This window comes from Cupressus sempervirens, chromosome 2, assembly GCF_028749045.1.
Source record: "Cupressus sempervirens isolate cs-2001-9-10 chromosome 2, ASM2874904v1, whole genome shotgun sequence".
Taxonomy (NCBI): domain Eukaryota; kingdom Viridiplantae; phylum Streptophyta; class Pinopsida; order Cupressales; family Cupressaceae; genus Cupressus; species Cupressus sempervirens.
The window spans coordinates 686,468,186-686,540,274 of NC_143119.1; the positions used below are offsets into that span (position 1 = coordinate 686,468,186).

The following is a 72,089-nucleotide window of genomic DNA, read 5'->3' on the forward strand; positions in this document are numbered from 1 at the left end:
TATGTATATATTGTGAAGGTAATATGCTTGCATATTTATGAGCTAACCTTGATACATATGAAAAGGAATTTAAAACTACTAAGAGCAGGTTACTTGGTCACTTAACCCAAAATTTAATTTAATCATAAGCAAGGGAAGGATCTATGATTCCATATAATTAACATTTGAGAAACTTGATTGATGGATTACATGTCTTGCAAGATTCCATTATTTGTAACATGTCCAATACCTCATTTGTTGGGATGATTGATTACTTTTCAAAGATTTTGATATTAGGCAAAAAGGTTCTTATTTTATGAAGATTAGTTGGTTATGTTTTTTTTATAAAGAGAGTTTTATTTAGGGATCTAGTTTAGTATAGAGTTGGTGTGGCTTATAAAATCCAATGGTAATTTGAAATCTAAGAAAAAGACATTTGAGATGCTAGGAATCTTGTGTGCCATCTCAAATTCTTGTTCTTTATGCAATGCCCATGATTTTAAATGACTACTTTATAGGATATGTTAGTTCCAAAACCATAGATTAGAAATCAAGGAGTTTTCCCACTTCTCTTAGTGGTTTCTCAAATATTCCTAGTTGAAAAACAAGAGTATTATCAAAACCAAACTCTCCCGCACTTAGGATTTTCTAAGACTAAGACAAATGAACCTTCACCTCTATCTCAATGTCACCTAATAGAAACTTTTTTTTATAGAGAGTTTAAAAATTTGATGTTCTTTTCAAGATGGAAATAGTTCTCAAAAGGTTGATCTAGAGTAAACACTTGCCTATTTTATGAAAATAATGCTTTGATATTACTTTGAAAAGATTGTTTGTACTGGAATGCTTGGTAAAACTTAATACTTTCAAAAGTAAGTTTGAACAACTATGAAGATTAAATATTCATAAAGCATACTTATTTTCTGAAAAAAAATAAGACTAGTACCTTATCCAAATTGGGTAGTAGAGTTGGTATTGCCTTATCAAATATATATTTACAGCTCTACAAGATAGTATTGTGTTCCTTGACACACCATAAACTATCATATACTATCAATGAGAAATGATTCAATTGGAACATATAACTTAGTCTAATTCATTTTAATTTCTTCTTTGAGAAATCCAACTAGATAGAGTTACACATACAATAGATTCATGTGTAATTTTCAATGATCAAAGATATATATTGAAAATAATCCACATAAGTATCTATAGATAACAATTGATTACCTAAATCAATAATCATAGAGGAGAAAATTGATAAGAAAAGGAATCTATACGATCAATCTTGGACAAATAAATCCATATTCTTTGTGTTGTTTTCAAAAATAGGTTCAATAAATTGTATGCTTAAGTTATTGATCCTATCTATTATCTATATTCTATATTTTCTATTATATATTTTTATAGTTGATCATGGTTTCCCATTTATAAAAAATGAAAGGAGGTAAACAAGCTTCATACTGATATGCATCTATTCCTAACTAAAACTAACTACTAACTACGTCATTAATTTTTACTATACAAACTTGTTAACCCATTTGAATTCATATGAAAAGGTCTTACCTCATAGTGAAGAGGTAAAAATGAATAACCATGTGAGTGAAAAATTTCAAAAACTCTATATGTTGTTTGTCTTTTACAATGGTCCTCTTTAAAGAGAGATTGATTGTCTCCTAATATATATTTTTGGATTTGATTGTGTAGTATTTTTTACACCAATGTTTTTTATCACACTACGTGATCCATCATCAGGATGCAAGAGAGCAAAAAGGAATAAAAATATTGAAGATTGTAGATCTAGATTGAATTAAGATAAGATAAGATAAGATAAGATAATAATATTAATGTCCAACAAAACACCACAACAAGGCTCTATGGGATTGGAAGCTTACAACAACAGAAATAACAAATAAATGGAGCACCAAATGATGTCCACAAAAGAACAAGTCCAACACAAGAAGAAGAAAGCATGAGACATCATGGAAAAGATTAAGTATCCATCCTCGTAGAGGGAATAAAGGAAAGAGAGAGAAGGGGAAGCAACACACTGACCAAGGTTGACAAGACTCCAACAAAAAAAAAAAAAACTTAAAAACCGACAAGTGGAAGCATAAAAAATAGCTCAAAAGACTAAGAGGGAAGGAAAATAAATGCACTAAAACACCATATTGCTTCTTGTACCCATTGACCACTAATCATGCCTTATGCCTATCTATTTTTACTTTAGCATTGCATTTGCTCTTATACAACCATTTAACTCCAATTACTTTTTTCTTGGGAGGAAAAGTAGTTAACTCCCATGTTTCATTTCTTTCAATAGCATCTATTTTCTTGTCCATGGCATTACACCAATTCTTTTCTTTTATAGCTTCTTCAAAATAGATTGGATCACTATGAGAAAATAGTGCAAAATTAACACTCTCATCATAATTTTTATCATACCTTTCTTCTTGGTACATCTTTCTTAGACTCTTAGTCTTTCTTGGAAATAGAGAGGCAAGAGTGGGATCTAAATTTTTAATATTGTTGCTCCTACTATTTTGCATACCAACTTGAAGTCGTCTTGAGCTACTAGGAGCTAAAACTCTACATGTTTGAGGCTACTTACTTTTTTGCCTTTGTCAGTAGCTATCTATGTTTGCTACTTTATCATCTTTCAAATCACCAATTTCTTCTTCTTCATCAATGGATGACACTTTACTTAATGTTCTTGAAGATTCATCCACCAAGCCATCCCATGACTAATTTTCAAGAAACTCTACATCTCTTGAAATGATAATCATCTTGGTGATTGGATCATACAACCTATAAGTTGTTGCTTCTGAGTTGAAACCTATGAAGATGGACTTCACACCTTTTTCATCCAACTTTTTCCTTTGTTCTATTGTACATGTGCATATGCTACACATCCGAACACTCTTAAGTGCTCAACTATCCATCTATGTCTTTGACCATGCCTCAAGAGTAATCTTGTCACAGACTAACTTTGTAGGACACCTATTTATCAAGTATACTATTGTTACTAAAACCTCTCCCCAATACTCAGTTGAGAATCCATTTTCTCTCATCATGCTCATTGCTATTTCAATAATGGTCCTATTCACCCTCTCGGCCACTCCATTTTTCTATAGAGTATAACTGGTTGTAAGCTCCTTCTTGATGCCATTCTTCCTACAAAAATTTACAAAAAAATTAGAGGTACACTTCGCTCCTCTATCTGACCTAAGAAATTTTACATAGTGTCCACATTCTTTTTCAGACAGGGCTTTAAAGTTCATAAATTTATGAAATGCTTCAAATTTTCTTTTCAAGAAATACACCCATGTCCTATGACTGAAATAATCTCTGAATGTTATGAAATAAGTACTTCCCCCAATAGAAGTGGTTTGCATAGGTCCAATTAAATTAGAATGCACCAACTCTAATGGTACCCTAGCCCTTGTAGAATTACTAAAATTAAAGGGAAGCCTGTGTAACTTACCCAAAATACAGGCTTCACACTTGTCACATAAATTTATAATTCTTGGCAAACCATCTACCATTCTTTTCTTGGACAATAAATTTGAACCAGCAAAGCCAAGATGTCCATCCTTGAGATGACATAGCTTGGAGGGGTCTTCAATCATGCTCCTAAGAGCTGATTGATGATGTACTAATGTACATGCATGCTTGCGAGGCACAACATTGAGTTGAGAAGAGAAATATGTCTCTATCTTCAAGGAAAACATCCAGTTCTTTGTCTCTTACTCTCATCCTTTTCATGAATGAAACACTTGTCATTTTTCATCAACACCTTGTAACCATTTTAAATGAGTTATCCAACATTCATCAAATTGTGCTTCATACCTGGCATAAAATATACATTTTGTATCTCCTTCTTCTCACTTTGTTTGGTGTGGACTATAATAGATAATTTTCCCACTATGGGAGTGGTTCCAATATTTCTCATCTTAATTTAAGACTTGAAATTTCTATCAATGAAAGAAAAATAACTTTCATTACTACTCATGTAGTTGCTACAACTGCTATCCAAGTACCATATCTTAGGGCTTCCTTCTTCACAAATGTTACACATGATGAAGGGTGTGGGGGTATTTGCATTTACCATATTCACATCAGCCACATTTGCATTTTGTCTTGACTGATCACCTTTCTTCTTCCAACATTCACTTGCATAATGCCCAAACATATGCCAGTAGCAGCATTTTATATTGCTTTTATTGGAGTTGTAATTCTTCTTACCTCCTCTAGAGCTATCTTGAGACTTGCTTGCTCCCTCTTGGTTGCTTGCTTCTCCTAATCTTTCTACACCAACATTCCTTTGATCATGTCTTCCATGACCTCTACCTCTCAAGCCTCTACTAGAGCCATTTATTCCTCTGCCCCTACCTCTTGAATTTTCTTAAGCCTTGAAAGATTTCTCTTGGGAAGATGCAATTGACCTATTTATCTAGTGCTCATGGGTTTGAAGAGTTCCCATCAACTCATCCATTGTTAATGTGATGAGGTCCTTTGCTTCCTTAATGGCCAACATAATATTTTCATATTTTGGAGGTGAAATTCTCAATATCTTCTCCACAATCCTTTGCTCTTTATACTCCTCTCCATTTGATTTGAGTTGGTTTATCAAAGTAGAGATTCTTGAGTTGAAGTCTATAATAGGTTCATTATCCTTCATTTGAAGGTTCTCAAACTCCTTTCTAATCACCTATAGCTTCACTACTTGGACTTTATCAGTCCCTTTGAAGTTTTTCTCAAGAATATCCCATGCTTCCTTTAAATAATTAGTTGCTTCTATCTTAGGGAAGATTGTCTATTGCCTATTTGGTTTTCTATACTATTTACATTAATTCAACTTCACTACAGATTTTTCTTATTTTCATTTACATTAAATTTTACTTCATTTTGTTTGGTACTTTATTTACATAGAATACAAATTTCTCTAGGCTACTTCATATATATTGAATTTAACTCATCTTCACTAAATTGTAGTATTACCATTGGGCTAGGTCAGGGAAAGGCATGAAAAGACCCATTTTAGCTGATGAAAGCTTCTCTCCTTTTCTATGCATACATTTTCCATCCTTACACAATCTTCTTGCTCTAACTCGCAATAATTTGGAAAGCTCATCTGATTTCCATATTGAGCCTGTAAACATGAAAAATGCTCAATGATCTCAAATCTTGGGGAGATTGAGGAGGAAGTTAAAATGAAGTAGATCTAAAAAAAAAAAAAACAAATAAAAAAAAGTCAAACTAGGAATAGGAATAGCCTATTCCAATAACGTGTTTTTTTGGAAATGAACAAATGTTCATTTTGGGGCAAAAATTGAGAATTTAAACATTCATATTCCCAATTCTAATTTGATGCACCAAATGAAGAATGCAAATTAAATTCTAATTTTCAATTCCTATTCCTATTGTATTCTAGCAACCAAATAGACCCTAAGTATTATTTGAAAACCTCTCAATATACATGATATTATCCTAGCTTCTATGGTTTTAGGTACATGGAAGTATTTTCATTAAAAAAAAATTAAATTTTAAATTTGTACAACAATTTAGAAAGTGTGGAGTACATGAAGAATCCTTCAAGGATCTAGTATAACTTGACATTAATACAAAATCATTATCCTTGAAAACATTTCAGCTATGTTATGGAAGGAAAATTAATTCTTCTAAATTTATATTGTTAAAGAAGGTAGGTTTCCTTGGGGGGAATGAATTTTATTTATTTCTAAAAAATTTGAAGCTTTTTTAAGTTAGTAATTATGTGAATGATTATGCTATGTGTGTGCTAGTTCAATTGATGATTGTAAAGGATAGAGAAATTAAATAGCTAAATCAAAAAAGTGATCTTCAAGAAATATTATGTACAAGGCAATAAATAAGATACAAGCAAACATCCATAAATTTTTGATACAAAATAAAATATTAAAAGTATTATGCTAGGATCTAGGCTTGATTGTTTAACATATGTTGGTTTCATTTAATAGTGGAATGTTGATTACATATGATGGATATTTTTTTTATAAAAGTGCTACTAGAATTGGGTTTGTATAAAGTATAAAGCTTAATTGTATAATTTTAGAGAATGGTTCAGTTAATTTATTACTTGAAATTGCTCTACTATATATTCTATAAAGGAATGCACTATAGAGTTTCCAAAAAATGAGTTTACACACTTGTCCATAATGTACCATTTATAAGTGTAATGAAGTATATATAAAACCAATAATATAATTAAGAAATATGGAGGCAAACAAAATGTTGTTGGAAAGTTATTTATTAGTTTATTATCCTAATGATTTAGAGATTCTTTACTAATTCCTCCACCCACACATACATATGAGATTCTTAATTTCTTAAACAACAATTATGTTTTAGTCTTCATATGTAGGGTGACAAAAAGGTTAAAAGGCCACCTCAAGATACTTGTACTTACTTTAAAGCCTTTATTAGCAAACATAGAGGTGCTTTGTATTATACCTTTCTAATATATCCAACATGTAGTGGATCAATATGGAGTGATGTATAACACTATTCTAGATTAAAATGTTAAAATTTTAAATCAAATTAAAGTAAAGTTAATAGAATTATGACAATTCTTTATTTATATTTTAACTAATATTTTGATATTCTTTATTTTTAGTTTTATTAATATTTTGATATTATGTAATGTATTTTCATCTATTATCTAGTTCTCTTATATATTCTTATATAATGAACATCTATTTATATTTATAATAACAAACAAGGATAATTTATTCCCTTATTTCTATATACTTTGATATACTTTAATTTTTAATAATATCATAATCTTGCGAAAATATATTTCAAAAACCACTTTTCATATTTTAATCAGACAAAAAACCAAATTTATATAAAATTATTTATACCATGTAAATAGCAGATTGTACATATACCATTTATAAGAATAATTATAAACCCATTTGAATCATGTTATTTGAAATATAAATGTTGATTACTATGATGGGAGAGGGTTGCCAGCCACAAATGATTTGGTGACTTCATGTCCCGCTCCTCTCACAGTTGCAAATGTCAAACCTTTGTAAATTACACTATAACCCCCCACATCTAGGTCTCCATTCATCCAAAGATACCGTGCTTTCTCAATTGGAAGCTTTAATGCACTAATAGAATATCTCGTGCTAGTCACAGGAACCACTGAATCCACATCTCCACTGCAATCAAAAGAATTTATCACTAATTAGTATTACAATCAAATCTATATTAGATTAAACACCTTTTCACAATAGTAGTGTTTGTGTCTTTTATACCTGTAAATGAGTATTTTCAATCCCGCTGCCATCATTCTTTGGTATATTGGAAACATTGTGGTTGCAGTCCAATTATATGAAAGTACACCACTATTTACAGAAGAATATTGAAAAATTATGAGATGACAATCTTCTAAGTTTTAAACTATCTATACAAAAAATGACATGCATATAATCATACTTGCATTCAGTCCATGCATAAGGTAAGTTTGTTACATTTGCGTGAAGTGCACTTTGTACTTCTGGAGTGTTAAGGTGGGTAAGTACATAGTCAGAACCATAGTCAGAACTACATGGATCAAATCCATCTAATCCACTTATAAGAGTATCATCCTGCAAGAGAGAGAAGTTATTTATGTGTATTTAAAATCTATAATATAATAGATGATACTATTACTTTGTAAGAGATTCTTAAAAAAAATATTATTGATATACTTTAATAAAAGTAGATTTCTTAAGATAAGAATCCGAAGTGTCTAATGGTGCATATACTAGTATAGATATCTTAACTAAATTTCTCTAAAGAAATATCAATAGATATCTACAACAAAATAATTATAATTTAATTTACTATATCTATTTCTATTTATTTAGATTTTTAATAATTTAATCTTTTAATTTTAATTTCTAAAAAAATGGATGATTTATATGTTGAATAATATAATTTAAAAAAATCTTTTATGTGGTATTTATTAAATTAATTTTAAAATATATTCTCTTTATAATAAGGTTTAATCTTTTGACATGTAGACGGTTGTCAAATTTAACCTGAAACAATTAAAGTTCACCATTCCACTCCAACCATTCTGCCATTATAGAATGTCTATCGGCTTTAATTATAAGGACCTATGTATCCTCCAATAGATTCTACTCTACTCTAGATGGAAATGTATTATCTGATATGTAACTTAGAGGAGATGAAGCACAACGCTGACTAGCATAATCTTCGTCTGATATTAATGCATGTGTCCATGTGTAATCGATAGAACCACAATCATCTGTCTCCTTATTCTTAAGTCCAATTCCAATCTATAAACCACAATTTTTTAAATAAATAAAATTTCCAAACAATACCATATTTCCTTCGTTAAGAAATATTCTACTTTGATCATGGATTTTCCCATAAGATAAATGTAATTAGCATGCACAATAGACCAGTTAAGGCAAAGAAACCGTATCATAACTCCTTTGAGATTAATGAAGGATTTGCGAGAATTCTTGTTGTTTAGAATTGTATCTGCTAATTCAGGCTCATAGAACCCTACATTGACAAATATAAGAGTTTACTTATAACATGAAGATGAGTTTTCTATGTTTAGATACCATAGAATTACTTGCTTGACATACCAGCGTAGCTTTCTCATGTTATATAGAGATCTCGGTTCTTATATTGTGGACACCTTTCAAACCAATTCAGCAGAAACGTGTACGCATCTCGAGCTATTCACCCACGAAAAACATTGTTTTAGGGAGTAAATAAGTATTGAAACGTTGTTTTTACTATATCTTCATATCACAAAGTCTGTTTCATAATATATAAATTGAAATACCAGTGTTATCATCATTGCCGTTTTGATAATCAGAGGTGGTATTAGAGAATGAAAATCCAACCCCAGCAGGCGATTCCAAAAACAAGGTGTTTGCCACTGTAAAACACAAAAGTTAAATGAATCTCCGGGTAATGTTCAACAACTTACAATAATGATTGCAACAAACTGAAGATATCAATATTTCTGCAAATGAATTGTGGAGAAACATTATGGGATAACTTAAACATCATACATTAAGCTTGATTTGTAGGATAAAAATGTTAAATAGTCATAGATGACTTATTTTTCGGAGCTTAAATTCTTCCTTAGTGTGTGATATTTAAGAATAGCCAATATTATCAAGTCTGTGATAATATATTTTTAAAAACCGTGGTTCCATGCACATGAATTGTTAGAAAGAGATTTGCCATCTGATTGTACACAGAATGGAGCCAATTCTATCATTACCCCCACACCAAATGATGAGCATCCTGGCCTTGAATATACAACTTATAACAGTTAGTAAGTTGCAATTGTTAGGGTAGCAATCATATTTCCCATAAGATCCCTCTCCACTATCAGTATGTACTTTTGATATAATCATGAAATCTACAACAACTATCCTCTATACGTGTATCTTCATTGAAAAAAAACAAAAATATGTGGACAAGAAAATTACATCCATTGAGCCAGAGGAGGAGACGCTTTCTAGATGGGCCTTTAGTGGCCTCTGCAAAATAGTAGAAAAGTGCTTTCCCTGCTTGTTTATCAACGGTGACATATCCTGCGTACTGTGCAAATGTTATTCACTCTGGTTGGCCAGGCAGAGAAACTATTTTGTCATTCTCCTGTGTGAAAAATCAACTATTGCAGTCACTGATTATTAATCTCCTATCATAAACGATTATTAAACTACTAAAAATAAATTTCCAGCTAATATAGAAAAATAACACAACTGCAACTTCACTTATAAAATATGGAAAGAAATAAACAACACAATGAACACAATATTTTCAAACAAATTGTCCCTGGAAAAACCTCTAAGGGAAAACCAGTTCTATAGATGAGGAATTATATTAAACTTCAGCAAATCAAGAGATACAAAATTCCTTGCCTCTCACTGGTAGAACTCCGACAACCTCCTAATTTCTCCCACCGATATTCCCCACTACTATCCCCACGCTAACACTACAAGACTGTTTGCTAACACTACAAACGTTTCTCCAAAACTTCATGTTCTCCAAATGCCCCCCTGACCTCCTTTCATACTACTCCTGTTGGTAAACCAATGGTGGAGATTGATTTACAATTGACGGTTGAGATTAAGATAATTCGACAACCAACAATAGAATTGGTTGCAAGGTGTCCAAAAGGGAATCACTAAAATTAGTAAACAATTATCCTTGCAATAACTATTTACTAATTCTTAGCAAGTGGAAAAACAGCTGTCCAAACCACCAATAACTAATGCTGCTATACATAGATAAGGACGAATAGCTATCCAAGCTACCCATAAATACTATTGCTATTTCTGGGTCAGAAATAATAGTTGACCAACTAACAATAATTAACACTCCCTCTTAGCGAGGAAGCTGTTTTGCAGGACACCTAACTTATCTCTGAAAAAGATAAATTTTGCCTTCCCCGATGCCTTAGTCAGAATGTCTGCTACCTGCTCCTCTGTAGGTATGTACTATAGCTGAACAACTCCCCTTTGTACACAATCTTTGATGAAGTGATATCTGATATCTATATGTTTAGACCTATCATGAAACACTGGATTCTCAGACAACTTGATGCAACTCTGATTGTCACAATGTATCACAGTATTCTCAACCTTCTGACCAAAGAAGGCTACTAACAACTTCTGAAGCCATATAGCTTCACATGTCACCATGCTAGCTGCTATGTATTCTGCTTTTGCTAAACTTAGAGCCACATACTTCTACTTCCTGTTGAACCAAGATACAACTCCTGATCCCAAGCTGAAACAACACCCTAAAGTGCTCCTTTTGTCTGTTGTACTTCCTACCCAATCTGCATCAGTATAGCCATATCAACCTGATACCTTCACCTCGAACATATTTGATCCCATACTCGACTGTACCATGCAAGTAATGTAGCACATGCTTAGCTGCTATCCAATGCATTCTCTTTGGTTCAACCATGAACTAACTAAGAGAGTTTACTGCAAATGCTATATCTGGTCTAGTGTTGACCAAATACATAAGCGAACCAATCAACTATCTATATAAAGTGGGATCTACATCTTTCTCCTTAGTTGTATCTACCTTCCTCCAATTTGTGATCATGGGTGTAGACATGGCTTTACAATCCTCCATCCCAAATTTCTTCAAGATTTCAATGCAATATTTTCCTTGACCAAGGAAAATCTCCCCATCTGTCTGCCACACTTCCATGCCTAGAAAGTAGTGCATAAGTCCTAAATCCTTCATCTCAAACTCTTCTGCAAGGTTCCTCTTGCAGTCCACTATGAGCCCTAGTGAACTTGTAAGAAATAGGTCGTCCACATAAAGAACACGAATGAGAATCTCACCCCCAACCATCAAGTAGTAGATGTTAGCATTTGCTTCACTCTTCACAAAGTCCATTTTTTGCAAGTATGTATCAATGTGCTCATACCACACTCTAGGAGCCTGCTTCAGTCTGTACAATGCTTTCTTCAATCTATAGATGTGAGTCTCTTTGTTGTGTGCTAAAAAGCCTTCTGGTTGTTCTATGTATACCTCCTCCTTCAACTCACCATTAAGGAATGTTGTCTTGACATCCATTTGATGGATTTTCCATCCCATCTGTGCTGCAAGTGAGATTAGAGCTCGTATAGAAGTATACCTGGCAACAGGAGAAAATGTCTCCTCATAGTCTATTCCCTCCTTTTGAGAGAACCCCTTCGCCACGAACCTCGCCTTGTATTTCTTGATGCTACCATCTACACCGTGCTTTATCTTATAGATCCAGTGTGATCCAACTACAACCCTATCTGTTGGTCTAGGTACTACCTCCCACACATCATTCTGCATTATTGAAGAATATTCCTCAACCATAGCATCTCGTGTTAGATTGTGGTGACTGATCAGAAAATTACTGTACATATTATGGCCGACATGTTATAACCCTAAAGAGGTTTAATACTTGTATAAAAGGGGCTTAGGGTTGGGTATTTTTCATAATGTTGTGATACAAAATTGGTTCTTGCGGCGGTATTGAGCTGTAAGGGATTACGGATTGTAATCAGGTTGTAATCACTGGATTGTAATAAGATCGGACTTGCTGTTTGGTGGACATAGCCCAGGGATTGGGTGAACCACGTTAAATCTTGGTGCCTTGTCTTCATTTCTGTGTGTTCTATTATTTTTCTGTTATTGGTTATATTTGCATGTAGTTTTTATTTCTGTCCGTGGTTTATCTTAACATCTCGCCATACCTGATGTTCTGCAACTTCCTAATAGCTAGAAGGCCCACTATCTACCAAGTGACTAACTAATGCCACATAGTCATTGAACTTGGTTGGTTGTCTTTGCTGTCTAGTACTCTTCCTAGGAGCTCTCACAAACTCCTGAGTATCCCTTTGTGTATCTGAAACCACATGGTTCCTGCTGCCAATTGTAGAGGATGAAATGTCAACCTCTAAGTCTTCTAGATGCATTTCTTGTTGTACCTGTTGCTCCATACTTTGTGAATCATCACTAACTGAGTCTACACTCGTACTGGTAACTGTACTTGAGCTTTGTTTCCCTTGACTTGGTCTTGGAGCTTCTGTTGGTTGCTCACTCTGATCATTTGTTGGAAAATCTTCGGATCTCCTGAATGCCTTGTCCTCCATGAACTTGACATCCTGTCTGACAATAATTCTTTTAGTCCCCGGAATGAAAATCTTGTATGCCTTTGAGGTCTCATTGTACCCAACAAAGTACCCCCTCTTTGCAGTTTGATCTAACTTTGTACGTGTATCTCCAGGAATATGGAAATATGCCAAACTCCTGAATATTCTGAAGTGACTAACATCTGGCTTCTTCCTTGTGAAAGCCTCCTCTGGTGTCATCTTCCCTAGCACCTTGTGTGGAACTCTATTTTGAATGTAGACTGTTGTATTACACGCCTTTGCCCATAAGTAATGGGGCATGTCCTGGTCATGTAGCAAAACTCTTGTTGCCTCTGATATAGAATGGTTATTCCTCTTAGCAACTCCATTCTGCTGTGGGTTGTAAGGAATAGTGCATTCTCTCTTGATTCCTTCTCTGGTGCAGAAATCTTGGAAGATATTTCCTTTGTACTCACCTCCATTGTCTGACCAAAGAACCTTTATCTTCTTTCCTGTCGAGTTCTCCACAAGAGCCTTGAACTCTTGGAATCGACTGAAACCTAATCCTTAGTCTTCAAGAAGTATATCCAAGTCTTTCTAGAGAAATCATTAATAAAAGTAACATAGTATTCATATCCTCTAAGAGATTTCATCAACATCGGTCCAAAAACATCTGAATGTACTAGATCAAGAACACCCTTAGATCTAGTGTCACTCCTTGGAAAGGATGCTTTTGCAAACTTCCCCAACACACATCCCTTACATACATCGTCATGCTTTGTGCTTACCTCTGGAACACCTGTCACTATCTCACGAAGCAATCTAAGTGCTCCATGATGAATATGGCCCATCCTCCTATGCCATATCTCTCCAAGATCTCTAGGATTACTGTTGCTCATAAGTGCCTTAGGAGTATCAAACTGCAATCTATAAAGGCAACCACTCCTAACTCCAATAGTTATGGGTGATTTCCAATCCTTGTGCTTAATCAACACATTTGTCCCTCTAAAGAGTACATTATACCCCCTATCTTGAAGAATAGATATAGAAATCAAATTCATACCTAAGCCTAGCACATATAACACATCATGAAGTGGGATTATCTTTCCATTCTCCCTCTGAAAATGAATAGTCCCTTTCCCAACAAGGTTGAGTTTGGACAAGTTTCCCATAGAAATCTAGATGTTAGTGTCCTCCTCCTTGTAACTAGAGAAGTACTCTCTAACTCCTGTCATATGAAATGACGCCCCACTATCTATATACCAAACACACTGTGAGGTTGAGCTAACCATATAAGCTATGAGTGCAAACTCATCTTCCATTCTACTGGAGAGTTCTTCCGCACTTGCTGAAGCTACCACCTACTTCTTACCCTTCTTCCTCTCTGGGCAATCGCTGACATAGTGGCCAAACTCGTGACATACAAAGCACTTGAACTTAGAAAAGTCCTTCTTCTTTTCACTTTGTGAATTTTATCCTTTTCTAGATCCCTTCTTTGCTTTCCCTTTACCTACTAGGGCAACGTTCTCTTATTCCACCTCATTTTTCTGACTCTTGTTGGCCCCATTGACAAGACTTAGTCTAAACTCCTCCTGAGTGAAATCAGTCCATAGTCGATCCCAACTAGATAAAGTATCTCGTCCACTGAAAACTTGAACAAAGACACTCCATTATTTAGTAAACCCATTTAGGGCTATTCTCACTAGCTCGTCATCACTAGGGCTATCTCCAATAGCTGCTAACTCATCCTTGACAAGTCTGAGCCTAGTGAGGTAACTTGTGACATCTTCTCCTTGATTCATCTAGGTATTCTTTAGCTTCTCTCTGAGAATCAACTTCCTGTTGGTGGTAGCATTTTGGTACAGATTGAGAATGGCGTCCCACATCTTCTTCATTGTATCTAGCTCCTAGATATGTGGAACAATATGATCCTTGACACTATCAAGGATTATCCTCCTTGCCTTGGCATCATCCTTTCTATATGCTGCAAGCTGTGTTGCATCTATTGGTACAGGTATAACACTGGTAGCATAATCTTTGATACCATTCTCTTCCAACAATAAAGAAATTCTGGCCTTCCAGAGACCAAAATTTGAGGCACCATCCAATCTATTTTGATCTCTCAAACCAGCTGAAGCCATCTCAAGGGTTCAAAGTAATAATAAATCTAAAGAGATCAAAATTTATTTCCGAGGGAAAAAACTCTTCTACCCTTAACAACGCTCTGATACCATGTGAAAAATCAACTATTGCAGTCATTGATTATTAATCTCCTATCATAAACAATTATTAAACTGCTGCAAATTAATTCTCAGCTAATATCAAAAAATAACACAACTTCAACTTCACTTATAAAATATGGAAAGAAATAAACAACATAATGAACACAATATTTTCAAACAAATTGTCCCTGGAAAAACCCCTAAGGGAAAACTAGTTCTACAGATGAGGAATTATATTAAACTTCAGAAAATCAAGAGATACAAAATTTCTTGCCTCTCACTAGCAGAACTCTGACAACCTCCTAATTTCTCCCGCTGATATTCCCCACTGCTATCCCCATGCTAACATTGCACCGTTGCGAACACTACAAGACTGTTTGCTAATACTACAAACATTTCTCCAAAACTTCATGTTCTCCAAATGCCCCCCTAACCTCCTTTTATACTACTCCTGTTGGTAAACCAACAGCCGAGATTGATTTACAATTGATGGTTGAGAGTAAGACAACTCAACAGCCAACAATAGAATTGGTTGCAAGGTGTCCAAAAGGGAATCACTAAAATTAGTAAGTAATTATCCTTGCAATAACTATTTACTAATTCTTGGCAAGTGGACAAACAGCTATTCAAACCACCCATAACTAATGCAGCTATACATAGATAAGGATGAAAAGCTATCCAAGCTACCCATAAATACTACTGCTATTTTCAAGTCAGAAATAATAGCTGTCCAACTAACAATAATTAACATCCTGCAATCCATCATGATTATATTGATTAACCTTCCATGAATATTCACTGCTTATTGAAGGAACCACCCATTCCTTTCTCTCACTAATCTTCACACCATGATATTTTGACAGTACTTCATAGTGACTCAACTAATGAGAAGGATGAACTAGAACGGCTAATGCTATCGCCAAAACTATTAAATTTCTCATTTTGAACTCCCCAACAGAAAGATATACTAAAAAACAAGTACACGAATTGAGGGTTAATAAATAGACCCAATTGGTATATTCCTTGAGATTCTCCCATTTAATGTACACCTCCTATTTGCACGTGAGATGCAGTACTAGGGTTGATCTTGACACGCTAGCGTATTCACCAATTTGATTTTGTCAATGTTTTTTAGAAAATTTTGTTGTGTTTTGTGAATCTGAAAAAGAATTATGGTTTTTTTCTTCTTTGGTGCATTTTGTCTGGATATTAGTCAGCGGCTATATGCTATTTTTCACTTTATGTAATGGTATGATAACATGTAAAATCTACAAAAATTATTTGTAGTACTAAACAATCCTATTGTAGAAGTAAATCAACCTTGTTTTATGCTAGGGTTTGTTTGCTTGGAGCAAAAGGGCTTAAACATCACATGCTAAGCTTAATTCCTAGACCAAAAGTGTTAAATAGTCAAAGTTCACTTTTTTTTTTCCAAAACTTAATTCTTCCCTTAGTGTGTGTTGTAGAGAAGAAATGCTCAATCCATCACATCACAATACTAACCTAAAAGGATGATGTTTGTACCTCCATCTAGCTTAGTCTTGTAGTCCTAGTGACACTCATGACAACATAATCCTAAAATCATGGATACATAAACCTTGAGTCAAATATATACATGAGTTAAAAAGTATGTAAATTAAAAAGTACATAATTTACACTACAATTTTTTAGAGTGTAATTCAAAATGCATATCGTATGAGGGATGCCAACATCTGAAGGTTTTGAAAAAAGACTATATTATTTCCTAGGAGGAACAATATCATCCATCCTCTGTTAATTGAAAATTAACATACATTAATATGGTTAATACAATTATGCATATATGTAGAGAGTAAATAATAATGTACTTCATAAAATTTACAATTAATTTTTTACCTGCTGCTCCTGACTCTCTCCCTCTCCATAAAGAAGGTCAACAAATGACTCAACATAAATCTCATCAATACCAACACCATAAGCAGTGTATGCCTCATCATCAAAACCAGTGCCCTCGATATCATGGCCATCCTATGTTGCATCGACATTGCCCTAGGGGCCTCTACTTATACCTCCATAATTGATACAAATATTCCCAAGTGGACAAATATATGTTGCTTGCATCTACTAGTCTACTAAATTTCCTGAGAGGGTACTCAATGAAGTAAGAGAAAATCACACTACTTGATGATGGAGTGGTGCTTGGATAACTATGTATAAATCACAATATTGACCTAAAAGGATAATGTTTGTACCTCCATCTGGCTTAGTTCTATAGTCCCAATGACACTCATGATGATATAGTCCTAAAATCATGGATACATAAACCTTGAGTCAAACATATACAAACTAAAACAAACTTGCATATGCCCTATCTAGATGGGATATATAGCTTTTTCCAAACCTACATTATCCTACCATCCCATGGAGTAACAATAGTATTAAATTTACATCTACTAAGGCTCACACTAGTCACTTTTGAGATTGAACTTTCAATTATGGTTTAGAATTTAGAATTAGTCACTTCAAAGATTAGGCATTAGAATTTAGAATTATGGTTTACGTTAAGATTTAGGATGATAATTTAAGATTAGGGTTTAGCACTTAGAATTAGCATTTAAAAATTAGGATTAGAAGTAGGATTTACATTGTAGGATCATGTGCTAGCTTTGAGGATTAGGATTTAGTGTTTAGTAATTTAGATTTTAGCATTTAGGGAAATTATTGAGCAATTAGGATTTAGAATTTATAATCATGGTTTTTCATTTAGAATTAGGCTAGGGTAATTATTATAGTATGAGTTTACATAATTATTAAAATATGATTAGGATTATGGTATGTATTTTCTAGGATTTAATATGAGTGTTTAGCATTTTATTTATGCTTAAGATTATGTCTTAACATTTATGATTAAGGTTCAATTTATAATTAGGATTTGACATTTAATATTGTGGGTTGGGTTAGGATTTAGGGTTATTCATTTAGTATTAGGGTAGAGTAATTAACATTATGGTTGGGGTACAAAATATAAGATTTAAGATTACGGTTAGTATTTTGGCTCATCATATAAGATTAGGCATTAGAATTTAGAATTATGGTTTAGGTTAAGATTTAGGATTTATGGATGATAATTTAAGATTAGAATTTAGCACTTAGAATCAATGCTTAAAAATTAGGATTAGAATTAGGGTTTACATTTGAGGATCATGTACTAGCTTTAAGGATTACAATTTTTAATTATGGTTAGGATTAAGATTACTTTCCATCATGGTTGATGTTATGGTTATGGCTAGGGTTCAAGTGTTAGGTTTAAGATTTGAAGTTATACTTAGAATTAGGGTTTATCATTTAAGAAATGTGTTAGGACACTTGTATTAGGGTTTGGAATTAATGATTAGGGTTAGGTTTCTCCTTTTCAATATAATGGTTAAAATTTAAATTAGTGTTAGGGATAGGCTTAGAATTATGGTGAGAGTGAGATTTTAAAATCAAGGCTAATACTATGTTTAGGGTTAGTGTGTAGTTTTATAAAGAAAAATATGACCATTAAATTATTAATGATTAGGGTTAGGTCTCTTATTTTTAATATAATGGTTTAAATTTTATTTAGTGTTAGGGATAGGCTTAGAATTAAGGTGAGAGTGAGAGTTTACATCAAGGTTAATACTATGTGTAGGATTAATGTATAGTTTTATAAAAAAAGTTACAACCATTAAATGATTGAAAATTTTGTTGTAAAATTTATCCAACTAAATAATGAAATGATAAATGGATAAGATGACACATAATTTAGAGTAGGGGATTTCAAATTTTACATTTGATTTGAAAGAGAAACATGACTTATTGAGAATCACAAATAGAATTTAAGACAGTTTATTTTTATATCATAATTAGGGATAAGGTTGTGTTGAGGATTTGGTTATGATTGATTAGTATTACAGTTTTAGATAATGTTAGGATTAGAGTTGGGCTTAGGATTAGAGTTACATGAATATAGGGTTTAGAGTTAAAATTATGATTTTAAGGTAAGGGAACACACTATACTTAGTTTTATTTTTAGGGTTTGTATTTTTACTTTATAATTATGATTAGGTCATGGTTATACTTAGGAAAATAGTTAGTTTTATGGTTGAAATTACAATTTTTAATATGATTAGGCTTAGGATAATAGTTTAGGTCTATGTCATGAGTAGTTTTAATATTTCAAGTACCTTGTTTACCATTATGATTTAATATTTGTGATCAAGATCATTTGATATATAGTTAAATTAATTAAATTATCTAGTATTTGACATATTTAATTTAGAATTTATTTTAATACATAAAGATAGATAATTTATTATTTAAAAATTAAAATAAATTCTAACTTGATTTTTTTCAGATAATGTTATCAATTCATACATGTCAACATATGTGAATAATTGAGAGACTTAAACACTTATGATTTTTTTATAAATTTAATACATCTACATAAACTATTAAACTTAAATTAAATTCAAATATACATGTACATCACCTTAAACTACAAGATTGGGGTTACATGGTTAAGTTTTAGAAATAACATTTTAGGGTACGAGTCATTAAACTTGATTCCAGGTTTAGTGTTAGGGTATGGATATGGGTATCTAACATCATGGTTTACATTTACATTCAGAATTTAGTGTCTATAGGGTAGGTTTATGAATATAAGGGTTGAAACTTAATTTATTATCTAGAGCTAGGCATTTAAGGTTTAGAGTTAGATGCAAGATTCAAGTAAGGGTTTCAAACTATGTGCTTTATGCAGGGTTCAGTTATAGTGTACATAAATTAAGATGAATGTTAATATGGCTCTAGTTAAAATTGGCTTGCATGGTTAGCTACATGTTTAAACAATCTAAACACTTAATGCATCTATCTAATCATCCATCACTTTAATTTTAATTCAATACATTGAAACATCTAAAATAATAATTTTTAACTGAACATCTACAAAACAAAAATTTAAATGAACATCTAACTATCAAAAAATATGACATTTTAATTTGTGGAGATTTTAAATTAACAATAATCTAAATATAAAACTATTAACAATGGAAATGTAGAATTTTAAATATGAAAAACTAGTAAATATGAAAAAAGAAGAAGTAATAAATTGATAAAATTATAAAATGAAAAACTAAAAATAATGAAATAAAATAATAGAAAACAAAGTAGAATGCCTAGTAGAGTGAAAAACAATAGCCGAGGGTCTACCCCAATTCATGTCATTTTGGATTTTCCTACTTACTTTACCATTCGAGTACAAGGATGCCAACATTATTGAAATTATAGCTAATCAGATTGGAATTTATATCAAGCATGATTTGATCCCCTATGAAAATCTTCAGAGAGATGTTCAAGTTTGTTTGTTACTTAACATGTCTAAGCTCAAAGCAATGGGTGTCACAATCAAATCCAAGTTGGGTGCCTTGAATCAGCTCATTGTGGTTCAAAGTCCAGAGATTGTTGAAACATTTTCAACTATTTTGGGTCACTTTACATTAGACTATTTGAAAGATCAAATTCCAAATGTAGAAATATGTTGTGATCACTTCATAGATCCCTTAAAATGTGCATGGGCCAATGCAAAACTCTTCCAAGCATATTCACAGAATCCAATGGCTTCCATTCAGGTTCTTCTTAGTTAGGTTGTGGTTCCTTTCCAACAAGATTTAGTTCCCACTAATGATTTTAATTTCTTAATTCAAGTCCTAGCATTATTGTACTTCTTCTCACATTATTGGAGGAATGATATAAATATGAGCACGAGCTCTAAGTCTGCATTACTATTAATGGGTTCAGACAATTCATAACTTGATGAAATCCTTCATCTGTTGTTGGACATGATAGTGCATGATCTCACCTATCATAACAAGCGGATTAATTTCTCATGCATTATCATTGATCTAAAAGGTAAGAAGATCACCCAGCATCAACTTTTTAAAATAGCCATAGCTCTCTCAACAAATTTTGCATCTTATTTGATTCATGAAATTGCAATTGAGGAAGGAGTTTCTGTAATGGAAATTATTCACCTGGATGAAAAAATTTCTATTAATCAATCTAATTATCCAAATGGGACTCAACTAGTGAATGTGGAAAATCCCCTAGGTCTCAATGAAGTACAAGAAGGAACAAATGATTCCTTATATCCAAAATCATTTGACAATTGTTAGCATCTACTAATCTTGAAGTAGCCCATCACTTGAATGATATAAATAAATTGGAGCTTCATTTAGATTATTTTCAGATCAATGAGTTTGGAGAGTCTCAAATGGGGACAACTAATCTATCTGAAGAAGGCCACATTTTGAATGAATTAAATGATGCAAATGTGATGAATTCGATTGGTCAAGAATCATAAAGTTCTCAACAAAATGGAAATAACATAGATAGAGGGTATTTTGACTTCTCAATTCATTTGTCATTAGATCAATCCCCTACTACTATCACTACAGTTATGAAGACTCCAAAAAAGAGAGGTAGAAAGCTGAAATATGCAAAGACGTTATTGGAAGTGGATGCTGGTATTCAATCCACTCTTGATGATAAGTTTTCATAAGTCAAAAGATTGACAAGGAGAATGAGAGGTTCTCCTTGTGACCAATGAAAACCATTACATGGAATGTCAGAGGTATCAATGCCTCTGACAAAAGAGGTAGGATAAAGGACTTGCTAGATTCTACAAAAGGAGATATTATTCTTCTTCAAGAAACTAAGTTATCAAAACAAGTTTTTGATAAGACATTGGCTAAATGGACTAATTGGCTTTCAGTTCATGCAGAGGGGCATGGGGCCACTAGGGGTTTAGCAATTTTATGGAATGCTAAAAGTATTCATTGTATTCTTATTGGGAAAGATTCCAATTGGTAGTTGCTGAAAGTTGAACACTTTGATTTGAAATTCCTTATCTTCAACATCTATGGTCCCACATCTACAAATGATAAGAGGAACCTTTGGGCTGTACTGAAGAATCTTATTTAGCAAGAAAGAGAAATGAATTTTATATTGGGTGGGGATTTAAATGCATTACTATCAATGTCTAAAAAGAAAGGGGGAATTTTTCTGCCCATTAGAACTATCCAAGATTTTTCTTCATTTGTAGAAGATAATAACTTAAGTGACATTTTTTCTGACAATGGATTATACACATGGACTAATTGACATATTGGTTTTTTAGAAATTGCTAAGAGACTAGATAGGTTCTTATTTTCATTTTAAATCTGAAATCTTACCTTTTGCTATATCAAATCATTTTCCAGTCCAGTTATTGATATCAAAGAACAACATATCGCAATGTCTTAATCGGGCTAGTTCTTTTAAGTTTGAACACATGTGGTTCAAGCATCCTTATTTTATTATGCTTTTAAAATAGTGATGGATAAATACTCCAACCTTTAGGGATCCTAAGATGCTTCACTTCTCTAAAAAGCTTCATTACATGAAAGGGATGATCAAGGAGTGGAATGTGAAGGTTTTTAAAAATGTGTTCAAGCAAAAACAAGATGTCTCAGAAAAACTTGAGAAGGTAAATTAAATCATCATTCAAAAAGGTCTTAGTCCAGATTTATATCATGAGAAAAAATCCTTGAAAGAAGAATGGGAGGAGCTTTGAAATAGGGAGGAGATTTATTGGAGACAAAATTCTTGTGAACTATGGTTAAGAGATGGTGATAAGAACAATTTTTTTTTTAATGAAACTGTTAGAGTTAAAAGGGCAGTTAACACTATTGTTTCAATTAAGCAGTTAGAATCTATTCATCTTATAGAAGATGACAATGGTATTATGGAGGAAGGTGTTCACTTTTTTTCAAATCTCTTGGCTCCCCCTCATTTGGATCATATTGATGAAAATTTGAGTAATGATTTTATTAGTTGTATTCCCCCTCTTATTATAGCAGATCATAATAGGATGTTGCTTGCCCCTTTCACATTGGAAGAAATTTAAAAAGTGGTATCTTCATTCCCACCTGACAAAGCCCTAGGCCCTAATGGATTTACAACTCTTTTTTATCAAAAATGCTGGGATTTTATTGGTTCTAATTTATTAGTAGTGATTGAAGAGTCGAGAAGGAATGCCAAGATGATCGAGAGCTTCAACTCAACTAACATTCCTATTATTCCAAAAGTTAAGTAGCCGGCTTCTTTTGTTGACTTTAGGCCTATCTCTTTATGCAACATGATTTATAGATTGATTAATAAACCTATATACATGAGGTTATAGAAATATATTCCTCATATCATTTCTTTAGATCAAGGTGGTTTCATGCCAGGAAGAGAAACATGGGAAGGCATTGTTGTTGCACATGAGACTCTTCATTCTATCAATTCTCATCAGTTGTCTAGTTTTTTGATCAAGCTTGAAATGATGAAGGCTTATGATAGGGTAAGATGGTCATTCCTCTTTAAAGTTATTTCTAAATTTGGTTTTTTAGATAAATGGTGTAGATAGATCAAAAATTGTATTTCTAGTGCCTAGTTTTCAGTCATTATTAATGGAGAGTCAATTGTTTTTTTCTCCTCTTCTCAAGGGATTCATCAAGGTGATCCACTATCTCCAATTTTATTTATTCTTATGGCTGATGATTTTAGTATATTCATCAATAGATCTTCACAATTGGGCTTATGGCAAGTAATTTTGATTCCTCATACATCTATCACAGTTACCCATTCCCTATTTGCTGATGATACTCTTCTTTTTGGTACGTCAAATGTAAAGGAAGCTAACAATATTAAATATGCCTTGGACCTATATTCAAAAGTTTTTGGTTAGAGAATCAATGCCAACAAATCCAAAATTTTCATTTTCAACACTAATGATACAGTAGCTTAGAGGATTTCTTCAACTTTGGGTTTCCCGGTGGGTCACCTCCCATCCGTTTATCATGGAATTCATTTTTTTATGGGAAAAAACAAGACAACATTTTGGCTTCCTATCGTTGATAGATTTAGGGCTAGGATCTCTACTTGGAAAGCTAGATGGTTATCTTTGTCAGGCTATATTTTGCTAGTTAAAGCTGTCCTAATAGCTATCCCAAACTATTACTTGTCAATTCTTAATGCTCCCTCTTCTATAATCTTGAAAATTCAAAAGATTATTAGAAAATTTATATGGAAAGAAAATTTGTTAGATAATAAGAAGCTTCCTCTTGTTTCTTTTCTTGAAATGTCTCATGATAAGGCATCTGGCGGTGTGGGGTTGCATGATATTGCTACTAGAAATAAGGCTTTTAGGGGCAAGCTTGTGTGGCAAATGTATACAACATCTCATGCAAAATGGTGTTCAATCATGCAAGAAAAATACTTAGATTCTCCAAGTCCTTCCAAAAAATTTATTGTGTCTAATGCCCCTTTAGGTTCAGCCATATGGAACTTTATGATGTCTTCAAAGGATATTGTTTGTAATTATGTTACTTGGAAAATTCATAGTGGAGAGAAAGTAAAGTTTTGGGAAGACTCATGGAATGGATTTCCCCCTTTATGTAGATAAGAAAAGTTGGAAGAAGCATGCCAAGTCCTAAAAGCTTAGTGGAGCTCCTCTTTTTGGGACCATCTTTTGGCTATTGAAATTCATTCAAGAAGAGTTCTTTGGAAAGAACCTCCAACACATCTTCTTAGTCAGCCAAGTCTCCTTTCCTTGAGGGACTCTCTTGCTGAAAGAATTGTTTTTCTTTCTAATAGGGAAAAAATAGTTATATTTTCCCCAACCAAAGGTGGTGATTATTCAATCAAGGAAGGTTATTATGGTCTACGAAAAACATATAATTCAAGCAGGAAGTGTAGAGCTTTTTCCTTTTGTTGGAACTCCACTGTGTTGCCCAAGGCTAGATGTTTTGCTTGGATAGCCCTTAGAAAAAATATACTCCCCAACAAATGGTTGTCTAGGCTAGGTATTGCTGAATCTTTTATTTGCAAATTATGCAACAAGGAGCTTGAATCTATAGATCACCTCCTTCTCCAGTGTCCCTTTTCTTATCAGTGTTGGGTTTTTGTGTTGAACAAGCTTCAACAGTCTTTACCTATGCCAAATAGTCTTTGGGACCTATTTCAATCTTGGCCAGTTCTATTCTCAAGATCTCTATTTGCTAGTATTTGGAAGTGCATCCCAACTACTATCGTGTGGGCCATCTAGTGGGAATGTAACAAGATCATTTTTCGTAACAAAAAATTAAACCTAGAATCTATTCTAGACGAGATTGAGAATGCAATTTTAGAAAGAGAAAATGCAAATATATTCAATTGTATGAATAACATTTCAGTATCTGCTTGGGATTATCTTCTTCTAAAACTATGGAAACAAATTAAGTTACCTCCAAGTTTCTCTGCAAATTGGAATTCTAATCATCAATCTGATCTACTTCATGTAAAATGGTCTCCCCCCTCTAGAAATTTTCTAAAGTTAAATTTTGATGGTTGCTCTCATGGGAACCCTGGTAAGTCAGGATTGGGTGCTTGTATTAGGAATTGGCAAGGTGAAGTAGTTGCAATCAAAGCAGATGTTTTACCAGTTGATACTAAAAACCTTGCAAAAGCTCAAGCCCTATTGGCAGGTCTAATTTTGGAAAAGAGATGTAATGTTTCCACCATTCATATTGAAGGTGATTCTCAAGTAATTATAAACTCTTGTCTCTCACGATCTTCTCATACCTGGAAACTAGCTTATATCCTTCAACAATGCTGTGATTTAATTGATTCTTTTCAAGCTACTTGTTTCTCTCATACTTTGAGGGAGGGCAATAAACTAGCTAATTGTCTAGCTAACTCTGGTTGTGAAGGCTCCATATTTGAATCTTTCCATTCAGAGGTTATTTTTTTAAAATTCCCATTCTTTGCAGAGTGCCATATTTGGGACACAAAGAAGATGAATGAAGCTTAATAGAAACTAGTACTATAATTGATTGACACATGGCCATTAGTTTGCACCTTCTTTGTGCATGTTTACAAATGCTCCAATTAGATAGGAGGTTCAAAGCTCTCTTGATTTTAGTTAAATCTTTCAGAAGGAGAGGTTCATTGGCATAATTAGACCCTAATCATTGTTGAGTATTGATATATATCATATTTTGGGTACTCTTTCTTAGTGCAGAGAAATTGTATTTTGTTGTAGGTATGCCTGGTATGACATATCAGCTTTTAACACTTTTGTACTTCAGCAACGATTCAAAGTTTTCTTGCTAGTTCTCTCTCTGATGAGCCCTTGAACTAGTTTATTAATAAATATATTATATAAGTGCTATGTAACTTTTTAATAAATAAATAGCCGAGGGTGAGTAGAAAATACGAAATGGGCTACTGTTTCTAATCATAAATCAGGATGTCATTTCACAATGGGAATGAAAATGACAAAAAACACACAAAAGAATGAGTTATATGATTTTTGAAAATTGGGCACACAATTTGTTTAAAATTAGGTGCTCAATTTTTAAATCAAAGTTCAGGTACCCAATTTATGAATACAAATCAAGCACCTGAACCATAATGGGTACCTGATTCTAACAAATCAGATACCTATTTTTAAATAGGTCTCATTCTACGGACTTGACTTCAACGGAATTACAACCCAACTTTGTGCATTCACCAACTATCTTATCACTTATTACAAAACATACAATAGGTTACCTTGGTACTAAACACTTTGGGTCCTAGACCTCTATCACAAGCCACTCCTAAAGACATGTACCTAGACAACCTCTCGTATGCACATAAACAATAATTATGTCCCATACCACAACACTCATAATGATCATGTTTTGTTCCTCAATAGGCAACCAAAAAATAAGCTGGTTTTCAAAACCCAAGTTATCATATATGCCCACAAAAAAAAATGATAAACATAAGCCTCAATTTTTAATCATAAAGCACATCTAACATCTAGTCAAATAACCATCATAAAAGAAATCTTAAAATACACCTTAGGTGCACATCCTAGTTTGACTAGCTAAATAGTTCACATAAAAGTCATCACAAAATAACAAATCACATTAAATTTTCAAAAACCCATGACAAAAAAATTACCACAAAACCTCAAATAAACAAAAATTAAATAATACAAGGTTCCATCAAATGATTTGGATTAGTATGTTAATTAAATAATAAGTTTAGAATTAATTATTTTAATTTGAAAAGCAATAATATTTAACATTAAAGATAAAATATTTTCAAAGTTCATAACAATGAGATTTTATGCATTTTCTCTATGTAAATTAAATGGTAAGTTAAATGATATAATTTAATATGGGATGATACAAATATACAACCTATATTTATGGAGAGACAATTTAATTTCACACATTTTTCATTATTGTGAGTCCTAAAGAAAAGTTCATTTGAATGGTATAGAATATAAATCTTCCTAGCATCACTATTCAGATTTGAAGGTTACCAATTTAGAAGAAAGAGCACAACTTTTTTTTTAAGTATTGGATCTTCATGGAAATCAAGAAAATTGTTCATAATAGACTTTTTTAAAATCACAAAGAAGATATTTTCCTAAATATATATTTTACAAAAGTTATAAGTGAGTGTTCATGTGTCTCTAATAAAAAAATCAAGCTCAAATAGGTCTAGTTTTAGCATGATAGTCAATATTTGACAATGTCTGTACAAAACAATTTTATATGATTTTTGTATGGGTGTCTAAAAGTATCTTTATATTTTTTATAAAATATAGTAAATAAAAGTTATAACAAAATTTCATGCTTGAAATCTTCAAATTGACACACAAGTAACTACAAACAAATTTATTCATAATCAAGAAAAAATAAAGAATATAATCTTTCCAATAGAAATTGGAAAGAGATTTAAAAAACCCCTAACTTCAAACACCAAGTTTATTTGTTGAAAAGAATAAGAAAACCCAATTGTAGACTTTACTTCCAACCTTTGAAAAAAATCTTTTACTTCAAAATCTAAATTTGTAACCAGTAACTTTTCTTTTAAAATAGATTTATATTTTTATTATAAAATAAATAAATATCCTTTCTTTTAAATTAAATATCATATTTCTCACACAAAAATATTATTTTAATTTTATTAATTAATGTACAATTACTTATTATTATTATTATTGGCAAAAAATATATTTATATAAGGCATGGGCCTACAACACAATGATAAATTGTGAGCCTCTTATTTGGGAGATCTTGGGTTTGAGTCTACTCAAGCTTAATAAATACTAAGAGTAATTAATCACAACATAATAATAATCAATCTTGGCTTCGGCCTCTTACCAATATATATATAATAACTAGTTCAAAATAGCTCCCGAAGAAAAGAACTAGAAAAGAAAAACTTTGGTCATTTCCTGATACAAACAAGATGCAAAAGAAGAAATATTGCATCAAGAAATAGTATCTACCAACACTAATGGATCGTGTCCTAGAAATTCCCAAATTGAGAATATAGTGATTACAAAGAACCCAAAACTTGTATGAATACAATTCATTATTTGGTGCTAGAGACAAAAGAAAGAGCCCAACAAAAAATTATCATAAAAATTACCATCACCGATCTACATCCAAAACTCTAATTGAGACCATGATATTAGAAAGCCAATTGATGCAAGTGTAATCCAAGACCCTAACTAGCATACAATATCTCAAAAGAACAAGTGAGATCCATAAAAGAAAAAACATGTGAAATCACAGAGAAGCTATTATTTACTATCAAATAAAATATGAGGACTCAAACTTATTCTATACATATTCTTTTGTAATAATATTAGCCAAGTTGGGGAGATCAAGAAGGTTAAGTGGGGAAAGAAAAGAGTTAATATAAACCCTGTTAGTACCCAAATTAGCTAGACAATCAGCTAAAAGATTGCCTTCTCTATAAGTATGGATGATATAACTGTTAGAGATTGAATTAAGAATAGACCATACTTGATGTAATATATATTGAATGGACTGATTATATACATGGTGTTTAATGCACACATTAATAATAATGGATGAATCCCCTTCAACATGAAACTTAGATATAGAAAGTGATTTTTCAAGTTCCAAAACAAAAAGTAAGGCCAAGGCATCAAGTTTTTTATTAGTACACTGAGGGAAAGAAGATGATTTTTTTGCAATCAAATGACCTTTAAAATCTCTAATGACTATGCCATAGCTAGAGTTTCCTAGATTTTCTCTAGAGGCCCCATCAAAATTGAGTTTGAAATAACCCTCAGTTGGAGAAATCTGCTTGGTTTGTGCTCGGATAAGAGGAATGTTAGATGGACATGAAGGAGCAAGAAGATGAGGAAAAAGTAAACCCTTCCACCAATGAATAAAATAGCCATCCCAAGGAGAAAAAACATGACTACCCTTATATTTACTTATTGAAGCATTAACAAGCTCAACTATTGATCTCTCTAATCCATCAAAAAAATTAAGGGATTGGAAATTACATCTGTCTAAAAAGTCTCATTTCTTTCCCACCAAATTTTGCACACTACAGATGTAGACATGCACTTCAAAAGACATGAAAACATTAATTTAGAGTGTAATATTGGCCATGCTTGCAATAAATCCCATCTAGAGAATTAGGTAATGGCATATGGAAATTAAGCTTATTAAGGACAAAATACCAACAATCTTGGGCAAAAGGGTAGTTTATGAGGAAGCTATTTTTTTGTTTCTATAACTTACATATAAAACACATAGTTAAAGGGATAAACAAATTTCAATCTATGAAGATCACTAGTTAAAATTTGATTCTTTAATGGAAGCCATGGAAAACATCCTACTTTTGGTAGAATTGAGCTATTCTAGTAGAATTTAAAAGCATGATATGTGGTTTGATTAAACTAGCTGTGTTGAAAAGCTAAGAATCCTAGTTTAATAGAGTATTTACCATCATTAGCTAGAACCTAAAAGAGGCAATCTAGTTGATTAGACATAGAAACATTCCTTTCATCCAGTACTTTTTTGAATGAAGTATGTTGATTGTGGGATATAGGAAGAATTGAGGGGTCTTGCCAAATTACTAGCCTTGTGAATCTATGAATAGCTAGGAAATAATTAGATAAATATGGCCCCTAAGCTTGAATAACTATGTTTGAGAAATCCTTTAAATAATCTGTAGTGGCAAGGCAAGGGGGTATCCATTCCATGAATCAAACCAAACATTGACACTATCCCTGTTGTTCACTTTCCATGATATGAATGAAGTAATAACTTCTCAAGAAGACATCATGAAATCCCAAATGACAAACCACTTTAATGGGTCTAGCATAGTAATAAATGTAGAAGGTTCCTAGTTATTTAAATATTTCTCTTGTAAAAGGTGACACCATTTGGAAGAGCATTTTTCATGCATTTGCCAAACAAGTTTAGCACCAAAAACCCTATTCGTATTGGTAAAACAAGGAAGTCTGACACCTCCTATTTTATAAGAAGTTGACATGGAATGAATAGAAATTAGAGGTATTTTCTTATGACCATTCATATTATCAGACTAAAGAAAGGTGTGGATTAACATTTCAATTTGAGAGATGATACATTTGGGGGCTTGTAGAATGGAGAAGTAATAATTAGGAATGGTAAAAAGAAAATTTTTTATAAGAAAAATTCTACAAAAGAGGGATAACCAATGAACCTTCCAAGCACTGATTTTACTATTGATACAATTAATCATAGATTTCCAATAAGAGGGTTTGTTTAATCCCATAAAAGAGGGAACACCAAGATAAGTAGAATGAAAATGATCATAGGGAAGCAAAGAAGATGAATTATTCTTTGAGTAACCAATTGGCATGTATTAAAAACATAAATTTTAGAGTTAGTTGCACTAATATATTGACTTGAAACTTGTGTATATAGGTCAATGGATTTCTTCATACTTTGTGCTTCTTGATATGTAGATGATCCAAAAAGTAAAGCATCATTAGCAAAAAGAGAATGGGATATGGACAAAGATGTACCCACAATATTGATACCTTTCCACATCCTTTTTTCAATTAAAAGTGTTAATAAGTCTTCTAAAGGCCTTTGTCATAATGATAAACAAGAATGGAGAAAGAGGGTCACCTTGACAAACTCCTTGGGAAGATGAAAAGAAACCTACTAGTGGACCATTAATGAGAATAGAAAAATGCGCACTTGAAATGCAAGCTTTAATCCATTTACACCACCTAGAAGAAAAACCAAACTGATGAAGGACTAGAAGAAGAAAAGACCAATTCAGATTATTGTAAACCTTCATCATATCTAATTTTGCAATAAAGGCTGCAATATTATGCTCTTTGATGGAATGAAGGGTCTCATGGGCTATTATAGCTCCCTCAATTGTTTCTCAACTAGGAACAAAAACCCCCTTGGTTTATCGATATAATTTTTGGAATAATGGGCTTAAGTCACAAATAAATTATCTTTGTGATAATCTTATAGATAGTGTTACATAAAGAAATAGGATGGAAATCAACAAAAGAATAGGGAACATTAACCGTTGGGATGAGAGAAATATTTGTGGTATTAAAGTTCTTCAAAATGGAATCATTTTTCTTGGATTCTTCAAGAACCTCAAGCAATTCAAAAAACACGACACCCCAACATTTTTAAAAATATAATGCAACAAACCCATCAGGGCCTAGTTCCTTCTCAATAGGCATAGAAAAGGACTACAACATGTATCTTAGAAAGAGTAAATGGAGCCATAAGAATCAAATTATCTTGTTGCATAATCAAAGAAGGAATAGAATCGAAGATCTCATCCACAAGGTGGGGAGAGGGAGGATCCTGTGGTGGAGGAGAAAGTAGATTAGAGAAGAAGCTTACACTCTCAATTTGAATACCCTTAGTGTCAAAAATCAAATTTCCTAGATGGTCATGAATTGGAAAGATTGTGTTCTTAGCCCTCTTTTGTTTGGTAGATGCATGAAAAAACTTAGTATTATGATCCCCTTTTTGAAGCCATAATTATCTAGACTTTTTCTCTCCAATACTCTTCTTGTTGCTTACATACTTCAGACCACTCCTCCTACAAATTCTTCTATCTTGAATGCATATCAGCATTTAAACCATAGAGTAAAATATGTTTGTTAATCTCAACTAGTTTTTCTTCTACTACCTTTTTCTCCTCAAAATTATTTTTAAAAACATGTTTATTCTAGATCTTGATAAGCCCTTTGACAAATTGCATTTTCTTGTGAAACTAAAATCTATTGGCTCATGGCTCTAGTAGAGCATCCTTCCACCATTTTTTTAAGAGGTCATAAAAGTGGGGATGACAATACTATACACTTTCAAATGTAAAAGATGGCCTACAAAAAATAGTAAGAGGGGAATCGAATGGAAGAAAGGACAATGGAATAGGGAAATCTTAGATTTTGAATATGGTAATATATTTGATTGGATAGTATAATTTTCCAATTTCCAACATTGAACACAAAAATCTATCCAATCTTACTACAATCTAGTAGAACTGAACTCTTCTATTAGTCCCAACAACAGGCCCAAATTATGGTGGAAGATCAAACCAAACATTATTGTCAACAAATTCATTAAAGTCTTGGGTAGCTCTAAGGGGGCGGAATAATACCTTCATACTTGTCCCTAGGATGAAGAATGACATTAAAGTCATCAGCAATAATAAATTTGGCATCTATTGATTACTAGATGAAACCAACAATTGTAAGCCATAAACTTTGTTTATCTGATGCAGGGGTAGGGCCATAAACATTAATCAAATAGAATGAATGTTCATAGTGTTGAATGGATAACATTTTCCAATTAGTTCCTTGATGAAGATGTTGAGCCTTGATAGTCTTAGGATTCCATAATATAGTGAGGCCCCCCAAAGCACCTAAGCTAGGAATATGTGAGGAATTCCATGTTGACCAACATCCAACAGATTTTTGAAAGTTATTTGTTGATAGTTTAGTCTCCTGAAGAAAGACTATATCACATTGGATAGAATCAAGACACTTCTTGATCCTATTATATTTGTTAGGGGCATTAATGCTCCTGACATTCCATAAAAGGATCTTCATAACTAACAAGGAGCACTCTTGGCACTCCTTGTCGATCATTTAGAGGTAGGAAAATTACCATCCAAAGTTGACTGGATCCCTACATCAACTTCTTCTTTAACTTTTGAAACTTTTGATGGCATATAATTAAGTTGCATATATTTAGTTTAATCATTAATAATAATTAAAGCCCACTAATTATGTGCAACTCTAATTTTTTTTATCATTGATTAAATATTCATGATAAATCAATATTTAGTCTTTTATATTTTAACTTATCATTTCTCCAACTTTCACATTTAGTCTTTTTAAATCAAGTATTTTAAATAAAATCAAACATTTAATTAATTTAATTTCCAAATTAATTAAATATCATGATATTATAGTTCTTCCCTTTATTTAAATAAAATTCAATAATTGTAGTACTATGTGATTGATCTAAATATCATAGTTAAACATTTTACCCAAAAAATAACATAGTCAAATCCACATAATCAAAACCATTCATAACCCAAACTCAAACAACACACACAAAGATAAAATCATGAGTTTAAAAAGGGGTAAAGAGTCAGTTACAAGTCCTCCTTGTAAGACAACTATTTAAACTATGGCTAGGATTGGACATGATCATTATTTTCTTGATGTATTCTTACCATTGAGTTATTGTGATAGGGCACACTCATCCAAGTAATTTAGGAAAGTCAATGTCCAATACCTACAACCTACATAAAATATGAGCATGTACATATGCATATATATAAGGAAACTAGATAGGCAATGATAGGGATGGTACATTGTGCAGATCCTAACTAGCAAGTGACTACAACTCCCTCCCTTAACCCCATTAGACACATTAGACAAAAAAAAAATAGATACACACTCCATAAACATGAAAGTATAGGGTAAGTACCATCATGAAGAATGAGTCAACCCATCAATCACTTAGATATAATAATGCATTGCTATAAATGTGAAACAATCATCATTAAAGACATATTGTTTGACATCATTGTTAAAGAAATGAAATTTACTAACTAAGAATCATTAAAGAAAAATTAACACATAAGTAATCATAATCATTAGAAAATATGTGAAATATAATCAACTATGTAATGTAATCATAAATAATATTTTTAAGTAATGAAATAACATCATACCATATATCTTTGAAATTAACACATGTACAAAATAGGCCTAAAAAAGTTCAACATATATAATTTAAAGTAAGCTAAGGGTGAGTATTAAATCCACCCCCCCTAGAATTAGGCTTACTCCTGGAAGCCTACTACTATGACTAGGGTAACAAAGGTCAAAACATAGTATCAAAAAAATAATCACAAACAAGTTAACTATGTATACACTTTTAGTCATTAAGATAAATATGATTCTATTTTAAGAATAAATAGAAAACTATATTGATCCAACATTCATCTATTTAACAATTACAAAAAAAATCTAGACCAAGGAGCCATATTTCCCACTACACCCAAAATCAAGAAGACATCTCAAAATCCATCAGAAAATGAAAGGATGCAATACATAGACATAAAGTAAGATTCTAGAACATAGATGTTAAGAGTTCCCAAGTTTCACATTAAAAAATTCCATCATTCCAAATTATGTTTTTCAATTGTTTGTATCTAAGTTTGGTTTCAATAAATGTTTGTTGTTTAATCATTTTGTAAGTTTACTAATTGTTTAACTAAAGGCACACAATATGCCTAGAGTTCCTAGTGTTGAAGCTCAAGCTCTAATACCAAATGTAATGCCCTACTCGGTAACCCAAAAGAAATAAATCTAATATGTTACAAAGTTTACTGAACTATTTTTTTTTTCTAAAGTTTATACAATATTAAAGTAACAATGTGAGAGCAATATAAAGAAACACAACATTTACACATGCAATTTCAATATAGACTTCATTCCTCAAGGGTACCTACAAAGGAGTAGGTAGTAGACATTCTAACTAAGGCTTCATGGAATACAAAATTCATCTTTTTTAGAGATAAGTTGGGTGTCATGCAGAACAACTTCCACACTAAGAGGAAGAGTTAGTTTGTTAGCTTTGGACAACTATTTGACCATATGCTATTATTTAGAAAATAATTATTTTACTAACTATTGTGTTAGAGTTGGGATAAAATTTGTTAATCAATTACTCATTTTACTGGTAAAAGTACAAAGTTTTGTCACCTTTCAGGATGACTTATTAGAACGATTGAATTTGAGTATTTCCATCCAAAAATAATTTTTTTTCAAACATATGATCTAGATAAGTTATATGTGGTCTCACACTTTTCTAATTGGAAATTTTTATTGAATACATGTTTTATACTTGTTTGTATCCAATCACTAAAGAAATAAAATTATTTTAGAAAACTGACATTTCAATAACTCTTACTATTTTTTTATGATAGTTTTATAGTAACATATAAACACCATTTTATAGAGTTCAATTCAAGAATATTCTCATATAGATTTTATAGTGTTTTAATTAGATATAGTTTAAAAAATTCTACAAGCATGTATTTAAACACTCGAAAAAATGTCGATTTTGAGAAAGAAAAAAATATTAAATCATATTAAAATAAATAAATTGTATAATGTTCTAGAGGAGAGAGTCCTCTTCAATAATGTATAATTATTCTTTTGGTTAGAATAAATTTGTTTTCAAAAATGTGGTGGGAGATGAAAACTATCAATTTCAGGTGAGTTGAAGTTTGAATCATTATAAAAGAGAAAATATAGGTCTAAAGTATTTTTTTATATTTGATTGTTCTAGCTATATATGTTATATATAACATAGTCTAAGCTCAAATGAAAATAAGATTTATTTCCATTTAGTTTTGTGGTGGGAACTAAACCAATATTTTTTAGCATTTTTTAGCAATTGAAAAATTATCTATAAAAATTAGGAAAATATGTCAACTATTATTCCAAATAATTATTAAAAATTATAATCCTAAACTTCATCCATTTCTAAAAATTTCATTAGTTTACCTCATTTTCAAATTCTAAATAATAATTTCAATTTTATGTCATTGAAGATGAACAATTATACTTTTTTTAGCCTTTTCCTTTACAAAAGGGTGACACAAATTTGTGCTTTTACCCTTACAAGAAACTAGAAACCAACTTGGTTAGGGTTTTTAAGCTGTTTTTAATCTTGACTGTTGATTGAGAATTAATCTTGGCCGTTGGTTTTCCAATAGGAGTAGTATATAAAGGGGTCAACGAGAATTTGGAGAAACATTTGTCATGATAGAAATAGTCTTGTAGTGTTAGCAAGGGAATATTGATAGTGTTTGGGATAGCAAAAAAGGAATATTAGCAAGAGAAATTGGGAGGTTGTTAGAGTTCTGCCAGTAATAGGCAAGGAATTGTGTATCTCTTGATTTGCTAAAGTTAATATAATTCCTCATCTGTACAACTGGTTTTCCCATGGGGGTTTTTTGAAGGATAATTTTTCAAAAAATATTGTGCTCATTGCGTTGCTTATTTCTTTTCGTATTTTATTGACGAAGTCATAGTTGTGTTATTTTTTTATATTCATTGTGAATTAATTTTTGGCAGTTAAATAATCGTTTAAGATAGGAGATTAATAATCAGTGTCTGCAATAGTAGTTTTCACATTGAAACCCCATAAATCCATAATATAACTTGCTTAGAGAGAAAAGGATGCTTCTTAGTGACATCATCAAAGAATGTGCTCACAATGGAAGCCTTGACCTTCTTTATAGTCTTTGAAATAGGGTTAAGAGAGACAATCCTGTAAGTGTTAGAGTTAGAGAGAAGATCAAGCATCTTGGAAATGTAATTAGATTTTTCTAGAATTACTATGGCATTACCTTTATCTACTTTTGCGATGACACCATCATGATTATGAATAGCCCTTAAAAGCAATAATTTCAAACTTAGGAATGTTTCACTTAGGTGGCTTGGCTCACCTAAGAGCCACACATAATCTTGTCTAACTTCATCAGATACAGAGGAAGGTAGACCGTGAACCACGGTCTCAATCTTGATAACAAAGTTGACATGTGGGATAGCCCTAGGACAAATAGAGACACTAAGGTCTCTCTTGAGAAAGTTGAAAAATAAGGGGTCCAAGTCAGCTTGTGATAAGTTGACCACTATCTTTGACTCCCTTTCTTGATAGTAGAAGATTAAGAAAAATATCTCAAAAAAAATCACAAACAATTGAGTTGAGGTGGAGGCCAACATTGGAAGGTCTAAGGAATTCCATAGAGGAGCATGAGATGGCAACACGGGGGCCAAAAAGTTAGATTTCTTTAGAGGAGAGACTGTTAAGCCGTAGAAAGGAGTCATGTCATGAGAACCACCAAGGGAGGTTGACACAAAATGAAAAGTACACAATAGCTTTGGCATACAATAAAATTTCTGGGCAAATCCATAGGTATGGGTGTAAAGAGGCTGCTAGCTCAAGATGAAGATAAGAGAGTCTCAAATTCAACTTGTCAATTGTCCTTCTCGTAGACTTACTAACAACTTTGAGGAGAGAGAAAAATTATATACATACATATATATATATATATATATATATATATATATATATATATATATATATATATATATATATGTGTGTGTGTGTGTGTGTGTGTAATTTTTCTCTTCTACAATTTCTTAGTTTTAAGGTTCATTTCTTTATATTAAGTGTTCATTTTTTCTTATTCTCTTCTAGTCATTGCTCCTTTCTCTCCTATATAGAATAAGAGAATAAGAAAAAAAATAAGCACTCAATTTAAAAGAATGGTGAGCAAAAAAATTAAGAAATTGTAAAAGAGAAAAAATAGATATGCATACTCAATATATATATATATATATGCTTTTACTTTATTGGCAATTTTTCCTCTTTTATTTGTGGGTTTTTCTTTTTCTCTCTTTTATTTTTATTTTTTGATTTCATTTTATTAATTTTTGTTTAAATTTGCTCGTTACTATTTTCTTGATCTTTTGATGGTGCATTTGGAGCACCTCTTTAATTTGTTGATCTTTTTATCTTAATGTTTTCGTGCATTTATTTTCCTTCTCTCTTAGTCTTTTTGAGTTGTTTTTTTATGCTTTGACTTGTTGGGTTTTAATTTTTTATTTTTTTTTGTAGGAGTCTTGTCAACCTTGGTCAAAATGTTGCTTCCCTTTCTCTCTCTTGCATTTTTTTCTTCTTAATCTATTCTAGGTAGTGCAATTTGAAAAACTGATGTATAAAATACTACACAATCAAATCCAAAAGCTATATATCAAATCACTACAATGTGTTATAATACACAATTTCCACACAAATAAAATTAATAATAGGGAGTTCTTGGGTTTCCAAATTTTCTTGAGGAGACTAATGGAATACGATCCATTCAATCTCCTTATTCTTTTGCCTTCAACTAATGGTGATAGACCATTTACTAATCAAAATTTAGATGAAGATATGTTCTCATTGTTCAACATACGTTGTGATAGTTATAGAAGATATGAATGATGCACAATCAAGGAAGATATATTGTCACCAATGGCTTGTAGAATACTATTTCCCCATCATTTTAAAAAAAAATTTCTCCAAATTCCATTGATTTCACTCAATATTTATCTATAATTAAATCATTGGTTGTAAAATATGTTAAACATTATCTCTGATGTTATGTTTCTTTCTATAGCTAAAAAGTATAATCTTTTGAATGAAGAGGATTTTTTTATTTGTTTATTAACTATTCATAAAAAGGTTCCTACATATGTTTTTGTTTATGATAACATTAAATTAGCCCTTAAAACATAATATTTTGTTACAAATATTTTAGAATAGCTTGGGGGGGTGTTGGTGAATCAACTATTTTCAGGTCCAAATGTTCCAAACAAAATTTTAACCATTTTTAACATCTCATATTTATTCATTAGTCCACTTGATCTCCATTTCAGTGTAACAATAACATAAACTTGTAGTTCAGTGTCCCAATAGTAACCTACTTGCAACATGTAAAGCAATGAGCAATAAAACACATCAAATACCATTCACACATGTATAACACTAGGATCTAATGTAGAAACCCAATTTGGAAAAATCACTAGTAACATGCTACCAAATTTTTACTCTTCTGAAGTGAGCTCAGTTAAGAGCCAATATTTTTAAAGGTTACAATACACATTGTTAGGTGTGACCCTATTAAAGGATTTAATCACCCTATTAGGAGTGGCCTAGTTGAAGGGCTTTACAACATCCCATTAGAATGTCACCTTGATTAAAGGATTTATAAATGACTATTAGGTCAACTTTGATTAGAGGATTTTAATTGATACAATGGTTAGAAAGTAACAACAGGTTGATTTGATAAATATAACTTAGTTTGAAATTACATATCACAATTTAGCTCTCATCTGTTGATCCACTAACTAGCCTTCATTTATATCTTCATCACTGATTCACTTGGAAACCCTTAAAGAAATCACACTTGATCTCTTCTCAACTCTTCACATCCTTCTTCTCAAGTTTTCCAATCAAAAGAATCAACAACTGCTCCAACCTCACTAGGTTATCCTTATGCCTCCTTAAATAGGTAGCTTTAATCTTTTTCTGCATAAACATCATTGTTCATCCTACGGTTAAGTCAGATTCATCAAATCCTTCATCACTTTGTTTCCTCCTTCTCCTTCTAGATACTTCTCAAAACTTCTCTTTGAATCCATGCCTAGGATTACTCAAACTCATTTTATCTTGCAGTAAATGCTCTATATCATCCATACTTATTCTTCACGTACTTTGACCAATCTAATAATTCAACTATGCCAACTTGGAATCTGAATTCATTCACAAACTATCAAATATTAACACTCGGTCAATACTAAGCTCCTCAACCTCAGTCATGACAAGATAACTTAGTCATCACTAAGCTCTTTCTCTCAGGTTATACTATCTTAGCTCAAAATTTTATTAATGCTTGGTTGACAGTGTATTTTCTCAGCCATAACCATCACTCAATCAACACTAGCATATCTCGGCTTCAACTATAAGCTAATTAATCTTCTATTATGTTACTTCATTTGGCCTATGCATTGCATCTCCCATTGATAATCTCTACTAGGCTTCAATTCAACTATCTTCTACACTTAGTGTAATGATTAAACAACACCTTATCTTGACAATGTACCAACTAATCAAGTGCTCATTATAGTTCAACATAACTCAACCTTTCCACTAGGTCTTCTTATTATCTCTTCTTTATAAATCCTCTTTGTCACTCAAATGATATGACACTCTACTTAGGTAGAAATTATTTCACCAATAAGGTCTAAGATCAATGACATCATAACAATTGTTCCAATTATAGCTTCCAATAGATTTTAGGTACATAAGGAATACCCTTCATAAGCATCAATTTTTTCAAAATTCCTCTAGCTAACCAAATTCATGTAAGGCTCTATGTTATACTCATGCTACTCTTTCAACATGATCATATTCCATGAGCTCATAAGTATCAATTGCTAAGGTTCCAAACCTTAACATGATAGTTATGTAGGTAAATTTCAATGATGCAAACATTCATGCCAATGTCGATGTTGTAGATTCTTCATATTCCAAATTCTTTTAGCATCTTTGTTATGAATTTTGGGAGTTTTGGGAGTTTTCATATTTTCTCACTATTCCATCCAACTATTTTAGATTCTTCCACATACTGGCATTTTGAATGCAATCTATTTGGGCACTAGATTTTGACAAGAATTTTTATTGGGAAATGATGTTATATTGTCTTGAAAATGGGTTTATTTTTTTATGATGTTTGTAGAGCTCTCTTATTGTTTCAATTGGCTCTTTCATCAATTTCAAGTTTAGGATCATAGTATTTTCTATAGCAGGATTTCAAAATATCTAACCTTAAAGAGTCCTATATTGTAATATCTTATCTTTTATATATTAAAAAAACTATATTTTTTCAAGAAAAGAGATTTGCAATGGAAAAAAAATATAGAAATAGAAAAAACTACAAATAAATTTATATTCCAAAAACTTGAAAACCATGCAAATGTTAAACTATCCTTTAATCAAAACCGTTAGCAAATAAGATTTTCCCTAATGGGGTTAAGGCTTTCACCTAGATCTTGTTGAGTCATCTAGAAGATAGGCTAAAAGGAAAATAAGAAATCCCTTGTGTTTTGATCTACAATAGATTTGAACCATTAGCAAAAGAAAATCTGAAGGCATATACCTTTAGCACCTTGGTTAAACAACATGAAGCCAGAAATAGGAAGCTCATAACCTTAAATATAAATCTATGCAGAGATGACAATGGTTGGAAAATTGTCATATCAAATAGAAATAAAAGAAGTCATGCATGTGCAAAATAACATCCAAACTAAGAGAATAACGATGGAAGAAAACAAAAATAAGCTAAATAAGCTCTTCAAAAATACTATATTTGCTAAGGAAGAGGCACAGTAGGCAAAGTAATTTTCAATCATAGCAAAAACTGACAAAGATTGTAATCTAGCAATATCTAAACCTTCTAAAACATCTGGGGTCAACCATGTTCTATTAGGGTAGAAGCAACAACAATTAGCTTTAGGAAAAGTGGTTATGACTTTCAAGAAAAATTGAAAAGTATACATACCACCACATAAAAGAGAGAAAGGAAAATCATAAAATATAGAAAATTAAGTATATGCAAAAATGTGTAATCATAAAGAAAATTTTGAAAAGAAGGACATCAAAACAATTTCATTGTTAGCTAAGGTGAGGAAATTCGATTGGAATGATTTCTCTAATATATTAATCATCGATGATAGGTACACAAAAGAAAAGTGGAAGGAGTGCTTAGAGCTGAGAGGATATATTTGCTAGAGTGGACCAAGTAAGCACTTATCAAATTTTACAAAGAAATTAAAGAAATTAGACAAATTAGGAATAAAATAGTTTCAATATAAAATTGCTATTATAAAGGATATGCAATCAAATTTCATGCCTGTGTGCCTAACTAGAATGAAGAAACATTTAATATCTACTTGGTTTGAATGTAGAATCTAGCAGTAGAAATTAAACATCTATACACTTTAATCAGAATAAGAAGATCACTTTGTAAACTTATAGTTATTAAATTATATTATCAAAAAACTAGTAATGTTAAATTCTTAATAGATGTAGAATTAGATCAAAAGGTATTGAGGGAAAATATTATAACTAATAGATCCATTTATGAGCTTGAATTTACTAAATATGAAGGGGAGATTAAAGGCATTATTAAACCAAATCTGAAGATGGATCATAATATCCCAAACATAGAGGAACTCTTTAGTAACATTGGCATAAAGGAGAAGAAGGAATAGAAGATAAAGTAATTCAATAAGGTTTAAAAAAACAAGGGAGAATAATTGGCATAAAAAGATAGCATAGGGTAGAGTACACAAAAAATAAGAATATCATCAAAAAGGAAGAGTATAGATCAAAGGCATTAGGGATGCTCAAAAGTATTAGAAAGGAGAACTAAAAATATGTATAAGGAAATAACAACAATAGTAGCTCTAAAAGAATGCAATTTTTTTTTAGAAGTAGTATGGAATTTTGATAGAAATAGAAAGGAGCATTCAAGAGTGGTACAAAATGACTCATGAGATCATGCTGTTATAGATTAATATCAAAGATCAGACTATGTTAGGGGAATAGTATCATCAAGAACATGAATTAAGAACACAACAAATAGAACAAGAAAAAGAGGAGGGTAAAATTACGAAAATAGAGGTTGGAATCAATATGGACAATACCTTGATAGATAGATCAGATGTAGAAAGATGAAAAGGAAACAATAATAAAAATATTCTTGGAAGGTAAGAGTATGGCAAATAATAAAGATATAAATCAGCATTTAAACTTGATAATGGAGAATATAGAATCTAGGAATCTACTAAAACTATAGAAAACATAGAAGATCAGGAAGGAGAAAATATATTTCTAGTAGAAGATTGAGAACAATGGTGTAATATAACAATTAGGAAGAAAGTAAAGAAGAAGAGTTACAAATTTTGGCAGACACCAATAGATGGGAAGGATATATTTGGTATAAAAACTTGAGAGAATGCAAATAAAATAGAGAAATATTTACCTCTAGAATTAGAATATTTCCTAGAGGACCAAGAGGAGAGCATTAAGCTAAATGATAACACAGAGATAGGATAAATTGGTGAGTTGCAGATTTGGGAAGAATTTGGTATATTAAATGAAACTCCAAAGATAAAGGAAAAGGTAAGAATAGAAAATGATCTAGGTAAAAATATATAAGAAAACAAAATAATAAAGAAGATTATAAAAGATTTAGTAGGGGAGGAAGTAGACAAGGAAAAAATCACAAACAATGAAGAAATAAATATAGATAATCTGGGTATTGCAATTAATCAGGAAAGATTCAGAATCACAAAATGCATGGTAAATCTTAAAAAAATAGAGGAAGAAAATCATTAAAGGAACTAAGAGAAGTTGATAGTCAAGCTATAGAGAAAAAAAGCATATTTGAGGTTCTTAAATTAGGGAAGGGGAAGAGCCTTCCCAAAGTACAACAAGGATCACTACATAGAATTATAGGAGCTTGAATACTCTTAGCAAACAAAGAATGTTAAAATGTAATCTAACCCTATTTGAGTTAGACATAATATTGATACAAGAAACTAAGCTAAATAAATAAGAAAGGTAGAAATTAGGAAGAAGATTAGGTAGATGGAAAATAAAATTGAAGGAATCAAATAGAGTGTTAGCAGGTATGGGAATCATTTGAAATACAAGAGTAGTAGATATCAAAATTATAGTATCAATAATAATTGGATGGGGGGTGAGGTATCGAGTAATAAAGATAATCTTTAGATCACTCTTATTAATGTTTGTAGGTCTATACAGATAGAAGAAAAGAAGAATGTGTAGGATGAAATAACAATATTCATGAATTTGAGACAAACATAGTCCTAGGAGGGGACTTAAATGCCATTTTGGACCTCACAGAGAAAAATGGGTTAACACAGACTATTTCAAGAGTTACAGTTGAATTTAGAGAATGGGTCAAAGCTAATAAACTATTATAAATACCTACTAGCAATAGAATATTCACATGGAATGATAGAAGAAAAAAGTTTAATTATATTGCAAAAAAATTGGTTATATTCTTTTTCAAAGAAGAATTAGTAGTATTGGATTTAACTATCACTACCTCCATATAGTCAGTAGCTAGATCAAATCATTACCAAGTTAAAACTGAATTAATTGAACCAAAAAACCCCAATAGGAGCCCCTTTCAATGTGAAAAGAATGTGGTTCTTAGATAAAACATTCATGGAAAACATTAAACAATGGTGGGATGAAGGAAAGTTTATAGGATCAAAGATGTAGTGTTTTGTTTTAAAACTTAAAATGCTTAAAGAAAAAATGTTGAAATAGAACAAAACACATTTCAATAATATATCTTAAAAGAAAAACTAAATAATGTAGAACTCAAAAAACTAAATAATGATATTATCAAAAGTGGTATGACTAATGATAAATCCACTAAAAAAAAAGAACTACTAGACAAACAAGAGGATATTTTAGCAAACAAAGAAGTTTTTTGTAGACAAAAATCTAGGGAAAAATAGTATGCAGAAGGAGATAGAAATGCAAAATTCTTTCATAATAGTACCATACATACCAGAGCTCTAAAAAATATTACTCAAATCAAAGATAATAATGGTATTATTATCAATAACACTGCAAATATTACACAAAATTTTGTCACATATAATGAAAATCTATTATACAACTATGATTCATCTAAATTAACTACAAAAGAAAAAATGTTAAAAAATATATCAAAAGTAATTACTAATATTGATAATATGAACCTTAAAAAACCTTTCACTAAAGAAGAAATAAAAAATACCCTCTTCAATCTGAGTTGAGATAAATCTCTAGGGCCTGATGTGATGTAGGGAAATCTTGGGTTGCACTGTTGCCCTGCATGTTTTTAGCTTTTACCTTACTGTTGAAACTGTGTTTTTTGGTTTCTAGGTTCCTATTGCAGATCATATAACTAATTTTTAATAATTAATGAAAGGTTTCCCACTTTAGGAATTAAAGAGGGCCTAGATTAATATCTATGATCCAAGGCACAAGTTCTAACTCCTTCTGAGTTGGAAGTTATGGAAATTCTCCCAGAGTATCAATTTCTAGCAGTTCTACATGACAGTTTTCTATGTTTGACTTTCAAGTTGGATGCACACCTTTCCTTGGTGAATCATCCTTTTCACACTTAAGAAGTTGTAGAGGACCTAAAATACTATCCATAGTTTGAAGTGTGAGTTCTAATTCAATTAGAGCTAGGAGATATCATGATTTTTGTTGGACATTGATTTCTGGACATTTAATTGTTGATGCAGGCCGACTTGTGGCTCTTCAAGAATTTAATGTTAGGTTTATTTTCATTTAATATTTTCTAAGAGCTGACTTGTGGATTTTTTATGTTCTAGAATGATCTATAAGCCATTTTGGCTAGAATAAATAGAGTTTTTAGGCTTAGAGCTAGGAGGGTACAATTTTTTGAGAGGATTGGAGAGCAAAACTAGAGAGTGCAGATTTGAAGCTGGATCTTAGATCATGAATGTATTTGTATCTGGCCATAACCTAGAAGGCCTTATAGTTGGGCATGTATGTTGAATATTTGAAGAATAAATGAAAGAGTTTGATCTTCCTCCTTTGGTTGTTGATTCTATGTGTTAGATTTCTGTTATGTTAACTCTTGTAGGGTGGTTCAAAGAGTTGGGTGTGCCACTGGCCTTAGTTTTCCCTATCCTTCCTTGCATCATGATGGCTTCCAAGAATTTTTCTTTCAAAAATGTTAGGAAATATGAGGAGAAGAGTTATGGAAGGCAATTAAGGCAGCTAAGAAATGGGGTTCTATTTTGATAGAAATTAATCGTACTTTCTTTTCCTTAATACCAAAAAAAATGCGATAATATTACCTTTGGAATTTCATCACATTTCATTATGTAATAAAATATATAAGATTTATTCAAAAGAAATAACAAATAAGGTTGAAACTCTACTTTTGAGGATTATCTTAGAAGAACAAATCAAGCAAATCAATCCTGGATGGAATATCCATCATATAAAAACTATACATTCTACAAGTAAAAGTAAAGAAGTATGTATATTTATAAGTTAGATATGAAAAATGCTTACTATGTAGTGGATTGGAGGTTTTTATACAAATGCCTAGAAAAGTCTAGATTTTCCAAAAAAAATGGATAAATGTTATCTTTAATTGCATATCTACTCCAAAAATCTCTCTGTTAATAAATGGTACCCAAAAGGATTATTCAAGATTTCTAGGGGTATTTGACAAGGAGATCCTTTATCACCTTTTCTATTCATAATAATGGTAGAAGCATTTGGTAGAGCAATTCAAAAAGCACAAGGAGAAGGTTTAATTAAAGGCATAATTGTAATAGAAAATGTACCAAATAATACCCATCAATAGTTTGTTGATGATTCCATTCTTCTAGGAATCAAGACTAAGGAAGTAACCAAAGTGTTTAAACAAATTATATTGGATTATAAAGTAGCATCAAGACAGAAGGCGAATGCAAAAAAATGAGAAATTTTCTTGTTGAATGCTTCAAGTGATATAGAAGAGTATATTTGCAATCAAATGGGATTTAAAAAAAGTAACTTTCCATATAATTATTTAGGGATATATCTAGAAAATGGAGTTAGGAGCAACATCTTAGAAAGAACTAAGAAACAAATAGAGACATGTAAAGGAAAATGGTTGACTAAAGTAGAGAGAGAAACCAAAATTAAATCTATTCTTATAGTTATTTCCACTTATCACCTTTCTTGTCTTCCACTACCTACTTCAATTAATAAAAATATGTTAGGGAAACTTAGAATTTTTTTTTGGAGTGGAACTGAAGAAAAAAAGAAACAAGCACTTATAAAATGGGATAAGATATGTTGACCAAAGAATCAAGGTGGTTTGTGCATAAAAAATCTCAGTTTGTAGAATGAGGCATTACGAGCAAAAGTAATATGGTGTATGTATAAGGAAAAAGACAAGAAATGGGAAAAAAATCTATATAACAAATATTTAAACCCACTTGACCCTTCCTCTCATTTGAGAATTAGAAATCCTATAGAAGGTTCAAAAAATTGCAATTTTATGATGAAATGTAGGCCTTTAGTTAGTTAATGTCTAACTTAAGATTTAGGTAGAGGAGATGATGTTAACCTCATAATGGTTTTTGACACTTGAGTGCCAATAACACTTACCTACTCTATATTGGAGCCAAGTACACCATGCATGCCAAGCCACAATAAATGTTGAGTGATCTTCATGTGCCAAGTAGTTTTCATATGCCGAGTGAAGATCAAATACCGAGTGAAGTGTAAGTGCTGAGTAACATAAGGTGCCGAGTGTTAACAAGTACCAGGCAACTTAAGGTGCTGAGTGTTAGCAAGTGTCGAGTAACATAAGGTGATGAGTGTTAACAAGTGCCGAGCAACATAAGGTGTCGAGTGTTAACAAGTGCCGAGTAACATAAGGTGTCGAGTGATACAGTTTTGTTTAGGTGCCGAGCTATCTAGGAAATAACATGTGCCGAGTATCAGCAATACTTCAAGAGCTGAGTAACTCAGAATATTAGCATAAAAGTTTGTAATTGCACAAACTATGATGCAAATAGTTTTTGTAGCTGACATAAGGTAAATCTTGAAGGATTTAATGATGAGATCGAATCTTTTATCTTTCCTATGCAATCTACATGCAACCAATAAGAAAAATGATAAAGGCATGCAACCAATAGAAGAAATGTAAATAATAAGTGGAAAATGGAGATTGAATATGGATCGTAGATCCATACCTAACACTAAATCCTCAAATGTCTTTATAAGGAAGACGAAATTTCATTGTAAAATATATGAGTGAACATACAAGGGTGCACAAGGAAATCTATTTTTTCAGAAGCAAGGGTTATCAGATCACAAAAGGATCAAAATCAGAGAAAGCGGAACAGGTGCTTGCATTCAGCAATCAAGGATTGTAATCTATCAGGTTCAGTATACCTAATACTTTCTAGCAATTGTATTAGAATGAAAATCCTATGGTGATAGGTTAGCTTAACAACTATTTCTAAAATCCTTTAATTAGGTGATTAAATCCTTAAACGGGGTGACACTTCATGTAAAGTGTTTGTAAAGCCTCTAACTAGGTCACTATTAATACAGTGTAAAGCCTTTAACAGGGTAGGCCTTTAACAAGGAAAACCATCAGAAGTGGTTGAACAATATTGTTGCAGTAATTTTTGTGGGTATCATCCCCACCCTAGTTTTACCTTCTTATTCCTGGAGGGTTTCTGTGTTACCAAATTCCAGTGTTATGACTTGTTGATGGATGTCTTAGTTTCATGTTTACTTGATGTATTTACATGCATGCAATTTACTTTTAGTTAAAAGATTTATTGGTTAAAGTGTGATACTTCTGATTCACCCCCCCTCTCATAAGTATTCTTTCCATCTTTGAATATTCCAAAAATTGGTATAAGAGCATCCAGATTCTCACACGGAAAAGCCTAACAACTTGGAGGAAAAGATCTAAAGATGGAAGCTTTCAAACTTGGAAAGATCATTGAAAATTAGGTGATAAATGTGCAACTTGCTCTACATAGCTTGGAGGAATTTAGAAACAAGTTGAGAAACTCATTAAAAAAAGGAAGGATCTAGCCATAGCTAAAAATGATATACACTACAAGGAGATTGATACCACCAACATATTTTCCAATGGAGATACTAAAGAGTTTGATGTAGCAATAGTAGAACTGATGGAGAAAAATAAAGTTCAAACAGATGAGATAAGATCTCTCAAGATGGAACATGAGTCACAGGCCATAATGATATGTGAAATAACTGAACACAAGGAAAGAGCAGTTGAAGATAAAGTAATGATGGAAAATGACAAAAGAAATCTTGCAAATAGACTTGAAGAAAAATGTACTGAATTGACAAGAATCTCAAACATGTAGATGCATACACTTGCCAAAATGATGAATCTTCATCATCAACTCAATGTAAAAGATATTGAGATCTCTACTTTAAAGATGCAGATTAAACAAATGCACAATGAATGGAACAGAGAAAAAGAGGTAGTAAAGAATCTTAACAAGTTAAGTGAAGCCATCAAGTATTTTGAACAGTTGCTGAAATCCCCAAAATCTTCCCATGATACATCAAGACTAGGATACAATAGCACTGAAGTTGGAGAATCATCAAAGGGTGTTGAACAAAGAAGTACAAATGTAAGAATTCAAAACCCACTTGTCGTTACTGTAATAAGAAGGGGCATACAGCTAATGTGTGCAAGAGTAGAAGATTCAATCAATCAAACACACCCAAAAATAAGAGTTTCTATCACAAGTGCAACATGCAAGGACATATGACACAAAATTGCAGATCCAATGTCACAAGGACTGAGAGATTTGATGGACATTGTTATAATTGAAAAAAGTATGGACATAGGTCATTTGAGTGCAGGTTAAAACCTATGTGGACATCAAATCAACCAACAAAAATAGAAGGGAATGAAAGTCATTATCATTGGGATTACAATACTAGGTATAGTTGTCATTATTGTCAAGAATATGGACATATACCACAGAACTGCATAAGAACACATTTCAGAGGGAACTACAAAATATGGTTGAATCAAACTACATGTTTCAGTTGTTCGAAAATTGGTCATATCAGTAGAAACTGTCCTACAAGATCAAAGGCACCCAAGACTAAAGAAAACAAGGGAAAAGAAAAGATTGATGTCGAAAAGATAAGGGGGCAAATGAATAAGACTTGGAAAAAGAAAGATGAGTGCAACACATCAAGCAAAGGGATCACTTCACCCAATGGGTCAAGTGATCACACCTCATCAAACTAAGCATAAGAAGTATACTAGACTGATATACAAATCTATATCACACATCAGTCCCAAGACAAAGAAGCCATGCTAAGTATAAATCTGCATGAAACAAGATGTCAAGATGAAATCTAAATGTTATTGCCAAAATATCTTTGGATGTCAAGTTAAACTCCAACACATGTCGAGCTCCTAACAGGGACTGAGCTAATAACTAATGCTGAGTTGGTTAATCGAATGTAAGCCAAGCAAAGTGAAAATATAGTGCAAGCCGAGTTAGGTCAAGATTTCTTAAGAAGCCGAGTTGGCAGTTAAGCATTTGATGTGATGGAAATAGGGTATATTATCGCAATTTCAATCAATTTTACTCATCACGATCAAAGAGAAAAGAAGAAGAAAGAGAGCTGAGTGACTTCATAGCAAGAATCCAACATTTCAAGCAGTTTACAACCTTATTCAACATAAATTTCATTGATCTTAAGGTATTTTCATTTGTGTCGAGCTACGTAGTTTTGTATCTTTTTATTGTGAAAACCCTAGTTTGCATGAATGATGTCAAGTTCAAAGAAAATTTAGGATAAAGAAACGTTTGAAGTTTAGTTAGTTTCAAATGAGGTCAAGTAACCCAATTTTCGACCCATTCTCGAAGTTGCCTACAAAAATGACCCAGCCGGAGCTCTCTCCCAAATTCCCCAAAAAGTTGTAATGGTCCAAGACATGAGAAAATGTTACAACTGTAAGATAGGTGCCCTAGGAGACATGGAAATAAGACAAGCTTATGAAAAATTGTGCGTAGATGGAATCTTGAAAGATGAATTCAAAATCGTTGAAAGAAAGGGTTTAACCCGAGTTTTGAGCTTTCCCACCATATTCAAAACAGAATGGGTTAGACTTGTGCTGAGCAGAATTCATGGTGGAAATTTGTGGTTAGAAGATACTCCCATAAAATTGACAAAAGAAATCATACATAGAGCAACATGGTACCCAACCCTAGATCAGTTCAAAACTTTTAGAAGTGAATCAAAGGAGGTTATTGAAAAGAACATTGGTGCCCAGTGGAACAAAAGAGGAATGACAATTCACACCATACAGGATCCTCTAGTTGAGTTTTCTGTTAGAGTCATCGCCCATAAATTCTACCAATATAGTAGACTCAATAGTGTACCATGTATTGCAGTAGATGTAGGCTACAAATTGGTGAAAAAGGACCATACTTATGATCTTGCAAAACTACAACTACAATAGATCAATAAAAACCTAGCTGCCATAAGAAGAACAAAGGGCACTCAATGCAAATTTGGAGCAATCCTAGTTTTCATATTCTTTTATGTTCAGAATGAGTTTCTTTCTTTTGGCAAAGTGGCATGGAGGAATGACAGAACCATCATTGCCCAAATCAATGAATACATAGAACAAATGGGAGAAAATTTTGATACCTTGATGAAAAGCTATTTTGAGGATTTTAAGAAATCCATGAAGCAAAGATCAAGGATACCAGTTTCCTTAGTGGAAAAACATACTAATGATATATGTTTCTTAGTTGACATTGATTTTACCTATATTCAAGTAGTAATACAAAGGGTAAGATGGTTAAGGCCATTTGGATATGAAATTAATGTTGATGAGGCATCTGCAACAATAACTGCATTATTGGCAGAAGAAACAGATAAAAGTGCTTCACATTTTGGCACTTATGATGTGGTAAGATCAAAGATAAACATGGAATTAAAAACTACTTCCACATTAAAGAAGAAAGAAAAATTATTAAAGAATATTAAGAAGAAATTTGGTAAAAAAATTGAGGCTGAAGCAGAAGGAGAAGAAGATGACATTGATGATGAAGATGAGCAAGAACAAGGGCCAATGGAATTGACTCAAGGTCTTGGAGAAGACAAGGAGGAAGGTGCAAAGGAAGAAGAAGCCAAGAAAGCACCAACTGAAGCTGAGCCAAAGAAGAGAAAGGCAACAGAACAGCCTCCAGCTAACCCCAAATCAAAGAAAGCTGCCACACTATCACCTCAAAAGCCAACAACACGAGCAACAACAAGGGCCTCCACACAAAAGGCCAAAGAGGAAGTTACAAAGAAGGAAAAAATAAAAGAAACATAGGAAGAGCCGAGGAAAAGAAGAAGATATGTGGCTCAACCTAATACTGATGAAGAAGACCAATCTGAAAAGGTAAGCCATTCTTCAATTGATACCTTTTGTAAAAAGATTGGAAATGGTGATTTAAGTAATTTAAATAAAGTTGATTTCAATAAATTTACTAAAGAAGAACATAATAAGATAGAAGAAATAGTTTATGGAATGATGGCACAATTCAAGTACACTCCACTTTAACTAGATGGACAATTGCCAAAAGAACTATCAAAAATTGTAGAAGACAGATGGCATTTCTGTTTGAAAATGGAGAAGGAGATGAGGGAATCAACTCTAGCAAGTGTATTGCTAGATTTGACTAAGGAAAAAGTAAAGAATGCAATCAAAAGGTGCAATAATAGGTTTACACCTAAATACAGGGCATTCTTCATACTCCAAAACAAGATGGAAGAAATTGTTCAAAGAAAAATGAAATCATGGAAGAACTTGTACAAAAAGATTGAAGATTTTCTTGAAGAAGAATACAAGGAAGAAGCTGCTATACCAATAGAGGAGAGGAGAAAAAGGAAAGAAGATGAAGAAAAGAAAAGAGAAGAAGAAAGGAACGAAGAAGAACAAAAGAAAAGAGAAGAAGAAAGGAAAGAAGAAAAACAAAAGAAAAGAGAAGAAGAGAAAAGGAAGAAGTAAAGGAAGATGGAGAGGAGGAATAGACAAAAAAAATAGGATATAGTGGGAATAGATGAGCAAGAGCAGCAACCAGATTAGAGTGTGCAAGACACACAATTGCCACCCCTTAGCCCTCCTCCAGCATCCATCTCACTTGCAAACACTGTAACTATTACTGATGTTCCTGATACTTCTGGTTAGAATATCAATCCATTAACTGCAGAAGATCTTAAAAGAATTCTTGACCAATCTACCCAACAAGCAATATTATGTGCAGATCTAGTATTGGTCAATATGGATGAATTGCAAAAAATAGTAGAAAGTACAGTCAAAGATAAGGTGAACCCACAAGAACCAACTTCTATCATCTCTACAACTACTAGTAGTCAATTTCAAATGCCAACAAGCATAGTTGATGCTACAAGATAGAAGCCAAGTGCAGTTGTAGAAAGAGGAACAGAACAAATAGGATAGACTATTACATTTGATCCTACATCACAAACACAAGGTGCACTTCCACAAATTACAATAATTGGTCATGGTGGAAAGAAGGAGGAGGAAATAGTGAAAACCCCTAAAGAACAGGAGGCAATACAAACATTAATAGATTTTCCTACCTCAGGAACTCCTTCGCATCAACCATTGCAAATAACAGCTCCAGGATCTACCTCTACCAGATTTGCAAGGGTACTTCACTATGGAGACCCTGAATTAGATGAGGAGATAGTCATACCAAGCTATGACTCAAAAATAATAACCATTGATCAAATCAATGAGGTGCAGGAAGCATTGAATAGGAGGAAAAGACAGGAGATACTCAGGAAGGAGTATAAGCAAAAGGAAACACTATATGAAATTAAGGACATCTTTATGGATGCCTTTAGTTTGCAATCACCAGATGAGTCAAAGCATATCACAGAGAAATTATCAGATATTATTGACCAGGTGACAAATGAAGACCTAGAAACAAATGCAAAACTTATGGAATGGTCAGAGAGAAAATTCCAAGGAAAAGTAAATGAACAAATATCAAGTCAAATTGCACTTTCACAGGTTGAATTAGCAAAGCTCATTAACAAAGTGAAAAAGGTACTTGTAAATATATTCTCATTGTACAAAAAGTTGTGTGATTTTTCATACTTCACACAAGAGACAAGCCAAAAGATACTGAGCCTAGAAAGAAATTTAAACATTTGAAGCATACAACTACCAAATGATCCAGATCAAAGTGAGAAACATTTTTCTCAATCACTTCACACTCACAAAGAAATAGCTGAATTAATAGCAGATGAGGCTAATATCAAGGCCAAACTAATATACCTCTAGTCCTCCATTAGCCCACATTTAGAAATACTCCATAAAGAGCAAGTATACGCTGAAACTGTTCTCAAGCAAGACCCAAATCTTTCTACTTCAGAAGGACTTATTCATCTTGCTGCCGAGGCTGCCATCCAACAAAAGTTACTGGAAATTGCTTTGAACAATTGGGATGTAGCTCTCAGGATGATTATGGAGGTAAACAACACATTTTTGGCTAAATATGGTCTTAACCCTTAAACATTCTTTGACATAAGTGTCAAAAAAATAGGGGAGAAAAGAGACATAATAGGGGGAGATACATATATTATGAGATGAGTTAATGGGGGAGAAAAGATACAAAGGAGGAGCTTGATATATAGGAGAAAAGATTAAAAAAAGGTGGAGCATATACAGATAATGGTATAATCAACTCAGAGGGAGTTACAAAATTTTGATCAAGTTTTCTTTAAACTCTGTATATACCAATCACATTAATAAATGTACTCATAAGGTTAGTTAAGTGTTTTTGTCACTCATGTCAAAGGGGGAGATTGTTAACCTCATAATAGTTTTTGACACTTGAGTGCCAATAACACTTACCTACTCTATATTGGAGCCAAGTACACCATGCATGTCGAGCCACAATAAATGTCGAGTGATCTTCATGTGCCGAGTAGTTTTCAGATGCTGAGTGAAGATCTGATACCGAGTGAAGTGTAAGTGCCGAGTAACATAAGGTGTCGAGTGTTAACAAGTGCCGAGCAACATAAGGTGTCGAGTGTTAACAAGTACTGAGTAACATAAGGTGCTGAAGGATACAATTTTGTTTAGGTGCCGAGCTATCCAAGAAATAGCATGTGCTGAGTATCAACACTACTTCATGAGCCGAGTAACTCAGAATATCAGCATAAAAGTTTGTAATTGCACAAACTATGATGCAAACAGTTTTTGTAGTCGACATAAGGTAAATCTCGAAGGCTTTAATGATGAGATCAAATCTTTTATCTTTCCTATGCAATCTACATGCAGCCAATAAGAAAAATGATAAAGGCATGCAACCAATAGAAGAAATGTAAATAATAAGCAGAAAATGGAGATTGAATATGGATTGCAGATCCATACCTAACCCTAAATCCTCAAATTTTTTTATAAGGAAGAAAAAATTCTATTTTAAAATATATGAGTGGACATAGAAGGGTGTACAAGGAAATCTAATTTTTCAGAAGCGAGGGTTATCAAATCACAAAAGGATCAAGATCAGAGAAAGTAGAACAGGTGCTTGCATTCAGCAATCGAGGATTGTAATCTATCAGGTTCATTATACCTAATACTTTCTAGCAATTGTATTAGAATGAAAATCCTATGGTGATAGGTTATCTTAATAGCTATTTTGAAGATCCTTTAATTAGGTGATTAAATCCTTTAACAGGGTCACACTTCATGTAAAGTGTTTGTAAAGCCTCTAACCAGGTCACTATTAATATAGTGTAAAGCCTTTAACAGGGAAGGCCTTTAACATGGCAGACCATCAGAAGTGGTTGAACAATATTGCTGCAGTAATTTTTGTGGGTATCATCCCCACCCCAGTTTTACCTTCTTATTCCTAGAGGGTTTTTGGGTTACCAAATTGCAGTGTTATGAGTTGTTGATGCATGTCTTAGTTTCATGTTTACTTGATGTATTTACATGCATGCAATTTACTTTCAATTAAAAGATTTATTGGTTAAAGTGTGATACTTCTGATTCACCCTCCCCTCTCATAAGTGTTCTTTCCATATTTGAATATTCCAATAGATGAGGCTCTTTTGGGAAGATTCATGGGATGGACTGCCTTTGATCATTGATTTGGGAATATCTAGAAACATCATTAATTATTTATTCAATCTATGAGGTCCGAAGGTTTCAAATGCCAAAAATTTGGTAAGGATTGATGGGATATAGACATGAGCATGGAAATCATTGGATAATGTAAATATATCAATTATTGATAAAACTATCCTTGAAAACATCCTCAAGGAATGATTGGTGAACCATAGTAATTAAGATGATAAACTCATATAGGGAGCATCTAAAGATAGAATATACAAAATTAAAGATGGAATATACAAAATTAAGCTAGGATACAACCTAATCATTAACTTAAAAAGGTGGAAAAATATTGATATCCCCCACAATTTATGTTGGGATATGACTTATCTGGCTAAGGTAGGTATCTTCCTCTGGGTTACTATCCAAGATAGGATCCTTACACAAATTCACTATAATGGGATTAGAAGGTCCATTCTGAAACTATGGAGCGTATTTTATTTAAGTGCCCTTTCACAAAATATTTTTGGTATTGGATTAAGAACATGGTGAATTGGACATCTCCCCTCCCTCTGGATCTATAGGGTCTTCTCAAGGGTTGGCCTATTAAGAATAAGACTTGTACATGATATTTTTGGAATATTTCACTGGAAATCATAATGTGGGAAATATGGAAGGAGAGAAATGGACAAATATTTCAAAATGTAGAATTTAGCAGAACATCATTTCTAATAAAGTTGAGGTAGTCATCATGAAACTCATGAATTTTCATCCCAGGAATACATTTAAAATTGAAGTGACATTCTTAGAATGGGATGTGATTATGAGAAAAAATTGGCATCATCTATCAACACCCCCCCACCTTAGTTTATCTAAAAAAGGATATTATGGAAAAAGAGGAGTGCAAATGGGTAGCACCCCTGATATAGTGGAAGAAATTAAATTTTGATGGAGCATCTAGAGGTAATCTAAGGAATGCAGGATTGGGATGTACAGTAAAATCAGATAATGGTTAACGACTATTAAAAAGAGCTAAACCATTGGGCACTATAACTAACAATATTGTAGAACTAGAGATACTAAAGGAAGGCCTAAAATTAAGTCTTAAAATGAAGATAATAACATTAATCATTGAAAGAGATTCAAATATTATTTTTAATGTAGTTAGAAAGTGATAGATGCCAAACTAGAAGTTAAATGTGAATGTTGAAAGTGTCCTTAGTCTAATTGATCAATTTGAGGTGATTAGAATTCAACATATTCATTGTAAAGGAAATATACAAGCTAATAAGCTAGCTAAAGAAGGAGTGGGGGGAGAATATTTTATAAACATAGTAGCTTAGAATTATAAAAAGTAAATACTTTAGCATATTTATAAAAGCTAGGTCTATAATTTAGGTAGTTTAGAGAATCACTCTCACATCATTAAAAGAAGTAATTATTACAATTACTTTTATAAGGAGGAGCTACCTTAATAATCATGAGGCATTAAGGAAAATAGTCATTAAAAATTAGGTTTAACCATATTGTGTCTATTAATTAATTTCTTTGAGAATGTGAGTATGGCATTAATAACTACTTGTACCCTGAGCACTTCCATTTATTATTTAAGGCTCGACTTCTGAAAACTATTTTACAGCTCTTCTTCCTTTGGTATATCTATAGAAACTTTGTTAGTATGGAGTCTTCAATTGCCCCCTTTCACACTTTGGAAGTGAGGACTATGGCATTTAGAGGGTCTATAAAATAAGAGAGGTGGAATAGGATTCTTAACCTGGTAGATGATATTTATAGGTTTTCTATCACCTGGGCTATTGGGAGGAAAGATTTTAATTATGATTATACTTGGAAAGCTAAAGTTCTATCATAGGCTCATTTATAGGTTGCTTGGCTAGGGCTAACATTAAGAAAGGGAAAATAGTTTGATTATGCTATAACATCTTTGACCTCACCTAGCTAGTAGGTCTAGAAAATGTAGTTTTGAGAGTGGATGAGAAGCTATGAATCTCACTCCCTGAAGTCTATATGACATATGAAGAAGAGGAACTCCAACTTGTTAATGTTTCCAAGAGGTTGTCTATGTTTATTAGGGATAATATAAAATTCTTCAATGCATGGCCAAAAATGGAGGCCAATATTAATTTCTTTCTGAGATGGAGAGGAGTCCATGAAGGCCCTAAAAAGGATTGGATAATTAAATTTTTACAAGTGTTTGAAGCCTACATCGATTCAGACATCAACTTTGAGGATCTAGATAGGTTGGAGTTCATATTTCCCAATTTCATTAAGTCTAGTAGAGAGCTCATGGTGTATGTGTTCCCACATGGCTCAAGAGCTAATGACATGGACAAAGCCAAAGACAATGTGATGGTCTATTGGAAGGAGGAGGAAGCCTAGTGATAAATTTGCATTCTGGTGGTTTAGATTTTTTTGGCTCATACTAGTTATGTCTGTCTTTTCTCAACTCTAGTTTAATTATATTAGTATTATTGCATAGTATTATCTTTGGCCCTAGGTGTAGCCCTTTTGGTTTTTTCTTTTGTTTCCTTATCTGGATGTAGATTTTGGTGTAGTTTGGTTCCTTAAATGTAAAGAAAAAATATTATATATTTTTATGAGAAGTTTAGTTGTTACCTGACCCTGGCTTGCACTGTGTTAGATTTTTCTATTGTAAATAATACTTATAAATGAATAAATGTTGTTGATTTTAGCTACTATGGATGAGGAATATTTATGTGGTGTTACTTCCTCAACAATAATTAATGAAGGTAGCTTGGTTAAAATATTAGTTGCTTTGTATTTTAGATGTCATTAAAAACACCTCTAGATCTGTACACCTAGTTTTGTATGATGCCTGGTGATTTGTGTTCTTCCCCTTTTCCTTCCATTGACTAGTTTTTGCCTCCACTTCATTATGCTTAATATATCTTGTTTTCTTATTTTCTCCTTATTTCAGTTTTTTGACTAGATCATTGCATGACTTCATGTTGGCAATTGGTTTATTTGGATGTTGAGGACTTCTCCCTTCTATCTCATTATCAAAAGATTATAATTAGATGGATCAATGAATATATTAAATTATTGAATTTCATTAATATAATCATGTCTATTTTATAGTTGGGCCAAGAAGGGACCCTGAATATCTAATCCTTTCTTAGTATAAATTGTTAATTGAAAAGTTTGCAGGATGGGAATCAAGATAAGAATATATTTAATGCATAATATTTAACTTGACTAAAATTCCATGAATACAATATAGGTAACTTAGTGACTTTTTTTAGTATTCTTCTAATTAATGCCTAACATTATATAAGTTGCATTTATGTATCCTAACCGATAATAATAATTTGATTAAAACTTTGAAAATGAAGTTTTGAGGTGTGTTAAATCAAACTAGGAATATTATGGAATCACATCCTAAGAGCCCAATTATGAAGAGCATCTCAGTATGATGATTGGGCTTTCTTCTCCTCCCATCTTGTTCTAATCATTTTGAGTTGGATTACTAATCCTCTATTGGAAGATAGTTGCTTTTATCATGTAGATGGCTTATAGATCACTATATCATGGATGGATTCCTAATGCTACATTTTTGCGGTATTGCCTTTCTCTTGAAACTCTATTTGTAATAAAAAAATTCATCCAATTATGTATCAACCTTAACAATAGAGCTTCATATTTACTGGATTATGCCCCTTTTAAATCTGTATAATATAGGACTTCGGTCCTGGGCAAAACTAGAGGTTTTCTTTCTCTATTCTTTCCTACTAGTTCCCATTTGGATTGAGTACTTTGTAATTTCTTATTTTTACATCTAATATAATACAAGGCTTTAGTCGATTAGTAATAAAATAAAATAAAATAAAAATTATTAGGCTTAATGCCTTTTTCTTACAAAAAGAAACATAATTAAACTAAAATACTATTAAACTAAAAAATTCCATATAAAATATGAAAATTTAACCACAAACCTCTAAATTATAATAATTATGATAAGAGAAAGAACCTATAAATGAACACTTCTTAATAATAGACACACATATAAGCCAAATTTATGGGATTTGTAAAACATACTTTTAGAGCTTATTATAATTTTCATCCTTGATAATTTAGATAAAAATGTATAATATATAGATACATATATGTACATATGTATATGTCTATATATATGAATACACACACACACACACACACAAAATATGTATGTAGAATTGTTGGATTTTTTTTTGTAACAAGTAGACCTATTATTTGATCTGTTAGTGTAAATAATTATATATTATTACACTTTATTTAAGTTTACTTAGGTTAATGCATGATTATATTAGTTGTCATGTAGACACCTAGGAGTATGCATACTCATATGAGTTGTCTTATTAACAACACAGGAGTTAGCAACTAATTTAAGCATAGGGTGTCTACAACACAAGAGTTAGCGCCTTATTTAAGCACATGCTAGCTAAAAAATATCTTCACAAGATATACCTTGTTATGACTATCCTCTCATTGTTGCACATATATTTAGGTGCAATGGAGTATAATCCACTTCTGGTGGACATGTGCTTAGTTGTCATGCTTATCACTTTGCTAACACCTAGTCATTCTAGATGCCTTTATATATAGGAACTTCTAGTGTGTATTCAAGAGACATATGATATTATCATTATTGTTATTATGATCATACAGTATTGGTCCATATTTTAGTCTTTCTTGAGCTTCTTGATGTTGGTGTTATTTTTCTCTAAGGAAAATTCTTACATGGTATCAAAGCTAAGAATTTTGACACAATTCAAGACTATGTCAACAAAGCTAATGAGTTGGGAGCACTACTTAAGGATTGTGGTAATCCCATGAAGGATGATAGATTGATTCATCACATCTTGAAGAGGCTACCTTTCAAGTATGCATCTTTTGTTTAGAGTTACAACACTCACAAGTTGACGATAGGAAGTGCCTTCACTAAGCCTTCATTTGATGCATTTTAAGAAATGTTGATGTTGAAACAATCCAAGTTGATAGATTTGAGGATTCTCAAATTATCAAATCCTACGGTATCAGTGGCTAGTAATGAGAACCAAAATCAAGGTGGAAAAAGTTATACAAATAGCAAGAAAAAGTAGTGGAAGCCAAAATCACAATCAAAGACACAAGAATTTACCTCCTCACAACAAGTAAATTCATCTTCCAACAAGAAGGGAAACAACAACACAAAGGATAAACTATTTTTTTGCATATTGTAAGAAACCAAATCATGATGAGCATCATTGAAGGACTAAGAGAATAGATGAGTTGGAAAACTTACTTAGGAAGAAAAAAATCAATGTGCCAAATGCTTCCAAGGATTCAAATCCATTCATTTCAAAGGGAAAAGGACAAGCACTTATGACAAGTTCAATTTCTTTAGGGGAATGGATTCTTGACTTGGGTGCCTCACATCATATGGGTTCTTCAAAAGGACACTTTTCTTTATTGGAACAATCTACAATACCTCACATGTTTGTAGGGAATGATAGACAAGTGGAAGTTGAAGGGAAAGGAAAAATTGAGATGCAAAATGGAGAGTTCAAAGATGTTCTCTATGTTCCTCACCTTAGCACTAATATGCTTTCAATTTACCAAATCACTCACTGTGGATATGGAAATAAAGTTGAGTTCCTTCCTAATTCAGAAATAGTGTGAAATATTAAGGATGATTCATTGGTTGCAGTGGATAAAGTTAATCATGACACAAGGCTTTATTCTTTCTCCCACTTTGTGCCTAAGTCTCCTTCACATGCCTTGTTGACACATTCACAATCACAAAGTAAATTATGGCATGATTGGTATGGAAATCTTTCATTCTACTATCTTCATCATCTTAGATCAAAAAATATGGTCAAACTTCTACCTACAATCAAATTTTCTATAGGTGAATGTTCATATTGTTCAATGGATATGCATCTAGGAGAGAATTTTGACAAAGGGAAGTCTTGGAGAGCATCAGTTGTTTCACACTATTCTAGCAGGACCTTTTTCAGTGACATCAATTAGAAAGGGCCACTTTGTTCTCACTTTCATTGATGACTTTTCACGCTACACATGGGTCTACTTTCTTGATCACAAGAATGAAGTGTCTGATAAGTTTCTAGCCTTCAAGAGTCAGATTGAGAAGCAATCAAGTAAATCCATCAAGATTCTTCATATGGACAATGAAAGTAGATATGTGAACTCAAGACTTAGAGACTTTTGTGAACTTGATGGTATTGATCTTCAAAATCCTATAGCATTTAGTTCACAAAAGACAAGTGTTGCAACAATGAGGATTAAAACTCTTAAGTCAATGGCAAGTTGCATGATTCAAGCTAAGTTTCCTAATCCATGACTTGAAGTAGAAGCTATAAGTAGTGCCAATCACATCCTTAATAGGTCTCCTCATAATGTCTTACATGGAATGACTCCTTTTGAGGCATGGTGCCAAAAAAAACTAGTTGTGGAACATTTAAGAGTTTTTGGTTGTCCAACATGGGCACACATATATTTAAGGGAATGCAAGGCACCACCATGAAGGCCTTGTACTTTCATTGGATATGAAGAAAGTGTTAAGGCTTATAGACCTATGGATCCTATTACTCATAAGATATTCATAGAGAGGAATGTTCACTTTGAAGAAAGTTCACCAAGCTTATTCTCTAATCCTCTCCATACTTGATCCATTGTGGAAACTAATAGCGACAATAGTGATAGTGATTCAACAGGATCACTTGTGGGGGATCCTTCTAATAGACAAAGAACAAGGTCACAACATTAGTACATTCGACATGCATACATTGCTACAGTGATAGGTCCATGTAATTTAGTATAGTTGCGTACACCTTGTCTTCCAGTTCCAACATTAGGGGATGACTACTTGATAGACATTTCATGTTTGCTTGTGGAGTCCTACATAATAGATTTGGGAGACATTATTGATGAGATACATCTTCTCTTTGATGAAAAATATCCCTCTTTAGTTGTTGTGAGGGAACACTCTAAACCTCTTGTCCATTCTCTACATGATCAATCTTACAAAGTTGATATGATTGTGAATCCTTATGTACAACAGTTGTAGGAGGCTTCTTTATCATTCAAGGAGATAGTTGGTTCTTTTAGATATGTTCTACATCAATCCTTGCTAGATCCAACCTTGTTATTTTTAATAGGGTTTGAAGGGGCGACCATTTGTATCAACATAAGGACAATTGAGCATTTTTCAAAAACACCATTCATCTTCAAGATTCTTTCTACACATTGGGAAAGCATCTCATAGGTGTCTATGACATTGTTTCTTCCTAAAGGGAGAACATTATTCAAAAATCATGGATCAACTTCTACATTCATCTTGGAGCAACTATCATTGATGGGCATTCTACATTGGGGGGGGGGACGGGTGGGAGGAACTACCTTGTCTCCTTACTTCCTCTTCTTCTACTTCTTCTCTCTTATGGGGGGGACCTTTACGTCTTATGGGATTATGTTCTTCTCATACTTCTCTATTATACATACATGATGTATGTTGTAATGGGGGGATCTTAATTACTCCATCCATCCATGTATCTTTTTTTTTTCATCTCTCCTTTTGGGGGAGGATTTTTCCCATGAGCTTTTCCCTCTTTCTTTGCTTTCAAAGAGATTGCATATCATCACATTATATGTAGAGCATTGCATTTTTACATAGGTACCTAACATGGCTACCTAACATGGCCTAGTAACCGGGACCCATCATGCATTTTCATCATAGCTTTTGTAACTTTAAGTGCATTTCCCTAAGTTGCAAGAGGGGGTGTTAGTGTAAATAATTAATCATTATTACACTTTACTTAAGTTTACTTAGGTTAATGCATTATTATATTATTTTTCATGTAGACACCTAGGAGTATGCGTACTCATACGAGTTATCTTTTTGACAACACAAGAGTTAGTAGCTCATTTAAGCACAATGTGTCTACAACATAGGAGATAGCTCCTTATTTAAGCACATAGTGTCTACAACATCTCTTCATGAGATACACCTTGTTATGCTTATCCTCTCATTGTTGCATGTATATTCATGCATAATGGAGGATAATCCACTTCTGGTGGATGTTTTCTTAGTTGTCATGCTTATCACTTTGTTGATTCCTAGTCATTCTAGATGCCTTTATATATAGCCACTTCTAGTCTATATCATGTGATATTCTCATTACTGTTATTATAATCATACCTTATTGGTCCATATTGTGCTATTGCTTGATCTCCTTGATCTTGGTGTTATTTTTCCCTAAGGAAAATTCTTACATGATCCATAAAATAAAGCCTCAGTTGACAAACAAAGGGCCTCTAGGTTTACAAAATTTAGTTCACTATATTGACACATTTGATTCTAAATCCCAACAATAGGTTCCTCATTGTGCCTCATTTCTAGACCTATACTTTTGTGTTGGTTTGTAGTTTTTACATTTCTATTTATGACAAGGATTTTGCCAATTTCTATCATTGTACTTAGTCATTACAAATTAAAATAAAATAAAATAAATATAAAAAGAGGAAATAATTTAGAAACAAATCCAACTCTCCTCTGGGAATTAAGTTAGATCTTATTATTTTTCTTTGATAAATAATATCAATTTTATTCTTTGGTCATGTATCTATGATATAACTCTTTTTCTATACATTTCATCAAGATATTATTGTGTTCCTCATTTAGTTTCTTAACTTATTGGTCTAGACCCTTTTGGTTTCTTTTCCAATTTTATTACAATAAATTAATTATTTATAATCATAATTTTTATAAAAATTTTCTTTATTTACTAATTAAAATCAATTGTTTGATCTATAAATTGTTGTATATCCCTCCAATTGAGTTACTATTATTGATGATCAATATAACAATATATAGTGTCATAATTGTTATATCATTTGAATCATCTTCTTCATTTCTTCTTCTACTATTGTATTTTTATGAATTAAATCAAATTTTATCATTCTAGTAAATTTATCTCATTTAAATATATTATTTGTACTTGTGCCATTTATGCAAATTCAAGATGCAGGTGTATAATAGAGGAATGCATGAGTATATTTTGACTTTTTATCATTGCTAAACTTTGTTTCTTTTGTCAAGTTAGACATTCCTTAAAAATATTTATAGCATTTGATTTTTAATTGAGAGCCCATTTGGTTGTTGATATAGGAATTATGAATTAGAATTGAAAATGGGAATGAGAATGGGGACTAAAAATGGGAATTGGAAATTGTTATTCCAGTCTTGTTTGGTTCACCTAGAATTTGATTGAAAATGTGTTAATCCCATGTTTGGTTGTAGTAAACTAATATTAGAATAGAGAATAGGAATGTCCTTATATGATTAGCAAATCACTGGTCCTATACAAAACAAAACTTGGGATTTTGAACTTGGCGGTGATGGAGAGAGTCAAGGAGAGTATGGGGTCAGTTATGATGGCATAATTGGGAAGAGTCCATTATAGGACATCCCGATAGAGGATATCTTCAAAGGTAGGCAGAAAGACTCTCATCACCTCCCACTTATAGAAAAATGAGTCATCTTTTCTTTTTTCTCTTACAAAATCTTATGTCTAGAGCTTCACCACATGAATGTTAAGCCTAGAGTTTGCTAAGCATTGTATGTGTACAATCTCCATTTCCAAAATCTTCTAGCCAATGGTAATGAAGGTGACAGAGTTTCCACTCATTCTCCACTGCCTGTTTGGTTTTCTATGCTTTTTACATCAGTTCAACTCCACTACACATTTACTTACTTTTATTTACATTCAATTTTAATACATTTTGTTTTCTACTTTATTTACACACAATACACATTTATCTAGGCTACATCACATATATTGAATTTATCTCATCTTCACTACATCATAGTACCATTGGGTCAGGTGAAGGAAAGGCATGAAAAGACCCATTCTAGAAAATGATAACTTTTCTCCTTTTCTATGCATACATTTTACATCCTTACACACTCTTCTTTCTCTAACTCCCAATAACTTGGAATGTTCATTTAATTTCCATACTGATCCCAAAAGCATGAAAAATTATCCATGATCTTTGATCTTGGGCCTTGGGGAGATTGATTAGAAAGTTAAAATGAAGTGAACCTAAAAAAAATCAAATATGAAAAAATTAGAATAGAAATAGGTATATCCTATTCCAATAACATGTTTTTTTGGGAATGGCTATATGTTCATTTTGGGGTGAAAATGGGAATACACATTCCTATTTCCAATTCTGATTTGATTCACCAAATGAGGATACAAAATAAATTCTAATTTTCAATTCCTATTCTAATTGTATTCTAGCAACAAAATAGGCCCTAAGTGTTATTTGAAACCTCTTAATATACATGATATTATCCTAGCTATTATGATTTTTGGTACATGGAATTATTTTCTTAATTATTGTTTTAAAATTTTAAATTTGTACAACACTTTTAGAAAGTGTGGAGTAAATGGAGAATCCTTCAAGGATCTAGTATAACTTGACATTATACAAAATCATTATCCTTGAAAAAATTTCAACTATGTTTTAGAAGGAAAAATTTATTCTATTAAATTTATATATTGTTAAAGAAGGTAAGTTTCCATAGGTGAAATGATTTTTCTTTATTTCTAACAAAATTTAAGTATTTTTAGTGAATAAATACATGAACCATTGTGCTATCTATGTGCTAGTTCAATTGAAGGTTGCAAAGGATAGATAAATCAAATGGCTAAATCAAAGAAGTGATCTTCACAAAATATTATGTACAAGGGCATAAATAAGATACAAGTGAACATCCATAAATTATGGAAAAATAAATAAATTATTAAAAGTATTATGTTAGAATCTAGGCATGATTGTTTAACATATGTTGGTTTCATTTAATAATGGAAAGTTCGTTACATATTATGGATATTTTTTTTGTAAAGGTGCTACTAGAATTAGGTTTGTATAAGGTATTAAGCTTAATTGTGTAATTTGAGAGAATGGTTAGGTCAATTTATTATTTGAAATTGCTCTACTATGTAGTCTATAAAGGAATGCACTATAGAGTTTTGAAAAAATGAGCCTATGCACTTGCTCATAATGTACCATTTATAAGTGTAATGGACTATATATAAAACCAATAATATAATTAACAAATATAGAGGCAAACATAATGATTTTGGCATATTATTTTTATTTCTTTTATCCTAATGATTGAGAGATTCTTTATGGATTCCTCCACCCACACATACATATGGGATTCTTAACTTCATTAACAAAAATTATGTTTTAGTTTTCATATGTAGGGTGACAAAAAGGTTAAAAGGCCACCTCAAGATACTTATACCTACTTTAAAGCCTTTATTAGTGAACATAGAGGTGCTTCTCCAATATACCCAACATGTAGTGGACCAATATGGGGTGATGTATAACTCTATTCTAGATTAAAATGTTCAATTTTTAACTCAAATTTAAAGTGAAGTAAATATAATTATGACAATTCTTTATATATATTTTAACTAATATTTTGATAATAAGTAATGCATTTTCATCTACTATCTACTTCTCTTATATATTCCTAAATGTATTCAACATCTATTTATATTTATAAATTATGTTAAATAAACTTCTATAATAACAAACAATGTTAATTTATTCCCTTGTTAGTACTCTCTAGTAGGCTAAGTATTATTGCATTACTTTTTGGAATTACTATGTTAACTAGTTATTAAATTGAAGTACATAGACCAATGAAAATATACCAACTTGTTTTTCATTAAGAAAAACATGTTTTATAGGGATCTTTAAACCCAAAAGTTCTTACATAACAAAGGGCAAAAAATTAACAAAACAAGCTCAGGAATAGAATGATGGGCGACAGAAAGGCCAAAACAAAAAAATAGGCAAAAAGCCAAAAAGAAAAAGACCTACTCGAGACTATAGAAACAAAGGAAAGAACTTGAAAATTCTTCACTTACTGCTCTGCCTTTCTTTCAAGGTCCTAGATAGTCTCTACTACTTCATAGTCTCTTTGATTCTCCTTTGCCATGATCTACTGGCTTTCTTCATTGGTCCAATCCAAGTGGCTTTGGGTTATCTCCATTATGGTGTCCTCTTCCATCCTATCTTCAATGTTGTCCTTCTCATCCTTCTCCTCAAAAAAAACCCTGGCTTTCAGCTTACCACCAAGGTTGATAATGTTTTCATTGAGAGAATTTAGAATAGTGAGCATCTAATTAGCCATGTTATGGTTCTAAGTATCCAAACTTTGCATTCTTTTTTCAACCAACTTTATTGGATCCACCTAGTCTATCAGGATCATTTCTCATTCATCTTCCTCTATCTTTCTATCTATCCCATTCTATATTTCATCTCCTCTAGCTCATGGAAAAGCCATTTAATAGATTGAAAGTTATCAACCATGCCTTTTTTTGCATTATTGAGAAAATTCATACCTACCTCCCTCACATTATTTTTGATTTCTACTAGCATCGGTTTTATTAGTTCCTCCAATTGGATCTTGGCCTCTTTTTCTTCAAGTATTTAAGGATTCATAACTTCTCTGACAATTCCTACTTTTGAGGTTCTAGCATTGACATATTTCCAAGCCATACACCTATCTTTTATAACCACCTCACCACTTCCCTACTCCATTTTCTCCTTTTGCTACTCCTATGGCAGAATGTGAAGGGGAGGGGGAACAAAGATCTCCAGACCCATATTATTTTTCCCTTCCAGAGGCATGTCCTCCTCTTTTCTCATCTTCTCGTTAATGACCGGCTCCTTTGTAGTCTCTACATCCTCCCCCTTTCTCTCATCCTCCATGTCCATATCTTCTCCTTACTCATTGTATTCTTCTTCCCCTTGACTGGCTATGTTGGGCACATGACCCCTAGGGCTTTTCCTATAGGGAAATTTACTTGGGGTAGGAGTATCCTTGTCTCTTCTACTAGTTTTCTTCCTCAATGAATGATATTCTTTCTCCTCCTCTGACCTTAAGCTCTAGATTTGATCCCTGTTTGAGGAGAAATTGGAGCTCCCCATCTGTTCTAAAGTAGCAATAGCATGAGCCAGAGATTCATTCCTAGATTGAGCCTTAACATTTTCATAGAGCAAAAAAATTAAACCCTCATGTAGGGTAGCATTAGCACTAGGCTTTTTCTTGTACCCTAAAATATTCCTGTTCATAGAAGAATACAAGTAAAAAGGAAAAGAAATCTTAGCTCCATAATGGAAATGATTGGGCAAAAAAAAATGATCGATTCTAACCCTATCAAACCTCATGTCCAAAGAAATAAACTTGATGATGGTCCTTAGCACATACCTTCAGAGCTTCTTGATTCAATTTATGTCATAGTTAGTCTCACTCTTAACCAACTCCTTCTCATCCATGTTCTTGGCAAAATCCTTTAACACATTCAAATAATTTTTTTTGTCTCTATAGAACTTTAAATCCTCATCAAGTATTTCTGTGACATGGGCAATGACCTCCACATTTACATGATGTGACACCCCATCAATCTTAACCCTACCATCCTTTGAAGACTCTACCATGAGATTGGTAATTGCTGAATCATACCCATGAAGCTTAGAAATGTAGTTTGCAATGCCACCCTTATAAGGATTCTCCTAGACCTTGGTTGTTTGTTTCCATTTGTCTACATCTCCCACTAGTTCTCTTCTACTTCATTCTGTCACCATCCCAGTAAATGGAGTGATACCCTTTTACATAAACACAATCCTCTCTTCTCCTTTGACTATCCTATGTTTGTTAAGTTGAAAACTACCTTTTCTTTCAATTCTAGTCAGATGGTAAAGAAAATGAGAAACCCATAAAGTGTGGTGATTACACATAGAATGCATCATCCACCAACTCCTCCTATATTTTTTGTAAATTCATTCACTTTCGCACATATTTGCATTAGTTCCCATAATTAACTAGGGATTTCAACCATACCTCTTTGGATCCTCTCTCGATCGATCAGGACTTTTACAATAGAAAGAATATTCCCTCTAGTGTTACATATCATCATTGTTTCTTTCTTGACTACCTCATTAGCAAATCGATATTCCAAGTGTTAGTTGACATGAACACTCACAAATTTTTCAAGTGTTGTATGGATTTCCTCCATGATGTTTGCACTGGTCTAGGTAGGTTGGGGAACTCCTTTTATGCATTTGATGATATTGTATAAGTCCCCCTCTAGCCATAGGTTTTTGAATCCCACCTCCAGAGCTAGTTTAGCAATGTGGAGTATAGCACTGGCTTCCGTAGAGTCATTTGTTTGATTTCCCAAGGGATAGGAAAGAGTAGCAACACCCACACCATGGCTATTTCTAATGATGCCCTTGCATCCTGAAGGATTAAGGTTACCTATAGATTATCGATAAAAATTGGCTTTACGCCATCCTTTGGGAGGTAATTTCTACTTCACCTCCTATCTTTTCAATCTCCTATCCTTTTCCCTTTCCTTACTCTTACCTCCTTCATCAATATCTCCCCCCTTCCTTATAAAAATAATTTCTCTCATAGTGTTGTTAATTTTATCCACAAGCACATAAGTAGGAGCCTCCCTATCTCTATAAATTCCATTGTTTCTCTCCTTCCAAACTCCTCAGTAGAAGTGAGGCAAAGTCCATAAGCTAATACTATGTGATTTTTTGCCTTTGTACATTCTATCCCACTTTAAAAAGAAGTCCAAAAGATTTCTTGGCTTGCACCAACTTGCCCCATAGTTCTTGGTGAGATATTCCCAAACCTCCATTGAATAAGGGCAATGGATGAAAACTTGATTAACCGTCACCAAGCGATGCTTGAAAAGAATACATCTATTGGGGATATTGACCTCTTTTTGCCAAATTATCTAGAGTGAGAATTATATCTTGAAGCATCAACCAGAAGAAAATGTTAATTTTATAGTTAAGGCTAGGCAACTAATCCTTAGCCCAAAGAGGTTTCTCCTTCAGGCTCCAACATGAGTTGTACCCCGAGGCCACCGAGTATGATCCACTAAGATTACCCTCCCATATTAGTTTATCCTTATTGTTATTCAAATTCAAAGAATTCAACATCACCATTATCATCTTAAGATCATTCAAAATCAAAGATAGATCTCCCCATCCCTAATCTATTCCATAGTCTCTTACTTTCATTCTAAATAACCTTATACAAGTATTGTCCTAATTATCATAAGTGGGGTTATGAATGATAGGACCCTAAATTATCATGCTAGAAGAAGATGTTCTCTCCATTTCCCACTTTCCATTTGGCCTTAGAGTTAGCTAGGGTTCTTTCCTTTATGATCCCATTCCAAATAATTGAACCATTCAAGATGTTGGAGTCATTAAGAAAATACCTTAGAGATAGCCTCCTAATATACTTCTCTACCAAAATGTCCCTCCATTCCCTAGTACTATTAAATATATGCCATACTTGCTTAGCTAGAAGTGTATTATTGAGATACCTAAGTTTTCTGATTCCAAGCCCTACATAGCCCTTAGGGAGACATATATTATTCCAAGCCACTAGAGGGTATCTTTTATGCTCCTCTAGACTGGACCACAAAAAATATCTCTGGATCTTTTCAATTTGGTCAGCATGTTTTATCAGAATCCCAAAGAGGCTCAAGGAAAATGTTGGAAGATTATGAAGAGTGGACTTCACTAGAAGACACTTTCTAGCTTGGCTAAGGGTGGTTCCTTTCCAACCTGCTAGCTTCTTACTAAATTTGTCAATAATCTCATTCTAAAAAGAGTCTGATGGCTTATTCCACAATGAAAGTCCAAGATAGCTTGAAGGTAGGTTTCCCACCACACACCCAAGAATACTAGTAACCTTCCTTTGTCTATCAACAAGGGTGTTGATAAAGAAAACTAAGCATTTTACCCAATTAATTACCTAGCCTACTCGCATGGTATGCAAACCCAGTAATCTCTTCATTGATTCTACCTCCTGAACAGAAGCTTCTCCTCCCGTAATATTATCATCCACAAACTATTGGTGAGTGAAAGAAACATGCCCTAAAGAGGGCTTTATTCCTTTCAAGATCCCTTCCTATCTTTTTCTTTGAATCAATCTCCCTATACACTTAGCCACTGTAATGAAAAGGATGGCAGACAGGGGATCTCCCTTCCTTAAACCTCTCAATGGTTTGAAGAAATCAAATGGAGCCCCATTAATCATGATAGCTAGTGAAGAGGTAGAAACAAGTTGGTAGATTACTTTAAATACCTAATGATCAAAGCCAAAAGATTGGAGAAATAAACCAAGAAATGCCCAATCCACCTAGTCATAAGCTTTAGAGAGATCTACTTTAAGGAAAAGGCCCTCCCTCTTCCTAGCATCCAATGAATGAATGACTTCATGAACCATCATAATAGAATCCATGATTTTTCTATCAGGGATAGAGCCTGTCTGCTATGGGGAAATGATCATAGGAAAATATTTGAGGATTTTGGTCATCAAAACTTTTGCAATGATCTTGTAGAATGAATTTTAGAGACTAATGGGCCTGAA

General features: G+C 32.6%; 1 pseudogene; it reads right to left on the reverse strand.

The window, feature by feature from the left end:
- Positions 1–6,970: 6,970 nt before the first annotated feature.
- LOC149575243 (serine carboxypeptidase II-3-like) lies at positions 6,971–15,798 on the reverse strand (annotated as a pseudogene).
- Between the last annotated feature and the right edge of the window lie 56,291 nt (positions 15,799–72,089).